This window comes from Canis aureus, chromosome 11 (assembly GCF_053574225.1).
Source record: "Canis aureus isolate CA01 chromosome 11, VMU_Caureus_v.1.0, whole genome shotgun sequence".
Classification (NCBI taxonomy): Eukaryota; Metazoa; Chordata; class Mammalia; order Carnivora; family Canidae; genus Canis; species Canis aureus.
The window spans coordinates 18,698,000-18,770,088 of NC_135621.1; the positions used below are offsets into that span (position 1 = coordinate 18,698,000).

Genomic DNA, 72,089 nt, shown 5'->3' on the forward strand with positions numbered 1-72,089 from the left:
AGTTTTAAGAAGAACATAAATATACATTTTTATAAAAAAAAAGTTTGTGACCACTCAGCTGAAGACTGCGTCTTCAATTGCCATTAATACAATTTAAGCTATTCCCTAAAATCTGTTTCAGAAAACAACAGTAAGCATGGAGCATCTTAGTTTTGTTCTTCTCCCAACAAAAAAAATAAGAAACAGATAGCAATATTAATAAGACAAAAGCAAAAGAATAAAAATAACAGAGTGCTTTAATAATTTATTTCCTTTAAAAGTTTGCAGGTAATGAATATAATGAAATAGACTAGAATGTTTCACATAAAATGGAACACTATAACATGGAAATAAATAGAATTTTTACACTTAGAAAGGACAGACAGTAATATAATGTTTGGGAGGAAACTTTTTACTCTACTATTCAGATTCTTTTTGCTGGTTTAAGAATTAAATTGACATGAGACATTAACAGGAAAATATCAATAGCATATATATGGGAAGGGAGTTTTGTAAGATTATGAGAATTATGGGCGGTCAGGCATTTGAGGCTATCATTTTGAGCTACAAAGGATGTAGGGGTCTGGGACTTCAAAGACAAGGAAGAGATTTCAAAGGAAAATAAAAAAGTGTAAGTGTTTGGGAAACAAATTTTTGCTGGGCCACACAGAAAGAATGAACATAAAGAAGAATTTTAAGAACCAGACTTTGCTACGGTCCTCCCTCTAGACCACATTTTAGATCTTGCCAATTCATATTAGCATACAAACAACCATAATTATTTGTGGTAATATCTCCCTTTTTGAAGCAAATCTTTTATCTAAATTCTTGTAGACATTTGAGGAGGTAAAAAGGAAAACATTCTGAGACCTCCATTTCTTAAAAATAATCAGCTTAAATTAATCGTCATGTCAAAGAGACACATTTTGGGGTAGCAGATTTTACTTTCCTACAATAATTTCTGAAGTAATCAATAGTTTTACAAAAATATTGGGGAATATTAAAAAGCAGTGACCCAAATTATGTAGATACATTAGGAATACACCTCAAAAAGGTTAATTGAAAAAATACAGAATATTTTTATTAAACTATGTTGTTTGTTTTTGTCATGTTTTCCTTTGTTGTACTTATTATATTTCCTAAAAGAAAACCAACCATTTGAATGCCATAGCATAGCCAGTCAAGAAAGTTGATAATAATTGTGTATTCTTAGTACAGAAAAAGATTCACTTTATCTAATTAATGGAAGTCAATCCTGCTTAGTCATTGACTATCATAGGAATTATATATAACTGTAAATCCTGGTTTTGAAAATCACTCGGATACAATTTCTAAAACACAGAACAACTTTGTGTCTTTTGCTCAGGTGGAATAAAAATGATGGGAAAATACACTAAAAATGATTCATATTCTTTTATTTAAATTATGCATGTAGAGTTGAGTTGACTCAGGAAGAATGAGTAAAAATGCATATTAGCCAAAGAAAATATTCAAGTTAAAGAGAAAAAATTGTGAGAAATATTACAATAAAGAGAACAAATGGATAGGAAAGAATTTAGAATTATCTTTAGCATGTAATTCTGTATCATTGTAAATTTCAAATGGAAAAATAATTTACAAATAGATAAATTAGAGAATATATGTCCTTTTCCACTTATATATAAATATTTAGGTTAATATATATATTTAGTTAAAATATGTAATTAGTATATATATTCATTTAGGATTTTTTTAGATTTTATTTTATTCATGAGAGACACACACACACACAGAGAGGAGGTGGGCAGAGACATAGGCAGAGGGAGAAGCAGGCTCCATGCAGGGAGCCCAATGTGGGACTCGATCCTGGGACCCCAGGATCACACTCTGGGCCGGAGGCGGCGCTAAACCTCTGAGGCACCCAGGCTGCACCTATTCATTTAGTGTATATGTATTTAGGTTAATTTCTATATATTCAATTTATATACATTTAGGCCTATTTATATATATTTAGGTTTTATATAGTTATATATATATGTTAATGTGTGTATATATAGGTTAATTTACATTACACAACAGTATATTATATTCATGTATGTGTTTGACTTTGTCCTCTTTTCTTATGTATATTTGATAAGGCTTATAAAAGAGAGATGAGAAACCATTCAACGGAAATAGAGTTTATTCTCATAAGACTGACGGATGACCCACAATTGCAAGTTGTGATTTTTGTGTTTTTATTTCTTAATTACACATTGAGCCTGATGGGGAACTTAACCATTATCCTACTCACTCTGCTGGATCCTCACCTCAAGATGCCAATGTATTTCTTTCTCTGTAATTTCTCATTTTTAGAAATCATATTCACAACGGTATGTATTCCCAGATACTTGAAAACCATAGTGACTAAAGAACAAAACGTTTCATATAATAACTGTGTGGCTCAATTATTTTTTATTCTTTTACTGGGAGTTGCAGAGTTTTACCTTCTGGCTGCTATGTCCTATGACCGCTATGTGGCCATCTGTAAACCCTTGCATTACCCAATCATTATGAACAGCAGAGTGTGCTATTGGCTTGTACTTTCTTCCTGGCTGACTGGATTCCTAATCATCTTTCCACCATTGCTCATGGGACTCAAGCTGGATTTCTGTGCTTCCAAAACGATTGATCACTTTATGTTTCCCCCATCCTGCAGATATCCTGCACAGACACACACACAATTTTATGTCCTAGAATTGATGTCTTTCATCTTCGCTGTGGTGACACTTGTGGTCACATTGGTGTTAGTGGATCTCTCCTACACTTGCATCATGAAGACCATTATGAAATTCCCTTCTGCACAGCAAAGGACCAAAGCTTTTTCCACCTGTACTTCCCATATGATTGTTGTCTCCATGACATATGGGAGCTACATCTTTATGTATATTAAGCCATCTGCCAAAGAAAGGGTGACTGTATCCAAAGATGTAGCTTTGCTGTATACCTCAATTGCCCCTTTACTAAATTCCTTCATTTATATCCTAAGGAACCAGCAGGTGAAAGAAATCTTTTGCTCCTAACTCTGGGAAACGAACTAGGGGTGGTGGAAGGGGAGGAGGGAGGGAGGTGGGGGTGAGTGGGTGTCGGGCACTGAGGGGGACACTTGACAGGATGAGCACTGGGTGTTATTCTGTATGTTAGTAAATTGAACACCAATAAAAATTATTTTATTAAAAAAAAGAAATCTTTTGGGATATGTTACAAAAAAGGTTGTGTTTTTCAAAAAAACAATTGTAATAATTGCTACAAATCACAACATTGCCATAAAAACAAAAAATCTTTCATTCATTTCGGTTTTTTTAAAGATTTTATTTATTTGAGATAGCAGGAACACCGTGGGGGCCAGAGGGAGAGGGAGAAGCAGGCTCCCTGCTGAGCAAGGAGTCCCATGCTGGGCTTGATCCCAGGACTCTGGGATCATGACCTGGGCCAAAGGCAGACAGTCAACGAACTGAGCCACCAGGTGCCCGTATTCATTTCTTCTGATCATGTTTTTCTTTTTTTTTTAAGATTTTATTTATTTATTCATAGAGACACAGCTAGAGAGAGAGGCAGAGACACAGGCAGAGGGAGAAGCAGGCTCCATGCAGGGAGCCCAATGTGGGACTCGATCCCGAGTCTCCAGGATCACGCCCCGGGCTGCAGGCGGCGCTAAACCGCTGCGCCACCGGGGCTGCCCTCATCATGTTTTTCTATTTCATTACTTATCTCATATAGGACATTCTCTTGAAGAATCCTGCAGCTCAGTCTCACCCTCACATTTTATTCTTCCTAATGAAAACACCCTGCTACAATAACTTACCCTCTCAAGTCAGTAATGCAAGCTTTAAATAGCATTTTTTAAATAATAAATTTATTTTTTATTGGTGTTCAATGTAAATAGCATTTTTATTGTATATTAGCTACTAGAAACCATGACTTTAAATAAAATATGCCTTTTTATAAGTATAATTTGATGTATGTAATTTGTTAATTGATTAAACATATATTGTTTATCTCTCTTATTTCAGATGTTGCAAGGTTCTCAATCCTTATGCTTGAGAAGATTGTCCCTAAGTAAGGAGACAAACACCTAACTCTAAGATTGATATATAGTGTATAATTAGTGTTGTCATAAAGGGATATTAAAATATGATAGGGCATACCGTATAGCTTCTAAGTAATTTTGGAGTTCTGGGAGGACTTTTAGAAGAAGGTAATAATTATATTGAGGCTAAAAATATATATAAGGAAAGAAGACTGAGTTATAAATGTATGCAAATAGCACAGAGGTGTTAGATAATGACATACATTTGGAGAATTCATATATCTAATGTTTTAAAAAGGGTTTTCGAGATATTCAGCCTCAATCCACTAAAGGTTTTCTTACAAATACAAAATGGACTGCACAGAATATATACAATTTTTGTGCCTCAGATTTTCCATATATAAAGTAGGAGAAAAATTCTTTTAAAGTTTTTATTTCATTTATTTTAGAGAAAGTGTATGGGAGGAAGGTAGGGGTGAGCAGGGGGAAAGGGAAGTGGACTCCTTACTGAGCCTGGAGCCCATGAGGGGCTTGATCTCAGGACACTGAGATCAGGATCTGAGCCAAAATCAAGAGTTGGATGCTTAACAGTTGAGCATCTGGGGACCCCTAAAGTAGGAGAAATTTAATCCACATCTCATAGTTCATTAAATATATGCTATTAAAACTGTTTAGCACTCAGTAAAAGCTATCACTTATTTTGAATGCTCAGAAATGTGGTTCAATTAGTACTTCATATGCTGTTATACAGATAGAGAAAACAAGCCTAGAGAAATTGAAGGGATCTGTATACCACAACTGTATTTTGGACTTAAACTTAGTATTTTAGTAATGTTGAAAGGTTTTGTGTAAGACTCACCTTGGTAGTCTTACAAATGTAGATTATATTATTCCTACTTCTTTCATTCCTATGTCTAGAATATAACCAATATACTCTATGTTACTAATCTGTTTTCTAAAATTGTAAAATAAATGCAATGTTTTCCATAGCAGCATAGTGTCAAATCATTACCTGATATAAGGTTTATTTGCCAAAATCTTTCTCTCAATTCCAGTTTGTTTTCTACCTAGCAAAATTATGTTAAGTAATTCTGACCCGAAGAAAAAATGCACAGATTCTTTTCCTTGGGCAACAATAGTGTAAGCCCCCATATTAAAAAAAATCAGCAAACTTCCAGCCAGGAAAGATTTATTTCCTGTGTAGATATTCCCCCCTTAATTTTGGTTTAGGGAAGTGATAGAACCATATCTTTCATCTACCTCATTTCTTTTTGTTCGTGGCAATTAGATTAATACTTCAATCTGTGTAGAAACCCTATGTAAATGCATCTGACCTCAATTGCTTGCCACTGTTTTTAGAATTTGACAAACAAAAAACCTGACTTTGGTATTTTTATAGAAATTTTGGTCAAAAGGGAATTCTCATTTGACTTACAAATTTACAAGCAATTTTTTAAATTTATTACTAAAAATGTGATTACTATTACTTTCAATCAATGATTCTGAGAATCTTCTAAAACTATTAAAAACATTTTTCCAATACCTTAATCTCATAATTCTAATTTCCATTTCTTCTGAAAGCTTCATAATTGGGAATTTCGAGTCCTTGGAAAACACGATTATTGCTTAGATTAAAAGAGTAAACTTATCTGAACCCTTATATTCACTAATAAGGGTCGCATTATTCATATAGTTAATGCATAACTACAGAAATCCTTAAGGACATCTGCAAAGAGTCTGTGAAGTACTAGTCCAAAGATAAATATTCGCTTGAGGAACCACAAGAAAAAATTCAATTGCACTCAAGCCAGTATAAAATAGTGAAAGGGAATAAAGGGGAAAGGAGAAAAATGAGTGGGAAATATCAGAAAGGGAGACAGAACATGAAAGACTCCTAAATCTAGGAAATGAACTAGGGGTGGTGGAAGGGGAGGTGGGTGGTGCGTGGGGGTGAATGGGTGACAGGCACTGAGGTGGGCACTTGACGGGATGAGCAACGGGTGTTATTCCATATGTTGGCAAATTGAACACCAATAAAAAATAAATTTATAAAAAAACAAAGTGACAAAGAAGAAGCCAAACTCTCCCTCCTTGCAGATGATATGATACTGTACATAGAAAACCCAAAAGACTCCACCCCAAGATTGCTAGAACTCATACAGCAATTCGGCAGTGTGGCAGGATACAAAATCAGTGCCCAGAAATCAATGGCATTTCTATATACCAACAATGAGACTGAAGAAAGAGAAATTAAGGGGTAAATCCCATTTACAATTGCACCCAAAAGCATAAGATACTTAGTAATAAACTAACCAAGGAGGTAAAGGATCTATACCCTAAAAACTACAGAACACTTCTGAAAGAATTTGAGGAAAACACAAAGAGATGGAAAAATATTCCATGCTCATGGATTGGAAGAATTAATATTGTGAAAATGTCTATGCTACCCAGGGCAATTTTCACATTCAATGTAATCCCTATCCAAATACCATGTACTTTCTTCAGAGAGTTGAAACAAATAATCTTAATATTTGTGTGGAATCAGAAAAGACCCCAAATAGCCAGGGGAATATTAAAAAAGAAAACCAGAGCTGGAGGCATCACAATGCCAGATTTCAGGCTGTACTACAAAGCTGTGGTCATCAAGACATTGTGGTACTGGCACAAAAACAGACACATAGATCAATGGAACAGAATAGAGAATCCAGAAGTGGACCCTCAACTTTATGGTCGTAATATTCAACAAAGCTGCAATGACTATCTCCTGGAAAAAGTACATTCACTTCAATAAATGGTGCTGGGAAAATTGGACATCCACATGCAGAAGAATGAAAGTAGACCATTCTCTTACACCATACACAAAGATACACTCAAAATGGATGAAAGATGTAAACGTGACACTAGAATCCATCAAAATCCTAGAGAAGAATACAGGCAACACCCCTTTTGAACTTGGCCACAGAAACTTCTTGCAAGATAAATCTATTAAGGCAAGGGAAACAAAAGCAAAAATGAATTATTGGGACCTCATCAAGATAAAAAGCTTCTGCACAGCAAAAGAAACAGTCAACAATCAACCTACAGGATGGAAGAAGATATTTGCAAATCACCTATTAGATAAAGAGCTAGTATCCAAGATATACAAAGAACTTATTAACCTCAACAGCAAAGAAACAGACAATCCAATCATGAAATGGGCAAAAGACATGAACAGAAATCTCACAGAGGAAGACATAGATGTGGCCAACAAGCACATGAGAAAAGGCTCCGCATCACTGGCCATCAGGGAAATACAAACGCAAACCACAATCATATCCCACCTCACACCAGTGAGAATGGGGAAAATTAACAAGGCAGGAAACCACAAATGTTGGAGAGGATGTGGAGAAAGGGGAACCCTCCTGCACTATTGATGGGAATGTGAACTGGTGTGGTCACTCTGGAAAACTGTATGGAGGTTCCTCAAAGAGTTAAAAATAGATCTGCCCTACGACCCAGCAATTGCACTGCTGGGGATTTACCTCAAAGATACAGATGCAGTGAAAGGCCAGGACACCTGCCCCCCAATGTTTATAGCAGCAACGTCCACAATAGCCAAATTGTGGAAGGAGCCTCAGAGTCCACCGAAAGATGAATGGATAAAGAAGATGTGGTCTATGTATCCAATGGAATATCACTCAGCCATTAGAAATGGCAAATACCCACCATTTGCTTTGATGGGATGGACCTGGAGGGTATTATGCTGAGTGAAATAGGTCAATCGGAAAAGGACAAACATTATATGGTCTCATTCATTTGGGAAATATAAAAATTAGTGAAAGGGAATAAAGGGAAAGGAGAGAAAATGAGTTGGAAATACCAGAGAGGGAGACAGAACATGAGAGAATCCTAACTCTGGGAAATGAACACGGGGTAGTGGAAGGGGAGGTGAGTGGGGTGATGGGGTGACTGGGTGATGGGCACTGAGGGGGGCACTTGGTGGGATGAGCACTGTGTGTTATGCTATATGTTGGAAAATTGAACTCCAACAAAAAGATATTTTTAAAAATCTAACAAAAACAGAAGCAAAAAAAAAAAAAAAGCAAAACCCAACAGTAATAAACTCTCTAGGGAGGCAGGTTTTGGAGGCCAAATGTACCAGTTCTAGTGGACATAATAGAAGGTGATATGTCATAGACAAACAACGAAAAGGCAGGTGGTGCAGCTGAATCTAGTTGGGAGTGGGAAGAAGTTTGAATAGGAATATCTTAGTTTAGAAGTGCTAGACCCTTATTAAGGTTTAGATAGTCTGTGGTAACAAACTTGTAAGTGACAGACATTTAAAAATGAGAAGCTTTATCAGAATATCTCAACAAAACCTTAGTGCTTTTACTTGGACATGTTTTAAGTAAACTCATTGTTTGGCTCATTAGTAGGATCAGAATAATCAGAATATTGAGAAAACCTTAGTTTAAGTTATACTTGTACAGGTGACTATTGAACAACACAAGTTTGACCTGCACTGTTTCACTTATGTGTGGATTTTTTTAATAAATACATACAGTACTGTAAATGTATTTTTTTATTAACATCTTCTTTACTCCAGCTTATTTTATTGTAAGAATTGTAAGAATTATATATTGATATAATGCATATAGCATACAAAATATGTGTTAATAGACTATGTTACCAGTAAGCCTTTCTATTAATAGTAGTCTTTCAGCAGATAAGATTTTAGAGAGTAAAAAGTTATACATGGATTTTACTTTCCAGGGAGGCAGTGCTCCAATCACTATGTTGTTCAAGGGTCAACTGAGTTAGACTGTCTCAATATGTTTTGTATAGATAGATAGATAGATAGATAGATAGATAGATAGATAGATGACAGATAGATGTATATATTTGCGTGTTTTACATATATATGTGCTTTATATACATATATTTGTATTTCAACATGCTTGAAATCACATTTGTGACTCAAACCTCTTTTAAGATGCAGTTCATTCTACAAGTTGTACCCAAACATGTAATATAGTGCAGTTGACTATATATTATTGTAATCCTCATCTTGCCTGTATTTTATTCTACTACTTAGGATAGTGTTATTCAAAAATGTTTTCTTATAAATAACTGGTTCATATAGAACATACTTTAGCAAAACAATCACATTTTTAATAGACAAACAATTTCAAAGATGAGCATCACTAATGATGGCTAATATCTGTTAAAATTTTAAATTAATTACTTTAAACAAATCATTATTACTAAACTATTATAGAAATATAAATGAAAATTAATTTTAAGAAAATAAAATGAGTAAGTAAATGAACTCAGTATTTAAAAAAATATACCTGATTACAAATAAAGATGGTAGTAACCTTGGAATAGTGTGTTATATTAAGTATAATTCAAATCAAACAACATTTTATAGTCTTGACTAATTACAAATTAAAGACAAAGGAGACATGTTGAAAAACGTAGCTCTGGAGCCTGGGTGGTTTAGTCAGTTAAGCGTCTGCCTTCAGTTCAGGTCATGATCCCAGGGTCCTGGGATCCAGCCCTGCATTGGGCTCCAAGCTCAGCGGGAACCTTGTTTCTTCCTCTGCTTCTATCATTCCCCCTTCTTGTGTTCTCTGACTCTCTCTCTCTCTCTGTCAAACAAATGAATGGAACCTTTTAAAATTTTAAGAAAAATGTAGTTCAATTTCATTCCTTTATCTAGAGAAAAAAGGAAATAAGATGTGAAAAAGAATATATCTAATAAAGAATATAGGGAACATTAACTTCTGTGGAACAAAGTGTGAATAAAACTTGAAAAAGATTAATATATTATAGGGATAAATGAAAAAAGAAGAGGAATCTGTGTATTGAAAACTACTATTGAATATGCTGGCACTATTTGAAACTTCTTTGCCCATTTCCAATATATATTATATAATAGGATACTCATTTGTTTGAGAAAGAAACAATTTTGTGTACCATGTTCATGAAGGCTGTTTTTACTTGCTTGTTCCACAAAGTGTAGATGAAAGGATTCAAAAGTAGAGCAACAGACGTGTTGAGCACTGCAATTCCCTTGGAATAAGATGTTCTTTGTTTGGCTGATGGCTTAACATACATGAAGATGCAGCTGCCATAAGAAAGGGATATCACAATCATGTGAGAAGAACATGTTGAAAAAGCCTTTTTCCTCTGATTGACTGAAAAGATTTTTAGAATTCTTAATACAATGTAGGTATATGATATTATCACCATTACCAATGTGACTGTGAGTGTCACCAAAGCAGAGATGTATCCCATTGTCTCTAAGAGCTGTGTGTCTAAGCAGGAGATCTGCAGCAGGGGGGTTGTGGCACAGTAGAAATGATCAACAATGTTGAAGGCATAGAAGCCAAGATTTAAGTCTAAGAGGAGAGTTGGAAAGATGACAAAAGACCCAGCAAACCGACAACAGAAGACAACTTGTGTGCAGATCTTACTGCTCATGATGGTTGTGCAATGCAGGTGCTTACAAATGGCAACATAGTGGTCATAGGACATAGCTGCCAGCAAACAAAGTTCAGATGCACCAAGAAGGAAGGTAAAAAACAATTGAGCTGCAAGCAATTAAAGGAAATGGTTTTTGGGCAGCCCAGGTGGCTCAGCGGTTTAGCACCAACTTTGGCCCAGGGCGTGATCCTGAAGACCCAGGATCAAGTCCCATGTGGGGCTCCCTGCATGGAGCCTGCTTCTTCCTCTGCCTGTGTCTCTGCCTCTCTCTCTCTCTCTCTCTTTGTGTGTCTCTCATGAATCTGCAGCAAGGGGGTTGTGTCACAGTAGAAATGATCTACAGTTTAGGGATGCATGTAATAGTATAGGAAATTTATGAGAAGGAAAAAATACATGGGGGTCTTGAGATGAGTATCCACCAGGGTGAGTGTGCTGATGGTTAAGTTGCTCATCAAGTAAGTGAGAAGCAGGAAGACAACACAACTTTCAATTGTGTATCATCAGTCAGACCTGCCAGGATAAACACTATCCCTTGCGTGTGGTATCCCACTACTGTCCTCTACTTTCCCAGGTCTAAATAGGAAAGAAAAAGAAAGAGAGAAATTGATGACCCCAATGGAAAAATGGCAGTGATTTAAGTGTTTAAGGTAAAGTTAGCAAAATGATGTTTCAAATAGAATAACATAATGCTTATTCATGTTTTCAAAGATGGATATGCCGGGACAAACAATAGTTTGCATTTCCAGAGCATCTGTACAGAGAATTTCATCTTTATTTTTTTTTAAAGATTTTATTTATTTATTCATGATAGTCACACAGAGAGAGACAGAGAGGCAGAGACACAGGCAGAGGGAGAAGCAGGCTCCATGCACCGGGAGCCCGATGTGGGATTCGATCCCGGGTCTCCAGGATCACGCCCAGGGCCAAAGGCAGGCGCCAAACCGCTGCGCCACCCAGAGAATTTCATCTTTAATTTGCAGTTCTACTAGAGAATAATCTATGTGATGATAGCAATTGTTGATTGTTTTTTATAAGAGGAAATATCAGAGGGAAATTAGACTTTCAAAGCATGGAAAAATTATTCTTTTCTCTTGATTTTGTGCAGGAGTTGAGATGGATATCATTTCTTATTCAATTAAGAGGTTTGCATTCTAGAACCAATATGATTATTGTCATTAAAGTTCATCAGGAAATGATTTTCATAAAATATACACAAACATACCTCCCAATAATCAATAAACAGGGTTAATACAACTTTATCATTTTACTTAACTAATTATATTCAAATGCCTGATTTTTCTGTCATTTCTTTCATGGTTAATGAGATACAGTTTCAGAGAAGTGAATATGAAATATCATGACTAATTTTGTTTTCTGGCCTTCGTAGTATTTCCATCCCATCAGTGTTGTTATCATCTCCACTCTTACACAATGTATTTCCAAACAAAATCAGCATGTTGGTGTGTATAATAAGAAAGTGCAGTTTTACTTTAAAGGTTATGATTCTGAAAAAAAATTAAATGAGAGTAATGAATACAGAAGGAGATATAAATATTTGTTCATATGAGTAGGGGAAAAATATATAGACAAAGCTTTATGGAAACCTAGAGAAGCATGAAGGGGTTTTTAGAAATAGGATAGTGAAGGGTGCCTGAGTGGCCGAGCCAAATAAGCGCAGTCTATTGATTTTGGCTCAGGTCATGATCTCAGGACCCTGGGATCAAGTCTCGAGTCTGACTCTGTGCTCAGCATGGAGTCTGCTTCTCTCCCTCTCCCTCTTCCCTTCCCTCTGCTCTCTGTCTCTATCAAATAAATAAGTAGATGAAAAAAAAGAGGATAGTAAGCTTAGGGAAAAAATTGAAAGAAGCAAATTATTAAGTAAAAATTAAAAGAAGACTAAAGCTTCAAAATTAGTAATAATCTTAAAGTATGTAAAGGGGGGAGGAGGAAGATGGCGGAAGAGTAGGGTCTCCAAATCACCTGTCTCCACCAAATTACCTAGAAAACCTTCAAATTATCCTGAAAATCTATCAATTCGGCCTGAGATTTAAAGAGAGCCCAGCTGGAATGCTACAGTGAGAAGAGTTCGCGCATCTATCAAGGTAGGAAGACGGGGAAAAAGAAGTAAAGAAACAAAGGCCTCCAAGGGGGAGGGGCCCCGCGAGGAGCCGGGCTGAGGCCGGGGCGAGTGTCCCCAGGACAGGAGAGCCCCGTCCCGGAGGAGCAGGAGCTGCACCAACCCGGAAAGGGGCTCGCAGGGACTTGGAGCAGGACCCAGGAGGGCGAGGATGCCCTCAGGCTCCCTGGGACAGTAACAGAGCAACTGCGCGCCCAGGAGAGTGCGCCGAGCTCCCTAAGGGCTGCAGCGCACGGCGGACCCGGAGCAGCTCGGAGGGGCTCGAGCAGAGGAAGAGGCTCCGTGCGGAGGGGGATGCGCGGTTCTAAGAGCAGCTCGGAGGGGCTCCGGTGGCATCTCCGCGGAGGGGGTTGCGCGGCCCGGGAGCGCGAATCCAACAGCGCAGGCTCCGGAGCAGGGCGCCGGGACACAGCCCAGGATCCCGCCTCCCCCCGGGACAGGCAGAGGCCGGGAGGGCCCAGGACAGCAAGGACGCTCCTGCCCCAGCTAAGCAGATCAGCGGCCCCGCCCGGAGCCTCCAGGCCCTGCAGACGGAGTTCCTGCAGGAGCTGAATTCAGGTTTCCAGAGCTGGCCCCGCCACTGGGGCTGTTCCTCCTGCGGCCTCACAGGGTAAACAACCCCCACTGAGCCCTGCACCAGGCAGGGGCACAGCAGCTCCCCCAACTGCTAACACCTGAAAATCAGCACAACAGGCCCCTCCCCCAGAAGACCAGCTAGACTGACAACTTCCAGGAGAAGCCAAGGGACTTAAAGTACACAGAATCAGAAGATACTCCCCGGTGGTTCTTTTTTTTTTTTTTTTTTTTGTTTTGCTTTTTGATTTGTTTCCTTCTCCCACCCCCTTTTTTTTCTCCTTTCTTTTTCATTCTCTTTTTCTTCTTTTTTTTTTCGTTTTTTTTCTTCCCTTTTTTTTCTCTTTCTCTTTTCTTTCCTTCTTTCTCTCCTCTCTTTTTCTCTTTTTCCCAATACAACTTGCTTTTGGCCACTCTGCACTGAGCAAAATGACTAGAAGGAAAACCTCACCTCAAAAGAAAGAATCAGAAACAGTCCTCTCTCCCACAGAGTTACAAAATCTGGATTACAATTCAATGTCAGAAAGCCAATTCAGAAGCACTATTATACAGCTACTGGTGGCTCTAGAAAAAAGTATAAAGGACTCAAGAGACTTCATGACTGCAGAATTTAGAGCTAATCAGGCAGAAATTAAAAACCAATTGAATGAGATGCAATCCAAACTAGAAGTCCTAACGACGAGGGTTAACGAGGTGGAAGAACGAGTGAGTGACCTAGAAGACAAGTTGACAGCAAAGAGGGAAACTGAGGAAAAAAGAGACAATTAAAAGACCATGAAGATAGATTAAGGGAAATAAACGACAGCCTGAGGAAGAAAAACCTACGTTTAATTGGGGTTCCCGAGGGCGCCGAAAGGGACAGAGGGCCAGAATATGTATTTGAACAAATTCTAGCTGAAAACTTTCCTAACCTGGGAAGGGAAACAGGCATTCAGATCCAGGAAATAGAGAGATCCCCCCCTAAAATCAATAAAAACCGTTCAACACCTCGACATTTAATTGTGAAGCTTGCAAATTCCAAAGATAAGGAGAAGATCCTTAAAGCAGCAAGAGACAAGAAATCCCTGACTTTTATGGGGAGGAGTATTAGGGTAACAGCAGACCTCTCCACAGAGACCTGGCAGGCCAGAAAGGGCTGGCAGGATATATTCAGGGTCCTAAATGAGAAGAACATGCAACCAAGAATACTTTATCCAGCAAGGCTCTCATTCAAAATGGAAGGAGAGATAAAGAGCTTCCAAGACAGGCAGCAACTAAAAGAATATGTGACCTCCAAACCAGCTCTGCAAGAAATTTTAAGGGGGCCTCTTAAAATTCCCCTTTAAGAAGAAGTTCAGTGGAACAGTCCACAAAAACAAAGACTGAATAGATATCATGATGACACTAAACTCATATCTCTCAATAGTAACTCTGAATGTGAACGGGCTTAATGACCCCATCAAAAGGCGCAGGGTTTCAGACTGGATAAAAAAGCAGGACCCATCTATTTGCTGTCTACAAGAGACTCATTTTAGACAGAAGGACACCTACAGCCTGAAAATAAAAGGTTGGAGAACCATTTACCATTCGAATGGTCCTCAAAAGAAAGCAGGGGTAGCCATCCTTATATCAGATAAACTAAAATTTACCCCAAAGACTGTAGTGAGAGATGAAGAGGGACACTATATCATACTTAAAGGATCTATTCAACAAGAGGACTTAACAATCCTCAATATATATGCTCCGAATGTGGGAGCTGCCAAATATATAAATCAATTATTAACCAAAGTGAAGAAATACTTAGATAATAATACACTTATACTTGGTGACTTCAATCTAGCTCTTTCTATACTCGATAGGTCTTCTAAGCAAAACATCTCCAAAGAAACGAGAGCTTTAAATGATACACTGGACCAGATGGATTTCACAGATATCTACAGAACTTTACATCCAAACTCAACTGAATACACATTCTTCTCAAGCGCACATGGAACTTTCTCCAGAATAGACCACATATTGGGTCACAAATCGGGTCTGAACCGATACCAAAAGATTGGGATTGTCCCCTGCATATTCTCGGACCATAATGCCTTGAAATTAGAACTAAATCACAACAAGAAGTTTGGAAGGACCTCAAACACATGGAGGTTAAGGACCATCCTGCTAAAAGATAAAAGGGTCAACCAGGAAATTAAGGAAGAATTTAAAAGATTCATGGAAACTAATGAGAATGAAGATACAACCGTTCAAAATCTTTGGGATGCAGCAAAAGCAGTCCTAAGGGGGAAATACATTGCAATACAAGCATCCATTCAAAAACTGGAAAGAACTCAAATACAAAAGCTAACCTTACACATAAAGGAGCTAGAGAAAAAACAGCAAATAGATCCTACACCCAAGAGAAGAAGGGAGTTAATAAAGATTCGAGCAGAACTCAACGAAATCGAGACCAGAAGAACTGTGGAACAGATCAACAGAACCAGGAGTTGGTTCTTTGAAAGAATTAATAAGATAGATAAACCATTAGCCAGCCTTATGAAAAAGAAGAGAGAGAAGACTCAAATTAATAAAATCATGAATGAGAAAGGAGAGATCACTACCAACACCAAGGAAATACAAACGATTTTAAAAACATATTATGAACAGCTATACGCCAATAAATTAGGCAATCTAGAAGAAATGGACGCATTCCTGGAAAGCCACAAACTACCAAAACTGGAACAGGAAGAAATAGAAAACCTGAACAGGCCAATAACCAGGGAGGAAATTGAAGCAGTCATCAAAAACCTCCCAAGACACAAGAGTCCAGGGCCAGATGGCTCCCCAGGGGAATTTTATCAAACGTTTAAAGAAGAAACCATACCTATTCTCCTAAAGCTGTTTGGAAAGATAGAAAGAGATGGAGTACTTGCAAATTCGTTCTATGAGGCCAGCATCACCTTAATTCCAAAACCAGACAAAGACCCCACCAAAAAGGAGAATTACAGACCAATATCCCTGATGAACAAGGATGCAAAAATTCTCAACAAGATACTGGCCAATAGGATCCAACAGTACATTAAAAAAATTATTCACCATGACCAAGTAGGATTTATCCCTGGGACACAAGGCTGGTTCAACACCCGTAAAACAATCAATGTGATTCATCATATCAGCAAGAGAAAAACCAAGAACCATATGATCCTCTCATTAGATGCAGAGAAAGCATTTGACAAAATACAGCATCCATTCCTGATCAAAACTCTTCAGAGTGTAGGGATAGAGGGAACATTCCTCGACATCTTAAAAGCCATCTATGAAAAGCCCACACAAATATCATTCTCAGTGGGGAAGCACTGGGAGCCTTTCCCCTAAGATCAGGAACAAGACAGGGATGTCCACTCTCACCACTGCTGTTCAACATAGTACTGGAAGTCCTAGCCTCAGCAATCAGACAACAAAAAGACATTAAAGGCATTCAAATTGGCAAAGAAGAAGTCAAACTCTCCCTCTTCGCCGATGACATGATACTCTACATAGAAAACCCAAAAGTCTCCACCCCAAGATTGCTAGAACTCATACAGCAATTCGGTAGCATGGCAGGATAGAAAATCAATGCCCAGAAGTCAGTGGCATTTCTATACACTAAAAATGAGACTGAAGAAAGAGAAATTAAGGAGTCAATCCCATTTACAATTGCACCCAAAAGCATAAGATACCTAGGAATAAACCTAACCAAAGATGTAAAGGATCTATACCCTCAAAACTATAGAACACTTCCGAAAGAAATTGAGGAAGACACAAAGAGATGGAAAAATATTCCATGCTCATGGATTGGCAGAATTAATATTGTGAAAATGTCAATGTTACCCAGGGCAATATAGACGTTTAATGCAATCCCTATCAAAATACCATGGACTTTCTTCAGAGAGTTAGAACAAATTATTTTAAGATTTGTGTGGAATCAGAAAAGACCCCGAATAGCCAGGGGAATTTTAAAAAAGAAAACCATATCTGGGGGCATCACAATGCCAGATTTCAGGTTGTACTACAAAGCTGTGGTCATCAAGACAGTGTGGTACTGGCACAAAAACAGACACATAGATCAGTGGAACAGAATAGAGAATCCAGAAGTGGACCCTGAACTTTATGGGCAACTAATATTCGATAAAGGAGGAAAGACTATCCATTGGAAGAAAGACAGTCTCTTCAATAAATGGTGCTGGGAAAATTGGACATCCACATGCAGAAGAATGAAACTAGACCACTCTCTTGCACCATACACAAAGATAAACTCAAAATGGATGAAAGATCTAAATGTGAGACAAGATTCCATCAAAATCCTAGAGAAGAACACAGGCAACACCCTTTTTGAACTCGGCCATAGTAACTTCTTGCAAGATACATCCACGAAGGCAAAAGAAACAAAAGCAAAAATGAACTATTGGGAGTTCATCAAGATAAGAAGCTTTTGCACAGCAAAGGATACAGTCAACAAAACTAAAAGACAACCTACAGAATGGAAGAAGATATTTGCAAATGACATATCAGATAAAGGGCTAGTTTCCAAGATCTATAAAGAACTTATTAAACTCAACACCAAAGAAAGAAACAATCCAGTCATGAAATGGGCAAAAGACATGAACAGAAATCTCACAGAGGAAGACATAGACATGGCCAACATTCACATGAGAAAATGCTCTGCATCACTTGCCATCAGGGAAATACAAATCAAAACCACAATGAGATACCACCTCACACCAGTGAGAATGGGGAAAATTAACAAGGCAGGAAACAACAAATGTTGGAGAGGATGCGGAGAAAAGGGAACCCTCATACACTGTTGGTGGGAATGTGAACTGGTGCAGCCACTCTGGAAAACTGTGTGGAGGTTCCTCAAACAGTTAAAAATATACCTGCCCTACGACCCAACAATTGCACTGTTGGGGATTTACCCCAAAGATACAAATGCAATGAAACGCCGGGACACCTGCACCCCGATGTTTATAGCAGCAATGGCCACGATAGCCAAACTGTGGAAGGAGCCTCGGTGTCCAACGAAAGATGAATGGATAAAGATGTGGTTTATGTATACAATGGAATATTACTCAGCTATTAGAAATGACAAATACCCACCATTTGCTTCAACGTGGATGGAACTGGAGGGTATTATGCTGAGTGAAGTAAGCCAGTCGGAGAAGGACAAACATTATATGTTCTCATTCATTTGGGGAATATAAATAATAGTGAAAGGGAATATAAGGGAAGGGAGAAGAAATGTGTGGGAAATATCAGAAAGGGAGACAGAACGTAAAGGCTGCTAACTCTGGGAAACGAACTAGGGGTGGTAGAAGGGGAGGAGGGCGGGGGGTGGGAGTGAATGGGTGACGGGCACTGGGGGTTATTCTGTATGTTAGTAAATTGAACACCAATAAAAATAAATTTAAAAAAATTAAAGTATGTAAATTAGTCAGTATTGTAAACAAAAAACTATAAGAAAATGTTTACCATAAAATTTCTCTCTATCTGCTTCCATGCTTTACACTTACTATTTTATTCTTTGTCTAAAATAAAGAAAAGAGGAACAATTTGTGATCAGCATGACTTAAAAGAGATGAAGAGGTATGTGGTAAATTTCAAAAAGAGTGAGTCACAGACAAAATTTTAGAAGACATGTATTTTCCCTATCATAAGAATATTCAAATATTTGGCTAACACATATTTTTTTAAATATTTTATTTATTTATTCATGAGAGACACACAGAGAGGCAGAGATACAGACAGAGGGAGAAGCAGGCTCCACGCAGGGAGCCCAATGTGGGACTGGATACTGGGTCTCCAGGATCACTCCCTGGGCTGAAAGCAGTGCTAAAACACTGAGCCACTCGGGCTGCCCAAGCTAACACATAATTAAATAAATATAAACTATACATAAGTATAGTTATTACAATACATGGGATATATGAAATGAGATAATCAGATTATTTTGGTTTGCACAGCTATCAAATTAGAGATCAGTTTGAAAGAGTGTTTTTTTTTTTCTTAGTTGTCCTCTGAAAAGTACAATTTCTACTAATGATTATAGGTCAGTTTATAGTGCTTTTAAAAAAATTTATTCTAAGGGAGATTTCTTTCCTCAGTATCTTCATATCAAATACATAAAATGATTAAAATTTAATAATGGGCCCCAGATAAGACTATGTTTTCCTCTCTGAGAATATAAATATAATTACTTCCTATTTCAAAAACATACATTATTATTTAAAAGACATATAAGTAAAAATAAACATACAAGTACAAATAAACTTTGTTACTAGTTATACCTAGAGGCATTTATAGGAGGATTCTAAGATAAAAAATAAGATCTGTTGTCAAAGTCATGTTACTAATTGAGTGAATAAAAGAGAGGACTGCTGTTTTTCCTTCACATTTCTTTTACATTCACGTCATTGTGAAACGATGAATCACACATTTTTATACATCTACAAAAATTACTCCAAGGGCAAAAACTGTAGGAATGCTTATATCTAAAACACCTACATCATACTTTTACTTTGTCAGATTATTTCTTTGTCCACCTTCCACAGATACACACACCAACCATCCCCCCAACATGCATTGTACAAACATTAGCAAGGTCATGTTACAAAATCATTAGAAGTTAGGCCTAGGTTAGATCTTGTGAATACTAGTGAAACTTTTAAAAGGTAATTTTTCAATACTAAATTTGCATTGTATTCTGTTTTCTTGATTTCCCTTAAATCAAAATTTGAAGGTTAAAAAAATAAGGTTAAAACCATAATTGTAAAAATAGGAGAAAATGGGTTAAAATATATCTAATGGAAATATGGCCTTTATTTTTTTTTAATTTCTAAATTTATTTTTTCATGAGTGATAGAGGGAGAGACACAGGCAGAGGGAGAAGCAGGCTCCATGCAGGGAACCCAACGTAGGACTCAATCCTGGGTCTCCAGGATCATACCCTGAGCTGCAAGCAGCGCTAAAGAGCTACGCCACCTGGGCTGCCCAAATATGGCCTTTAAATTTGAGACATACCAATTACTTTCATCGTTTTGAGTCCTAAATCAGTCTACCAAACACTTAAACATCACACTTTTTTCTTCAAGATGTTAAACAAATTTATTCAAAGTAGCTCTATTTCAATATTTAACTCTTTTATTATCATGCTGAACAGACAACACTAGCATTCAGACAGATCCTCTCTGAATGAATCCCTCTACCCCACAATCTATGATTGTTTTTCTTATCTACTCACAGCAACTTTATAAATGGTTTTAGGGCTTTTTTCCCCGGATTTTTAGACTAGTATATTAAATTTCCCCATTACTACAATTTACCTTTTTAAATATTTAATGTTTTTCTTAGTATTATTCACAGTGCTGTATAAAATTCATCAATACTTAATCCCATTGAATATTTATGCTTTCTGTGCCCTGAAGGAAAATATCTAAAGATTAGGAAGAGTTCCCAGAGGATATGAGATCCAAGAACACAATTCCCAAAGGGTCATAAATTTATGCATTATACGTGAGTTCTCCCCAGGCACTAAATACTTAAAAGAAGAAATTTATATATATATTTTTCAAAACTACTTTTAATTGTGTCTCCAAAGCTTTCAGTATAGATTTCCTTAACCTGTGTTTGGCTTTCCACACAGATGTATTTTGATATCCCAAGTACAGAGAAATACAAAAAATTGGAAGTTGAAAAAGAAAAGATTATTTTAATTGGTAATAACAAGTGACAATATTAGTTGGAGAATTTGTTAGCCTGTCATAGCCTGTCAATTGTACTTGAAATATCTGACATTTTATATCCTATGTACTACTTTTTTTCTATTCTGAATTCAGTCTTTCCTCCAAATAGTCTTTACAAAATGACCTAGTAGATCTTAAGCTGATATTTCATGACACTCAAGCATTCTCCACTTCCTCTGTATTAATGGAATATTTATCTATGTAAGCTAACCTTCCTTGCAACTTGTGACCATGTGACTAAATTATGAGCAAAGGATCTAAGAGGAGATGTTGTGCAATTTCCAAGTATTATCCTTTGATAAAAAGGGTTTGCCCTCTTCTTCCTCTCTACCTTCTCTCGTTGTTGTGATGATATCAGCACATGGGATGGCAAGCCATTTGGAGCCATGAGTATGGGTAATGATACTAGGAATACACTGACTACTCAACAAGAGAGAGCACACCCAGGTTCCTGACACAATTGCAGGTCCTACCCACTTAGAAACACAGTGACTTCATGGAGGAGCTTCAACATACCAGCCTTAACATTTAAACAAGATAAAAATAAAGTCACTATTGTTTAAAGTGCTGTGATATTTGTCTTTCTCATACTCTACCAAATCCATGGTATTAATCAAAACCTTAGTAGGGTCTGAACTTTTATCTTGAGTCTAACAGGTTGACCCACCATCATTTCATAGATACTGACAGATTTATCCTACTGAGTCAATGACAGAAAACTTTATTATTTATTATATAGCAGGAAGCAGGAGCTTCATGTTCTCATCAGCTCCTTTTACCCCTAAATTCTCTGCAGGGAAGGACCCTAATGGATATTGTGGTTTACACAAGCCACCTACATCTAAGCCTGAGGATCCTCTAAGTGAGCAATTATCAGTCTTTTAAAGAGAAAAATATGCCTGATTTTGCCCTACTAGAAGACAGTATCTTTAATATTCTGCTAAGGGGGAATAATCTCCTAAATCTGTTGCAAACATTCTTGAATAGAGAGTCCAGAACAAAAACTATCAAAATATGTGGAAATGTTTCAGAATGTCCTCCCACCAAATCCACCCCCTCATTTCTAAACCTCAGCTTCTGCTGCAAATTCACCAAGGTATGCTCCTCTGTTGACCTCTCTGATTAATCTGCTGATCTCTTTTATCACTCCCAAGATGCACTTGACAGTGTTCTCCAAAACGATGCAAACAAATGACCAGCCTCACACAAGTAGAAACCCAAGAGTACCCGATGTCTTTTAGAAAGAATTTACAATTTTGGAGGTTGGCAGCCAAGTTAAACATGCCTCATTTATATTACAAGCTAGCAGTGCCTCCAACATAGCTTTCAGCTGGTTATGAAGACTGTGGCCTCCCAATTCAATAACTTGTTCTTGGAGGGACTGCAGGTATATTTAATCCAGTCTGTCTTTTTTTGTTCAAGCCATCAACCATGTGACATTTGTCTGCTCCAGTATATGACTTAAAATAGGAGTGAGGAAGATATTTGGAAGTGTTTTGCCTGACTAAAGTAAAAAACCTAAGAAAGAACACATATTGGTGAAGACGTGGAGACAAAGGAAACCTTGTACACTCTTGGTGGGAATGCAAACTGGTGCAGCCACTGTGGAAAACACTGTGGAGGTTCTTCAAAAAATTAAAAATAGAACTACCATATGATCCAGCAATTCCACTACTGGGTACTTACCCAAAGAATATGAAAACACTAATTTCAAAGGATATTTGAACTCCTATGTTTACTGCAGCACTTTTTATGATAGTCCAATTGTTGAAACAACTACTGACTGATGAAAGGATAAAAATATGATATCTATCTTCAATTATAATATTATACTTACATAAAATATAAAATATAAATATAATGTAAAACAATATATATCATGCATATTATGTATATTAATATTATGTGATATTATGCATTATTATGTAATATAGTAATATTTTATGTACATTATTATGTATAATAATATGTATATAATATTGTATGTGTGTAATACATAATATTATACTTATTATGTATATTATATATACATATATACATATATAGAGAGAGAATTGAATAGTACTCAGCCATAAAAAAGAATGAAATCTTGTCATTTGCAAAAACATGGATGAATCTAAAGGATATAATTCTAAGTGAAATAAGTCACAGAAAGACAAATACCATAGGATTTCACTCATAAATGGAATTTAAGAAACAAAACAAACAAAGAAAAAAGACAAACCAAAAGAAGATTCTTAACTATTGAGAACAAACAAATGGTTACTAGAGGGAAGGCAAGTGGAGTGATGGGTAAAATAGATGAAGGGGATTAATAACACACCTAATATGATGACGACTGAGTAATGTATACAATTGTTGTTCACTATGTTGTACATCTGAAGTGGATATTGAAATGTTAATTTTATTGGAATTAAAATAAAATTTAAAAAGAAGTATTTTGCCTGAGGGTGAAAGAAGGTGAGAGAAGTGACAAGGGAGTGCTAGAATGGTCCCCTATTGTCTCTGTTACCTTCACAGAAACATCTGGTGGAGGATGGCTTACCTGACAGGCAAGTATTTTTAAGGCTTTTGCACTGGAGTATTTGTCTTCTGCAGGTAGGCTCTAGGAACAGTTCTTAATGACAAAGATCATTAACAGTCTTCTGAGGTCTAAGGTGTCCTCCTGCCTGATGCTGGGTTTTTCTCTGTCTCCACTTCCACAAAATCTGAGTAGTCTATTCCAGGGCTGTAATTTCACTGGTTTCCAGTTATCCCCTACTGATACTCAGACCTTTCATCTAGAAGGGTCAGGTGCATGAGGGACAAGGACATTTTTATAAAACTTATCCAGAATTAAGCTTAAATCTATTAGACTCCTTGTGGCCATGTTACCACCTAGAATGTGTACCAACCAAACTAATTTGAGTTTGTTAAAGCAATAAGATAACAACGTTTTGGGTGATATCATTAAATTTATTGGACTTGTACCCTTAGGTTCCTATAGACTATGACAGTTTCTTAGACATTTCTTATTTTGATAACCAAAACAGTTTTGAGAAGTACTTGTCAAGCAACTTCTAGAATCTCACTTTATTGGAATTTGTCTGTTCTGGATACTCTCAGGTGAGGAGCAAGGGAATATATGTTTATACCTAACCAGATCTATACACACAAATATGTGTTTGTATACTTATCCTTCTGTATCTATGTTAAGCTACTCATGAATTCATACTAATATAGTCCACTTTAACCCAATATCACATGAATCATTCTACATTTGTCCTCTTGCTCATATGTATCACTCCAGCAGTGAAACAATGGCTCCTACCATCTGCCAATGACTCAATTATTCCATTACAATAGAAATGTATTATAGGAAGCAACTTCATCAACCAGAATACGGGAATTTTGACTTGAGTCTTACTAATTCACTCATTTCTACACATAGGTTAGCACCTTTTCTTCCCCTTCTCCATTCAGTGAGGTTGTATCATACATTCATAATACTATTAAATACTTCTGCATTGTATTTTAAGATCCTGGATCTATTTTTTTAAATTTGCACACATTAGAGTTATTCTTTGTGTTGTAATGTTCTTTCTACTTGTTTTGGCAACTGTAGTGTGATATAACCATGACAACTCTAGTGTCATATGCAATCGCTTTCCTACTCTAATAAAAAACTGTGCCTCAACTGTTCAACTCCCCAGCTCCCAAGTCCTGGCAATCTCTAACATGTTTACTTTCCCTATAAATTTGTCTGTTCTAGAACAGCCCTATCTCCTAATAGCATCATCTTTGGGGGTTAGGATTTCAATATATAATTTGTGGGTACATATTAAGAACATAGCAATAATTTATCAACTAAAATTGACAAAAGTCTGGGAAAATATATGTGAGAGTAGATTCTAAGGGTGACATACCAGGGGGAAGTAAATATAATTCTACATAAGGGTGAATTTATTGATATATTTTCAATGATTTTTTAATAAATTTATTTTTATTGGTGTTCAATTTACCGACATACAGAATAACACCCAGTGCTCATCCTGTCAAGTGCCCCCCTCAGTGCCCGTCACCCATTCACCCCCACCCCCCGCCCTCCTCCCCTTCCACCACCCCTAGTTCGTTTCCCAGAGTTAGGAGTCTTTATGTTCTGTCTCCCTTTCTGATATTTCCCACACATTTCTTCTCCCTTCCCTTATATTCCCTTTCAATATTATTTATATTCCCCAGATGAATGAGAACATACACTGTTATTTTCAATGATTGTGATTTTCTTTTCTTTTCTTTTCTTTCCTTTTCTTCTTTCTTTCTTTCTTTCTTTCTTTTCTTTCTTTCTTCCTTTCCTTCTTTCTTTCTTCTTTCTTTTTCTTCTTTTTTTTTTTTAAACTAGGCTGTTACTTTCAGATAGCTAGCTTACCAGCACATCACAGGTCAGAGTGAGGCCTGAGTAGAGGTTGTGGATTTAATGGAATTCAAACTTCTGATGATGGCTATAATTTTTTGTTCAATTACATAGCAACTTGGATTTGTGAATGATTTATCTTGATTAAATTTGAAATATTAGAAAAAATAAATCCAAAGATGTAAAATGACAAAACTTGGAACAGTTTTATAATATGCAATCCACTTATATATCCCTTCACTGTGTAACTGTTGAAGATCCAGAAGAAAATTATTTGTACAGGGTATTGATTCACAAGGAGGTATGAACAACATTGAAAGGAATCGTAATTGCTGGTCTGAAATGAAAGTGGGACATTTATAGTGATTCTACTGCATCTGAAAAGTCATCCTAAATATATTAACACAGATATGCTCAGAGCCAAGTAGAAAACTATGGAGTTCACCCTCATTAACAAATAATACATCAAAGCATCTTTCCTCGGCAAAACTGCAGTATTTGGTACTACCATCAAATACTTTTAAAAATGATGCAGGAATGCTGATCCATTCCACATAGCCATTTAATTAAAATATTTACCTGCCCTACCCCAGATGAATCTTAAAGCATGACAGTAGATTCATATACCGAATTAGTTGGTAACACCAATTGCAACTGTGTTTTAAATTATGGCCCATTTGTTAGTTTAAATCCAAAACAGTCTTGGAATTAAATACTAAGTTATTGAATTCTGAACCTATTTTTATGGACTACTAGAACATAACAGGTAGATTGCATCACCTTAATATAGTAAAGTAGACAAGATAGCAGACCTTCATCCTGGCTTTAGGGTCATCTCTGGACTTTAGATATAATTTAGACCATTGACAAGCAAACCACAACCTTCAGGACAAGCCCACAGGCTGTTTTTGTACAGCCTTCTCTCTAGGGATGGTTTTTAGATTCAAAGGGTCAGAAGAGGAAGTAGGAATGATAGGGCAATGGAGGAAGCATTTAATGGTATAGTTTCAAAAAACATATCAGAGAATCAGAATTTCTCACACAAAGTATTTTTTAATACACATTTTTAAATACATATTAAATATACATTACAAGTAGACAGATTCCAAATTTCTCTTTTCTATGATAACAAAACTCATCAATAGTATGCTTTCATCAAGACATTTCCCCCCACTCTGTCCCAAAATGCATGGAATTTTAATAGTATATAGAAAAGTAGCAAGTTTTCAAAAAGAAATGTGTTAAGCTGAAGAAATTTAGAAATTGTTTGCTTGAAATTATTGCTATGGTTATTGTTAGATGAAGATTACATAAGTTCATTGAGTATGAAAATCCTCATCCACCCATTTGGAAAACCTGGAAATATTTTAATCTCTATTAAAATATTCCAAATAAAGACTTTCTATCCACTTTAAAAATATTTATATAGAAATAAAAATTTAGGCAGCAGATTTACATTAGAGAAGACAGAAATGTAGTAATTTAATAGCAAAAATTCAAATAGGACAGAAGAAAAATTATTGTCATTTTCACTTCTTCTGATGTGACTGGCATGCATTGTGAAGTGTCCATTTTGATCTATGAAGGCCCTTCCAAGTATAAAGATCAAATAGGCTTAGAATAAGACTTTCACATAATTTATCACAAAATTAAGCTGATATTTGCAAATATAATAATATATGTTTTAACAAATTGAATCTAATAGTTGTACCATTAACATTAAAATTAATTTATATCACAGTTATACTATAAAATACATTGATTCTTTTGCCTAATCTCCTTGCTCATTTTCTATTAACATGTTTAAATATTCTATACTATAGTAAATCTATAATTTATGAACAAATATACATATAGTATGAAATTGAAGTGTTTTGTTTGAGTTTTGTTTTTTTACTGGTAGAATGTGTGATAAAGAATAATAATAACAAGGTAAAGAAATTTAGAAACTGATTGTTTGAAATGATTGCCATGATCTCTATTTACAGAAACAAAAAAAATTCCGTATTATTTAAGGACATAGTGATTCAATTTCCCTCATAGTTATAGGTCTATTCCCATTTTTTATTTTGCCTTGAGTCAGTGACAGTTTGTGGGTTCCTAGAAATATGAGTTTTCAGCTAAGTTTTAAAAATCTAGGTGGTGCATTAACTCTATATAGAATATGTGTAAAATTGAATCTCTGAATTCCACAACAGTGGAAAGGAACATGGAAAAATTAAAGTCTAACTTTGTCTTCCTCTGAGAGAATTTTAAGAGGAAATAGATAAAACACCAAATAAAGACACAAATGATTTTGGCCCAAATAAGGGACAGATAGGGGAGAGAAAGAGGCTTTGGAGATTAGTCAGGCCACATGAAAATTATGTCAGGAAAAATAGTCAATATTATTTTGAATACAAGCATTGAAGCACCCCACATTTCTTTTTTTTTTTAAAGATTTTATTTATTTATTCATGATAGTCACAGAGAGAGAGAGGCAGAGACACAGGCAGAGGGAGAAGCAGGCTCCATGCACCGGGAGCCCGATGTGGGATTCGATCCCGGGTCTCCAGGATCGCGCCCTGGGCCAAAGGCAGGCGCCAAACCGCTGCGCCACCCAGGGATCCCCCCACATTTCTTGCTTTATTTTACTCATGATCTCAGTAATATCACTAAAATGGTTCACTTCACTGAGAAAATCTCCATCTTTTTGGTCATGTGCATAAAAGTGTCTTTCATTTGTTTGTTTCTCAGTGTATATATGAAGGGATTCAACACGGGGGCAACAGAGGTACTGAGCAGGGCTATCCCTTTATTTAAAGATACTCTGCATGGAGCCTGCTTCTCCCTCTGCCTGTGTCTCTGCCTCTCTCTCTGTGTTCTTGTGAATAAATAAGTAAAATCTTTAAAAAAAATAGAAACAAAGAAATAGAAAAATTGTCATAATATTTTGACTTACATCTTCTATAGTTGCAATTTTTTACAGTCTAGTTAGTTTACATTAAATTATCTTACACAATCAAGTGACTCATTCTTTTTGTTAAATGCATCTCCTTTCTGTTTATTGCTCCTTACGATAGTATTCTGCAAGTCAGATTTCAGCTGAGGACCCTTGGCCTTTTAAAAAACATGAACTTGACCTAAACATCTGACACCCATACAAGCAGGGATTCAGTGCTTTCACCAAACTTCTGAAAACTCTTCAAGATTGAAATCCTCATGACCACCTGTAGGTCTGCTTTTCCCTTTTTCCTGAAGACTTGGCGTTTACTTTTGTCTCACTCACGTGTTGTTCTCTTTTCACTGCTATGGACCCAAGCAGATAGGAAGTATATCCTCATGCATGATGACTATATTATATAGCATGCTTTATTTAGTTTTTGCAGGAGAGTTCTAGAAAACGAGACATTTAAAAAATGTTATCTACTCGTACCTGGTAATCTGTTTCCATGTCATTGTGCTGCTCTGTTGCCATGGTGGCCTCTTCCCTCTTAGTCCTTTCCTCCCTCTTTTCTCTTATTCTCTTGTGTTTTGCTTAGCCTCTTAAAATTCAGAATTGTGTTAACTTTTTCATTTTTTTTCTTATTTTCCATCTTTTTCCATACCATGCCTACATCCTCATGTTTATCAGCTTAAATGTCTATCACCAATTTTTTCTAATGTGTGATGATATCATGACCGTATTTTCCTTAAGAAGAATATCATGTCATATCTTACATTGCATTGTAAACATAACATTTCATATAGTCCAGTTCAGCTGCTAAAAATATACAGATATCTCCAGTGGTTATAAGTAATTACAATACAACCAAGATTTCCCCTCTCTTTCTCCCTTTATTTCATTCTTTACTTACCTATTTTCCTTTCTTTCCCCCAGACCCTTCAATGTATTATTTTTTTGTTTTTATTTTTTATTTATTTATTTTTTAATAATAAATTTACTTTTTATTGGTGTTCAATTTGCCAACATACAGAATAACACCCAGTGCTCATCCCGTCAAGTGTGCCCCTCAGTGTCCGTCACCCATTCACCCCTACTCCCCGCCCTCTTCCCCTTCCACCACCCTAGTTTGTTTCCCAGAGTTAGGATTCCTCATGTTCTGTCTCCCTTTCTGATATTTCCTACCCGTTTCTTCTCCCTTCCCTTCTATTCCCTTTCACTATTATTTATATTCCTCAAGTGAATAAGACCATATTATTTCCATTTCATGTTTGAAGTATAGTTTCACTGTATAGAATTCTAAATTAGCTTTTTTTCAGCACTCTAAAGATTCCCTTGTTTTCTGGCCTCCATAGCTTCTGAAAAGAAGTTAGAAATTGTTTGAGCCATTGTTCTCTAATATTCATGGCATGTAATGTAGCCTCTTTCTCTAGGTACACTTAAGATTTTCTCATTTCTTTGATGTTTATCAGTTTGATGATGATGTGTATAGGCATTTTATCATGCTGAAAGATGAGGTATCTGTAAGAGCTCCCTTCATAGATTTCATAGACTTGTTGCCAGGTTCTCACAGGGAAGAAGGGGTAGGGGAGCTCTCAGGACATATGCCCTAGATATACAGAAGTGCTTGTTACATTTCAAACACAAAATGAATAGGTATTTTAGGAAGGAATAAATGGATTAATAAATTAATGAAGGTAAAGGGGGTACATGGTGCTTTACTATAGTATATTTTGTACAGCATCTCCTGAAAACATAGTTGAAGGAGATAGGAAGGAGTCTGTATATTTTGGCATCTCTTGTGTAGTAAACAAGCCAAAGATCCTCAGGGAAATATTGCTTCTGAATCTGAATTCCTGGAGAAATATGCACACAGTTTACAGCATTCCCTGGGAATAAACCATAATCATTTGATAGGATAAATAGTTGTTTAATTTTAGTACCGTATTGTATTAGCTTAATAGGTAATCATGAAATGTCTGTAAGTGTTAAAACTTATTTTAGAATTACACATTTCAGTGTGATGTCTGGGAAGAAGGAAAAAAAGTAAACCTAAGTGCCTTATCCTGCGATGGGAATATAAAAAGTATGAACATCACCAAACGAAAACCTTTGCCTGAATAATTCTGTTTCTATGGCTTTAAGAATAACAGTTTGTACGTTTTAGTGTTTTGTAGACTGATTTATAATTCACATACTGAAAACAAATCTAAAACTCTGAGTACTTAATTTATATTAATAATTTTTTATTCTAATTCATTTTAATTGTAGAGGATCTGAAATTGATTTGTTAAATGACACAATTTTTGACTAAAAGTGTTCATGATTTTATAGTTAGGGAAAATTTTCTTTCTGTTTTTAATGTAAACATAAATAAAAGTAATAGGCTTGCTAAAAATTATAGCACACCGTTCCAGTATATCTAGGGAACTGGGGAGCAGGAGTAAAACTAGGTCTGGTTTGATAAAATTATTTCTTGTGGGAGTGATGGATCTGTTTTTGACTCAAATTGACTGTAGCCATTGAAATACAATTAGTTACCTCAGGAATTGTTCCTTAGGTTTGGGAGAATGTGTGTTATTATGAGGAAGATGCTATTATACTTTGGCACTAATAACCAGGATCTCTAGAGCCTTCAATATTCCCTGGAGAAAACTGTTATTATATTCTCTCTGATAAATTTTTGTTAATTTATGAATTTTAATTCTTAAACACCTTTTCACATTGTACCCTACCTAAAATGCCTTACTCTGCTTCCTAAGCTATTTTCAATGCTTAGCTTTGGATCCATCTTTTTTTAAAAAAACAAAAACAAAAACAAAAACATTTGTTCTTATTAATCTCCTTCCATCTATAAGCCCCATAGTAAGAGTGAATCTCATTTACCATTCAGTTTATGCACATTGTACATTGCTGTATACAAGCACAGATTTTGTCACCTCAATACATTGGTAAGCCACAATAGGCAGGGATATTGACATATACTTCCTTGACTCCTTGGAGTATAACAATGCGTTCTCCATGGACCTATAAAACAACTGGGAATGCAAACTGGTATAGCCATTTTGGAAAACAGCATGAATGTGTCTCAAAAAGTTAAGAATAGAACTACTCTATGACCCAGCAATTGCACTACTAGGTATTTATCCAAAGGAAGAAAAAACTTGCCCCCCATGTTTATATGTTTATAGCAGCAATATCCATAATAGCCAAACTGTAGAGCCCAGATGTCCATTGAGGGATGAGAGGATAAACATATGTGGTATGTATATACAATGGAATATTACCTAGCCATCAAAAATAATGAAATCTTGGGGCAAGAAGGTGGAAGAGTGGGGTCCCCAAGTCACCTGCCCCCACCAAATTACCTAGATAACCTTCAAATCATCCTGAAAATCTATGAATTCGGCCTGAGATTTAAAGAGAGAACACCTGGAATGCTACAGTGAGAAGAGTTCACGCTTCTATCAAGGTTGGAAGACGGGGCGAGCGGGGGGGGGGGGGGAGGCAGAAATAAAGAAACAAAAGGCATACAAGGGGCAGGGGCCAAGCGAGGAGCCGGGCTAATGCTGGGGCAAGTGCCACCAGGACAGGAAAGCCCCCTCCCAGGGAAGCAGGAGCTTCACCAATCTTTCTGGACAGAAAGTTGCTCACAGGGAGTTGGAGCAAGACCCCAGGAGGGTGGGGATGCCCTCAGGCTCCCTGGGACACTAACAGACACCTGAGTGCCCAGGAGAGTGTGCAGAGCTCCCTAAGGGCTGCAGCACGCACACTGCTTGACCTGGGAGCCGCTCAGCTTGACCCGGGAGCAGCTCGGATGGGCTCCGGCGGAGGCTCTGCGGAGCGGGGGCTGCCCGGCCGGGAGCCCGAATCCAAAAGAGCAGGCCAGGGAGCACAGGGCGCCGGGGACACAGCCCTGGATCCGACCTCCCCCGCCGCCCGAGGCAGGTAGAGGCCAGGAGGGCCCAGGAGAGCAAGGACACTCCTCCCTGAGCTGAGCAGATCAGCGGCCCCACCCCCGGAGCATCCAGGCCCCTGCTGACGGAGAGCTCTGTAGTTACTGCAGGAGCTGAATCCAGGGCTCCAGGTCTGGCCGCCACCACCGTGGTTGTTCCACCTGGGGCCTCACAGGATAAACAACCCCCACTGAGTCCTGCACCAGGCAGGGGGCAGAGGAGCTCCCTCAAGTGCTAACACCTGAAAATCAGCACAACAGGCCCCTCCCTCAGAAGACCAGCTAGACAGAAGTCAAGAGACTTAAAGTATACAAAATCAGAAGATACTCCCCCATGTTGTTGTTGTTGCTGTTTCCGTTTCGATTGCTGTTTGCTTCCCCCACCCTTTTTTGTTTCTTTCTTTTTCTTTCTCTTTCTTTTCTCTTTTTTCTTTTTTTCTTTTCTCTTCCTTTTTTCTTTTTTCTTTTTCTCTTTTCTTTCCTTCTTTCTCTCCTCTCTTTTTCTCTTTTTCCCAATACAACTTACTTTTCGCCACTCTGCACTGAGCAAAATGAAGAAGGAAAACCTCACCTCAAAAGAAAGAATCAGAAACAGTCCTCTCTCTAACAGAGTTACAAAATTTGGATTACAATTCAATGTCAGAAAGCCAATTCAGAAGCACTAGTATAAAGCTACTGGTGGCTCTAGAAAAAAGTATAAAGGACTCAAGAGACTTCATGACTGCAGAATTTAGAGCTAATCAGGCAGAAATTAAAAATCAATTGAATGAGATGCAATCCAAACTAGAAGTCCTGGGATCCCTGGGTGGCACAGCGGTTTGGCGCCTGCCTTTGGCCCAGGGCGCGATCCTGGAGACTCGGGAACGAATCCCACATCGGGCTCCCGGTGCATGGAGCCTGCTTCTCCCTCTGCCTATGTCTCTGCCTCTCTCTCTTTCTCTCTCTGGGACTATCATAAATAAATAAAAATTTTAAAAAATTAAAAAAAACCAAAAAAACAAAAAACAAACTAGAAGTCCTAACGATGAGGGTTAACGAGGTGGAAGAATGAGTGAGTGACATAGAAGACAAGTTGATGGCAAAGAGGGAAACTGAGGAAAAAAGAGACAAACAATTAAAAGACCATGAGGATAGATTAAGGGAAATAAGTGACAGCCTGAAGAAGAAAAACCTACATTTAATTGGGGTTCCTAGGGGAACCAAAAGAGACAGAAGTCCAGAATATGTATTTGAGCAAATCATAGCTGAAAACTTTCCTGGTCTGGGAAGGGAAACAGGCATTCAGATCCAGGAAATAGAGAGATCCCACCCTAAAATGAATAAAAAAACGTTCAACACCTCCACATTTAAAGTTAAGCATGAAAATTTGAAAGATAAAGAGAAGATCCTTAAAGCAGCAAGAGACAAGAAATCCCTGACTTTTAAGGGGAGGAGTATTAGGGTAACAGCAGACCTCTCCACAGAGACCTGGCAGGCTAGAAAGGGCTGGCAGGATATATTCAGGGTCCTCAATGAGAAAAACATGCAACCAAGAATACTTTATCCAGCAAGGCTCTCATTCAAAATGGAAGGAGAGATAAAGAGCTTCCAAGACAGGCAGGAACTGAAAGAATATGTGACCTCCAAACCAGCTCTGCAAGAAATTTTAAGGGGGACTCTTAAAATTCTCCTTTAAGAAGAAGTCCAGTGGAATAATCCACAAAAACAAGGACAGAATAGATATTATGATGACACTAAACTCATAACTTTCAATAGTAACTCTGAACGTGAAGGGGCTTAATGACCCCATCAAAAGGCACAGGGTGTCAGACTGCATAAAAAAGCAGGACCCATCTATTTGCTGTCTACAAGAGACACATTTTAGACAGAAGGACACCTACAGCCTGAAAATAAAAGGTTGGAGAACCATTTACCATTCAAAGGGTCCTGAAAACAAAGCAAGGGTAGCCATACTTATATCAGATCAAGTAAAATTTACCCTGAAGACTGTAGTGAGAGATGAAGACAGACACTATATCATACTTAAAGGATCTATCCAACAAGGGGAATTAACAATCCTCAATGTATATACCCGGAATGTGAGAGCTGCAAAATATATCAATCATTTAATAACCAAAGTTAAGACATACATAGATAATAATACACTTATACTTGGTGACTTCAATCTAGCACTTTCTACACTCGATAGGTCTTCTAAACACAACGTCACCAAAGAAACTAGAGCTTTAAATGATACACTGGACCAGATGGATTTCTCAGATATCTACAGAACTTTACATCCAAACTCAATGGAATACACATTCTTCTCAAGTGCACATAGAACTTACTCCAGAATAGACCACATCGTGGGTCACAAATCGGGTCTGAAATGATACCAAAAGATTGGGATCACCCCTGCATATACTCAGACTATAATCCCTTGAAATTAGAACTGAATCATAACAAGAAGTTTGGAAGGACTTCAAAGACGTGGCGGTCAAGGACCATCCTGCTAAAAGATGAAATGGTCAAACAGGAAATTAGAGAAGAATTTAAAAGATTCATGGAAACTAATGAGAATGAATATACAACAGTTCAAAATCTTTGGGATGCAGCAAAAGCAGTCGTGAGGGGGAAATACATCGCAATACAAGCATCCATTCAAAAACTGGAAAGAACTGAAACACAAAAGCTTACCTTACGCCTAAAGGAGCTAGAGAAAAAACAGCAAATAGATCCTACACCCAACAGAAGAAGAGAGTTAATTAAGATTAGAGCAGAACTCAAAGAAATAGCGACCAGAAGAACTGTGGAACGGATCAACAGAACCAGGAGTTGGTTCTTTGAAAGAATTAATAAGATAGATAAACCATTAGCCAGCCTTATTAAAAAGAAGAGAGAGAAGACTCAAATTAATAAAATCATGAATGAGAAAGGAGAGATCATTACCAACACCATGGAAATGCAAACGATTTTAAAAACATATTATGAACAGCTATACGCCAATAAATTAGGCAAACTAGAAGAAATGGTCGCATTCCTGGAAAGCCATAAGCTACCAAAACTGGAACAGGAAGAAATACAAACCCTGAACAGGCCGTTAACCAGCGAGGAAATTGAAGGAGTCATCAAAAACCTCCCAAGACTCAAAATTCCAGGGAGGAATGGCTTCCCACGGGAATTGTATCAAATGTTTAAAGAAGAAACCAGAGGAGGAGCAAGATGGCTGAAGAGTAGGGTCCCCAAATCACCTGTCCCCACCAAATTACCTAGATAACCTTCAAATCATCCTGAAAATCTATGAATTTGGCCTGAGATTTAAAGAGAGAACCGCTGGAATGCTACAGTGAGAGGAGTTAGTGCTTCTATCAAGGTAGGAAGTCGGGGGAAAAAGAAATAAAGAAACAAAAGGCCTCCAAGGAGGGAGGGGCCCCGTGAGGAGCTGGGCTAAGGCCTGGGCGAGTGTCCCCAGGACAGGAGAGCCCCGTCCCGGAGAAGCAGGAGCTGCACCGACCTTCCCGGGCGGAAAGGCACCCGCAGGGAGTTAGAGCAGGACCCCAGGAGGGCGGGGATGCCTTCAGTCTCCCTGGGACACTAACAGACACCTGGGCGCCCAAGAGAGTGCACCGAGCTCCCTAAGGGCTGCAGCGCGCACGGCTGGAACCGGAGGAGCTCAGAGGGGCTCCGGCATGGCTCTGCACGGAGGGGTCTGCGCGGCTCTGGGAGCAGCTCGGAGGGGCTCGGGCAGTGGCACCACGGAGGGGGCTGCGCTGCCGGGAGTGCGAGCCAACAGTGCAGGCCCCGGGGCACAGGGCGCCAGGACACAGCCCAGGATCCGGCCTCCCCCTGGTACAGGCAGAGGCCAGGAGGGCCCAGGACAGCAAGGACGCTCCTGCCCCGAGCTGAGCAGATCAGCGGCCCCACCCCGGAGCCTCCAGGCCTCTGCGGACAGAGAGCACCGTAGTTACTGCGGGGGCTGAATCCAGGGCTCCAGAGGTGGCTGCGCCGCTGGGGTTATTCCTCCAGGGGCCTCATGGGGTAAACAACCCCCACTGAGCCCTGCACCAGGCAGGGGGCAGAGCAGCTCCCCCAAGTGCTAACACCTGAAAATCAGCACAACATGCCCCTCCCCCAGAAGACCAGCTAGACAGAAAGTTCCAGGGGAATCAAGGGAATTTAAGTATACAGAATCAGAAGATACTCCCCCGTGTATTTTTTTTTTTTGCTTTTTGATCTCTGTTTGCTTCCCCCACCCTTTTTTTCCTTTATTTCTTTTTCTTTCTCATTTTCTTCTCTTTATTCTTTTTTCTTCCTTTTTGCTTTTTTCTTTTTCTCTTTTCTTTCCTGATTTCTCTCTCTTTTTCTCCTTTTCCCAATACAACTCAGGTCTGAACCAATACCAAAAGATTGGGATTGTCCCCTGCATATTCTCAGACCTTAATGCCTTGAAATTAGAACTAAATCACAACAAGAAGTTTGGAAGGACCTCAAACACGTGGAGGTTAAGGACCATTCTGCTAAAAGACGAAAGGGTCAACCAGGAAATTAATGAAGAATTAAAAAGATTCATGGAAACTAATGAGAATGAAGATACAACCGTTCAAAATCTTTGGGATTCAGCAAAAGCAGTCCTGAGGGGGAAATACATCGCAATACAAGCATCCATTCAAAAACTGGAAAGAACTCAAATACAAAAGCTAACCTTACACATAAAGGAGAGAGAGAAAAAACAGCAGATAGATCCTACACCCAGCAGAAGAAGAGAGTTAATTAAGATTCGAGCAGAACTCAACAAAATCGAAACCAGAAGAACTGTGGAACAGATCAACAAAACCAGGAGTTGGTTCTTTGAAAGAATTTAAAAGATAATAACCATTAGCCAGCCTTATTAACAAGAAGAGAGAGAAGACTCAAATTTCTATACACTAAAAATGAGATTGAATAAAGAGAAATTGAAATGAGAAAGAAAAATGAGTCAATCCCATTTTCAATTGCACCCAAAAGCATAAGATACCTAGGAATCAACCTAACCAAAGAAGGAAAGGATCTATACCCTAAAAACCATGAAGACATTAAGGGCACTCAAATTTGCAAAGAAGAAGTCAAATTCCCCCTCTTCTCTGATGACATGATACTCTACATAGAAAACCCAAAAGTCTCCACCCTAAGATTGCTAGAACTCATACAGCAATTCGGTAGCATGGCAGGATACAAAATCAATGCCCACAAATCAGTGGCATTTCTATACACTAAAAATGAGACTGAATAAAGAGAAATTAATGAGTCAATCCCATTTTCAATTGCACCCAAAAGCATAAAGTACCTAGGAATAAACCTAACCAAAGAAGGAAAGGATCTATACCCTAAAAACCATAGAACATTTCTGAAGGAAATTGAGGAAGACACGAAGAGATGGAAAAATATTCCATGCTCATGGATTGGCAGAAATATTGTGAAAATGTCAGTGTTACCCAGGGCAATTTACACATTTAATGCAATCCCTATCAAAACACCATGGATTTTCTTCAGGGAGTTGGAACAAATTATTTTAAGATTTGTGTGGAATCAGAAAAAACCCCGAGTAGCCAGGGGAATTTTAAAAAAGAACGACATAGCTGGGGGCATCACAACGCCAGATTTCAGGTTGTACTACAAAGCTGTGGTCATCAAGACAGTGTGGTACTGGCACAAAAACAGACACATAGATCAATGGAACAGAATAGAGAATCCAGAAGTGGACCCTCAACATTATGGTCAACTAACATTCGACAAAGGAGGAAAGACTATCCACTGGAAGAAAGGCAGACTCTTCAGGAAATGTTGCTGGGAAAATTGGACATCCACATGCAGAAGAATGAAATTAGACCACTCTCTTGCACCATACACAAAGATAAACTCAAAATGGATGAAAGATCTAAATGTGAGACAAGATTCCATCAAAATCCTAGAGAAGAACACAGGCAAAGCCCTTTTTGAACCCGACCACAGTAACTTCTTACAAGATAACATCCATGAAGGCAAAAGAAACAAAAGCAAAAATGAACTATTTGGATTTCATCAAGATTAGAAGCTTTTGCACAGCAAAGGATACAGTCAACAAAACTGAAAGACAACCTACAGATTGGGAGAAGATATTTGTGAATGACGTATCAGATAAAAGGCTAGTTTCCAAGATCTATAAAGAGGTTATTAAACTCAACACCAAAGAAACAAACAATCCAATCATGAAATGGGCAAAAGACATGAACAGAAATCTCACAGAGGAAGACATAGACATGGCCAACATTCACATGAGAAAATGCTCTGCATCACTTGCCATCAGAAAATACAGTTCAAAACCACAATGAGATACCACCTCACACCAGTGAGAATCAGGAAAATTAACAAAGCAGGAATCCACAAATGTTGAAGAGGATGTGGAGAAAGGGGAACCCTCTTACACTGTTGGTGGGAATGTGAACTGGTGAAGCCACTCTGGAAAACTGTGTGGATGTTCCTCAAAGAGTTAAAAATAGATCTACCCTATGACCCAGCAATTGCACTTCTAAGGATTTACCCCAAAGATACAGATGCAATGAAACGCCAGGACACCTGCACCCCAATGTTTCTAGCAGCAATGTCCACAATAGCCAAACTGTGGAAGGACCCTGGTGTCTATTGAAAGATGAATGGATAAAGAAGATGTGGTTTATGTATACAATGGAATATTACTCAGCCATTAGAAACAACAAATACCCACCATTTGCTTCAACGTGTATGGAACTGGAGGGTATTATGCTGAGTGAAATAGGTCAATCAGAGAAGGACAAACATTATATGTTTTTATTCATTGGGGGAATATAAATAATAGTGAAAGGGAATAGAAGGGAAGGGAGAAGAAATGGGTAGGAAATATCAGAAAAGGAGACAGAACATAAAGACTCCTAACTCTGGGAAATGAACTACAGGTGGTCGAAGGGGAGGAGGTCAGGAGGTGGGGTTGAATGGGTGTCGGGAACTGACAGGGGCACTTGACGGGATAAGCCCTGGGTGTTATTCTGTATGTTGGAAAATTGAAGAGCAATAAAAAATAAATTTATTTTAAAAATAACAGTAATAATGACATCTTGCCATTTGCAATGATGTGGATGGAACTAGAGGGCATTATGCTAAATGAAATAAGTCTGTCAGAGAAAGACAATTATCATATGATTTCACTCATGTAGAATTTAAGGAACAAATCAAATGAACATAGGGGAGTAGAGGGAAAAATAAAATAAGATAAAAACTTAAAGAGATGCAAACCATAAGAAACTTTTAACTACAGGGAGCAAACTGAGGATTTCAGGAGGGAAGATGGGTGCAGGACGGGCACTAAGGAGGGCACTTGATGTTAATGAGCATCAGGTACTGTATGCAACACATGAATACACTAAATTCTACCAGTGAAACTAAAAAAAATTGTTTAATAATTCATATTGATGATGAACTCCTTAGAGAAGTGTAACTGATAATGAAGTCATCAAACAAGAAAGTTGGCCTCAAGGGATGAAGTTTATACCTAGGAGTTTTCATGACATTTAGCTTAATGAGAGCTCATGTAATATTCAACCACATAGTCAACTCCATTGTCAGGGGCTTATCTGTGGACATACCACATTATTTGGGGGCAGTCAGCATTACTTGCAAGTGTCTAAAAACACTTTATCTGAGTAAAATTTGCCAGAGATTCTTCTCTGTATTCCCCTTGGTGGAGGTAAATTACAGCTTTGCTGTAACTCATTTCTATCTATCGGGTAAGAGGCCCAGAGCTAAATACCAGTCACTGTCACATCTGAAGAAAAATCCAATCTTAATGGTAAGTTTTTCTCTTTATGGTCTTCCCTTACTGTCTTACCTCTTTTCTACTTCTTTTGTCTTCCTTCTCTTTTTTACATTTTCTTCTCTATTTCCCTTCTCTTTGAACACTTATTCACTTTATTTTGCATTTCTCTTCATTATTCTTATTCTCTTCCTGTTTTCAGAACTATAACCAGAAGAAACACTGAATTTGTTTAATTCTATTCAAGTCCGTTTTACTATGCAATCAGATAAGTTTAATATTGGCATAGGAGGCTGTAAAAGTGAAGAAATGAAGAGATGGAATAGGGACAAAACACTGATTTATAGGAATAAAAAAAATCAGGACCAAGAAAGAGTGTTCATTATCTAAGTAGAGGCAGCACAGGCCAAACCAGGGAAGAGCTACCATTGTTACCCGGAATTACTTCCAGAATTAAACTTAAATCTAAGCTTCATTTCTATTTTCAACCATCATAAGTATTTATATATCACCTTGTTTCTCTGTTGCACTCATGGTCAGTTCCTTGAGGCAATGATATTTATACAGTCATCAGGCTGAGTAGTACTGTGACATCTTAGCGCTTATATACTGAGAAAAGTAGAAATAATTTTTTCACATGCTTGTTCATTTCTTTACCTCATTACCATAAACCTAAGCCAGACTACAAAGATGATTTATAAGATAGTTTTTTATTCATCAGATTTGTAGAAAATATTTGTCTTTCCTCAAAAATAAAGTAATACAAATAATAAAAAATATAAGTACTAGTTTTTGTTAGAGTTTATCTTACATTAATCATTTAAAAAATGTGCCCTATTAGTATGTATAATCAATAGCAACTACTAATATTCTGACATAATTATCTACATAATTTACTATTGGTTCCTGTGCGTATTGTTTTCTCAATATTTTTACCAGAGCAGAAGCGTATCAAGAGGTCAAGACGGAAAACCGTACAACTGTGACAGTATTTATCTTAGCAGGATTGATGGAGGACCCAAAACTGAAGATTGTGCTATTTGTCTTCCTGCTCCTCACCTGCTTGCTAAGAATCTCAGGCAACTTAGTTATTATTACCTTCACTTTGCTGGACTCACATCTCAAGACCCCTATGTATTTCTTTCTTTGAAATTTTTCTTTCTTAGAAATTTCTTATACGACAGTCTGCATCCCCAAATTGCTTGTAAGCATGGCAACTGATGACAAAACCATTTCCTATAACTGTTGTACAACTCAGTTGCTTTGCCTTCCTTCTTGGAGCATCTGAATGTTACCTCCTGGCTGTCATGTCCTACGATCATTATGTCACCATCTGCAAGCCCCTGCATTACACAACCATTATGAGCAGCAAAATCTGTATCCAGCTAGTCCTTAGCTCTTGGATCACTGGTTTCCTCATCATCTTTCCCAGGACTCATTTTAGGCTTAAGCCTGGACTTCTGTGATTCCAATGTCATTGATCATTTCTACTGTGACACTGCTCCCCTCCTGCAGATCTCCTGCATGGACAGACATGTGTTGGAAATGATGAGTTTCATCTTAGCTTTGGTGACTCTGCTGGTCACTTTGGCATTAGTAATTCTATCATACACATATATTGCCCTGACAATTTTAAAATTTCCTTCTGCCAACCAGAGAAAAAAGCTTTCTCCACCTGTTCTTCTCACATGATTGTCATCTCCCTCTCATATGGCAGCTGCATCTTTATGTACCTTAAACCCTCAGTCAAACAGAGGATATCCTTGAAGAAGGGAGTGGCAGTTCTCAATACTTCTGTTGCTCCACTTTTGAATCCCTTTATTTATACTCTAAGGAAACAGCAGGTGAAGCAAGCATTTTATTTTTCTGTTCCATTGTAAGCATTCTCAATTTTTAAAAACACTTTTTAAAAATATTTTTCTTATTTATTCATGAGAGACATAGAGAGAGGGGCAGAGACACAGGAAGAGAGAGAAACAGGCTCCCCTTTGGCAGTCTGATTCGAAACTAGATCCCAGGACCCCGGGATCATGCCCTGAGCTGAAAGCAGACGCCCAACCACTGACACACCCAGGCATCCCAACATTCTCAAATTTGACTCATTTCTTCTCTGCTTCTTCAATTTAAATGTAGCAAATACTTGAAAGATTATTTTAGTCAACTTTATATATTAGTTCATGGAGACTTAATTATTTTTATATCTATGCAGTATATTTTGTTCTTATATTTGATTTTCTGCAAAACCTTGATAAGTTCAAAACAATTATATATCTTCCTTGGGATTTTACCTTTCCTTGGCTTTTATGTCCTTATACACATTCTCTTTTGTTTTATTTATTTTTTTTTAATTTTTTTTATTTATTTATGATAGTCACAGAGAGAGAGAGAGAGAGAGAGGCAGAGACACAGGTAGAGGGAGAAGCAGGCTCCATGCACCGGGAGCCCGACGTGGGATTCGATCCCGGGTCTCCAGGATCGTGCCCTGGGCCAAAGGCAGGCGCCAGACCGCTGCGCCACCCAGGGATCCCCTCTTTTGTTTTAAATAAATATATTTAAAAGTGGGAAGTTGAGATTAAAATATCAATATCATCCTTTGTCTTGAGAATTGAAAAAAAACCACTATGCTAGTGTAATAAATTATTATATGGTATACTATTTTTATTTTACATTTTATGCCATATAAGTAAATAAGTAAATAAATACTGACTCATGTATGTATACTAAATCAAGTAACTTTGATTAAGAATAAAATGCATACTGGAGAGAGAGATCACATTTGATGCTTTATCAGCTATTCCTTATTCATCTTGGAACTAACTGTGTTCCTTAAATTCTACATCTATAACATAGCAACAACAAGTTTTTTTTTTGCGATATTTTAAGGCTAATTTGAAAGTATAAAATCAGTATTCTCCAGATTAAAAAACAAAATAAAATGAAAACTTGTAGAATAAATTATTCTGATTTTATCTTGTAAAAAAATGCACTTTGGAGAGGTACGATAAGTTACTCTCATCACATAGCTAGTCAGAGAAACAGAATTCAAATTCATTTCTGCTTGATTCCAGAGGCTATGTCTATCCAGTACCAGCAATCCCCAATCAGTTTGTAGCAAATACTCATCTACGTGTATTCTGAAATGATGATGGATTCAGTTTTGGGGTTGAATGTAGAGATGCAATTAGAGATTCTCATGCTGATTCCATTGCCTGCTAATGTAATTTATTGTAGTGCTTTGTCATTTTATATATGTGATATGGTACTTAAAAATCTGGAAAACTTCATAATGTAGCAGTTATGTACTTAGAGGATGCTTCCTACAGTTTTACCATATGGTCTGGTATAGAGTCAAATTGTTTTGAAGTAGATAATTGCTTTTGTATATCCTAAATAATTTCCCTCTCTCTCGCTGTCTCTTCTGACTTTTTCTTTCTCCCTCTCTCACATACACACATACACACCTTTCACTATTTCAATAAATTTTTCTTTTTTCTTCCATTTCTTCTCTTTTCTTTTTTTCTTTTTTTTTCATTATCTTCTTTTGGTAGAATGACTTCTGTAAGTCATATGCGGATCTATAAACCATTGTTAGCTAATCAAGGCTGGACTCCATGATTAGTTCAAGACTACACTTCTACTCTAGGCTTTAAAAATGATCATATTCTCTCTACAAATAAGAACTCAATTAGTGTTGGGCATGAAACTAAAGTCAGTTCAGTAAAACTCGATGTGATAAACATTTTGTAAATGTTAGAATATTCTTTTCTGTTATAATTACAGCTATAAAAATAAACCCAGAACTTTCAGGAGTTCATTAAATAGAGCATGTTTACCTCACTATGAAACTTGGGTAAAGAAAAGTAGAGCCAAGAAATAAACTGAAAGAATATGAATGCCAATAACTTAATTTGATTCTCCATAACCAATAATAATGAAAGCTCATCCCTTGGAATTTCAGGTGGGACTCATAACTAAGGTGAATCTATCTAATTGTCCTATCTACTAAATGTTCTCTTTACCCCTTGGCCCTTGGTGGGTAGGGGTGTACCCCTTGGCCCTTGGTGGCTTTGTCCTCAGGTAGAAAGCAAGAGAAAATGAAAACTAAGAAAACTTTGACTCCCTATTTTTTTTTAAATTTTTATTTATTTATGATAGTCACAGAGAGAGAGAGAGAGAGGCAGAGACACAGGCAGAGGGAGAAGCAGGCTCCATGCACCGGGAGCCCGATGTGGGATTCGATCCCGGGTCTCCAGGATCGCGCCCTGGGCCAAAGGCAGGCGCCAAACCGCTGTGCCACCCAGGGATCCCTGACTCCCTATTTTTTTTGTCTACTACATTTTACTTAATGTTTATGCAAATACCATCAGGCCAGATAGTCCTAGAAATCTGTCTCAGAAAGGGACGATATTTAAGGTGCTAATTTTAGAGCACTTTTAGGTATACAACAAAATTGAAAGGAAGGTACAGAGATTTCCTATATACCCATGGACCTCATACACACACAGCCTTCCCTATTTACAACCTCCTTCAGCAAAGAGGTATGTTTGTTACAACTGATGAACCTATATTGATACATTATAATTACCCAAAATCCATATTTTGCATTATGGTTCACTCTCAGTGAGTGTTCATTCTATAGATTTGGGAAAATTGTATAATGATTGATAGACATACAAAGATATAGCTAGGTAGATGATATAGGTTGTTTATAATAATACAGATATTGATGATATATAGACATAAATCCTCTGTGGCCTGCCTACTCATCACTCCCTATCACTCAGCCACTGAAAACCATTGATTTTACTGTCTTCATTGTTTTTCCTTTTCCAGAATGCCATGTAGTTGGAATCATAAAATTTCAGATTGGTTTTTTCACTTAGTGACATGCACTTAAGTTTCCTCTGTGTATTTTCATGACTTGATAGCTCATTTATTTTTAGCACTGAATAATATTCTATTTTCTAGAAGTATCATAGATTATCCATTTACCTACTAACAGGTATCTTAGCTGCTTCTAAGTTTGGGCAATTATGAATAAAGCTGCTATAAAGATCCGTGTGCAGGTTTTTGTGTGGACATGTTTTCATCTCATTTGGGTAAATACCAAGATGAGTGATTGCTGGATCCTATGGTAAGAATGTGTTTAATTTTGCAAGAAACTGCCAAACTGTCTTCCAAAGTTGCTAGACCGTCTCACATTCTACCAGCAACAGATGAGAGTTCATTTTTCTCCACATCCTCATCAGCGTTGGGTGTTATCATATTCCAGGATTGTGTGTAGTGGTGGTATCTCCTTATTGTTTTAATTTACATTTTCCTGATTACACATGATGTGGATCATCTTTTTGTTTGCTTATTTGCCATCTCTGTAGTATCTTGGGTGAGGTGTCTGTCAAGATCTTTGGCCCATTTTTTAATATTGTTGTTCTTTTTCAGATTGTTGAATTCTAAGTTTTTGTGTATTTGAGTTGACAATCCTTTTTAGATGTGTTTTCTCAAAACTTGTCTCCCTGTATGTGCCTTGTCTTCTCGTTTTCTTGACATTATCTTTTGCAGAGCAGAGGTTTTTAATTTTAATGAAGTCCAGCTTATCCATATTTCTTTCGTGGATTATGGTGTTGTATCTAAAAGATCATTACTAAACCGAAAGTCATCTAGATGTTCTCTGTTACTTTCGGAGTTTTAAAGTTTTGCTGTGTACATATAGGTCCACTCTCAATTTTGAGTTCATGTATGTGATGAATGTAAAGCCAGTGTCTAACATAGCATGAGGAAGAATTGAAACGTGTTAGCTGTTGTCGCCTCTGAGCTGAGGTTTACTGGTGTCCTATAAAAGCTTGGACATTTTGCCACAGAGCTAAACATTGATAACCAGATTTGGAGTTGGAGAAGATGAAAAAAAATCCAGGTGAAAATGGAACAATTACTGACAAAATAAACCCACCCGTCTCCTACCAACAAGGTAAACCAGCAGATAAACACAACCTGTGTGAGCTACCAAATGGCTTCTGCTTTATTCTATTCTCCAAATATCCCAAATAATCTCTCTGGTGGTTCACCATAACAGGAAACAAAGAGGGAAGGGACATCCTAGAGAAATAGTTCAGCCTAGCCAATTGAAACATTACAACGCCTCCAGGGATATATTGCCAGAGTGCCTAAGGAAACTTTTGAAGTTCATTATCTTGATTTTGGTAATGGTTTCACAGGTATATACAGGTATCAAATCTCAAGTTCTAAACTTTATTGGATCCACTTTATTTTGCATAAATTGTTAACTCCACAAAATTGTAAAAATAACTAAACAAACAAGGGAAAATAGAACAGCAACAAAACCCGCAACTCAGCCTGAACTTAACTCAGATTCTAATTGAATAAACAATAAAAAATAAATTTATTATAAAAAAACAAAAAAAAAGAATTAAGAGACTCAGTTATTATTCCCTCTTATTATTCTCCTGGATGTCCGAAGGTTCCTCCATTCTGACTTTTTTCCTCCTATCTTCTGCAGATTTTCAACTACTTCAACATAATGTTCCTGGATTTTTGATTGGTTGGTTGGTTGGTTGATTTACTTTTGTGTTTTAATCCAATCAGTGATTAACAGAATTTTGTCTGTTTGAAAAGCAGTCACCTCTGTCAATAGTGTTCAGCTACATATAATTATGTGATCTGTCTTCTGAAATTGAGCAGCCACCATAATGTGACATAATGTTTTGGATAACTACGATTGACATACACTGATGATGGAGAAAACAAATAATCCAGTGAACTAATGAGTCAGTTATCTGTCAATCTAAATAACTAACACAATATCTAACTTACTCACCTGTTAACATCAGCCATGTTTCAGGTACTTAGGTGTTTTTTTCTGATGAAATTATGGCAGGTGTATATGAACTAACAAGTTCTACATTTTCAATCGTCTTTCCCCATGGCTTCCCAGGGCACTGTTTTAGTATTTCTGCTACTTAATAGAATCTGCATCTAATGATGGGTGAGTAAAGAATTCAAGAGTACAAATTTAACTATATGTTTTAATAAAAGTTTGTTAATATCTTTAGGATTCAATTTTCTTCATCTGTACATTGAAAAGATTAAAGTAGAAACATTTATAGCTTCTTTAATTCATTTTTTGGCTTCTTTAAATCTAAAAATTTAAAAATCATAGTATGAGTTGGGCCAATGCTTTCTGAGAAATTAATATGAACAAGCAATGTTCAGAAAATATCAGCTTGTGATGGACATTCTGCCTGAGGAGATCAGATTACAAAAATGTAAAGTTTAGTATAAAATTTAGAAAGAATATGATTTAAGCTTACAAGATTATTAACATCATAGATACTGTTCATATAGTTTTGTTTCATATGCTTGTTAAAGAGAACCAGAACAATGATTAGGCACATCACTAAATTGTAAGAATTTGCCATAATGATATGTCGCTAATTAACCTAAATTTAAATCATCCCTTTACCTCTTTTCTGGATTCACTCAGAGTTTAATGTGTGTATAAATCATTATTAACGAATTTCCTGTCATTTTGGAAACAAACATGTATTGATTTTCCCTTTGTCAGAACTGTCTTTATCTCAAATATTTAGTAGACTAAGTTCTCAGTAAGTGAAACACTAAATTTAAATCTGAATAATATAATTTGAAAATAACCAACTTTCTATTAATTCACTAATATATTATTTCAGCTATTATTAACAAACCAAAGTAGTTTTTTCTGGGTATATATTTAACTATTCAGTTATCAACTGCAGCATTTGAACACCATATGGCAGTGAGTAAGATAAGCAAAACTCAGTAGCAAAAAGTAAACTATTGGAAGTCATATTTCCAATCTGCCTTTCTCCCAAATCCTTTCCTTAAAAGTGAGGTACAGATACATGAAAATGTTTGAGGATACACACAGATATACACACAGGCCTGTAAAATTTTAAGAAATAAAGTGATGGCAAAATAAGCTTCATTAAATAAGTAGTTTTACTGTTTTTGTGTCCTGTTAGGAATATTGATGATGGATAATAGCAAACACTTCAATGTAATAATAATGTACATCTATAATTTTCCAAACATTTATTTGTTATTTTTTATTATTATGAACCTCACTTTCATTTTCCTGAAAACATCATTATCTTGCTGACCATGTCTTTGAAGGCTATTTTCACTTGCTTTTCCCTTAGGGTATAGATGAAAGTGTTCAACAGAGGGGCAACTGAGGTATTTAAAACAGCCACTCTCTTATTAAAAGTTTCTGCATCCTTAACAGAAGGATTTATGTACATAAAGATACAACTTCCATATGAAAGTGAGACCACAATCATGTGACAGGAGCATGTAGAAAAGGCTTTTTTTTCTTTGTTGAACAGAAGGGATTCTCAGAATTGTCCTGATTATGTACGTGTAGGAAAGAATCACTAGCACCAAGGTGAAGATGAGGGTAACTGCAGCAAAGATAAATTCCATCACTTCTATGAACTGTGTGTCTGAACAGGACAGATGCAGCAGTATGGGATAGTCACAGCATCAATGATTGATGACATTGGAGACACAGAAAGGCAGTTGGAGAGTCATTGTATGTGGCACAATGACAACCAAAAAACCAGAGAACCAGGAACACAGAACAAGCTGAATGCAGTTTCCTGCTCATTACAGTTGTATAATGCAAGGGTTTACAAATGGCAACATAGCAATCATAGGACATGGCAGCTAAAAGATAAAATTCAGTTGCCCCAGAAGGATGGCAAAAAAATTCTGAGTGAAACAACCAGCGAAGGAGATAGTCTTGTCTCCAGTTGCAATATTGACTAGCATTTTGGGAACAAAGACAGAAGTAAAAGATACTTCCAAAACAGAAAAATTCCGGAAAAAGAAATACATAGGAGTCTGAAGGCGATAATCCAAAAGGGCCAGAATGATGATGGTCAAGTTTCCCATGATGCTTAAGACATAAGTTAGCAGCAGAAAAAGGAAAAGCACAGCTTGAAGCTCAGTGTCATTCGTCAGTCCAAGAAGAATGAATTCTATCACTGATGTCTGGTTTCCCATCATTAACTTCAGACAAATAAGACAGAAAATAATAATAACATGAAGTGATCAACATATTTTCTTATTTTTCTAAATTCAATTAGCCAACATATAGTACATACTCCGTTTCTGATGTAGTATTCAATAATTCATCAGTTGTGTATGACACCCAGTGCTCATCCCATCATGTGTCCTCCTTAATGCCCGTCATCCAGTTACCCTATTCCCCCCACCCTTCTTCCCTCCAGCAATGCTGTTTGTTTCCTATAGTTAAGAGTCTCATGGTTTTCCTCCCTCTTTGATGACTTCCCATTCAGTTTTCCCTCCCTTACTCTATGGTCCTCTGTGATTTCTTATATTTATATTTATATTATATTTATATTTATATTATATTTCTTATATTCCACATATAAGAGATATCATATGGTGTCTTTCTCTGATTGACTTATTTTGTTCAGCATAATACCCTCTAGATCCATCTGCATTTTATTATTTTACTTTATAATTATCAGAGGTCTTGCTTCTCAAGAACATTTTCAATTGGGCAGCCCCGGTGGTGCAGCAGTTTAGTGGCGCCTTGCAGCCTAAGGCGTGATCCTGGAGGCCCTGGATCTAGTCCCACGTCAGGCTCTCTGCATGGTGCCTGCTTCTCGCTCTGCCTGTGTCTCTGCCTCTGTGTGTGTGTGTGTGTCTATCAATAAATAAATAAATAATCTTTAAAAAGAGAACATTTTTAGGGGATCCCTGGGTGACGCAGCGGTTTGGCGCCTGCCTTTGGCCCAGGGCGCGGTCCTGGAGACCCGGGATTGAGTCCCACGTCGGGCTCCCTGCATGGGGCCTGCTTCTCCCTCTGCCTGTGTCTCTGCCTCTCTCTCTCTCTCTCTCTCTCTCTGTGACTATCATAAATAAATAAAAATTTAAAAAAAGAGAACATTTTCAATTATTCTCACCATTTTTTTCATTCATTTATGTTTTCCTTCTTAATCTTTGTATTTTGATTTTTCTTTAAGTCATTGGATGTTGTCAGGCCGCCTGGGTGGCTCAGCGGTTGAGCGTCTGCCTTGGGCCCAGGGCGTGACCCCCAGTCCCCCATCAGGCTCCCCACGTGGAGCCTGCTTCCCCCTCTGCCTGTATCTCTGCCTCTCTCTCTCTGTGTCTCTCATGAGTAAATAAAATCCTTCAAAAAAAGTCATTGGATGCTGTCATATGTATGTAGACAAACCTAAAACAACTTTAGAGAGCAGGTTTCATATGATTAAATAGATTTCTTAAATCAACCTCTTAACTCTCAGTTTCTGGCCAATGGAGTAAAAAATCAAGGTATGAACTACAGGAATAAAACTGAACTTCCAAAAAAAAAAAAAACTGAACTTGGTTATTTTCTTCTTTTTGCTGTTTTGTATTTTTTATTTCAATTTTCTCATTTTGAATTATAATTCTGTGCACTTACTAAAGCTCTACATTTGGATCAATTTTTCCCTAATTCTTGTTTTTAGGATCCTAAAATCTACTTTAGCAAATCTATACAGTTGCTATCTTATTGGACTACAGTTTCTAAAAGGACTGAGGAGGGCACCATCTGATGTCCACTTCAACTGTAGCTCCTTTCGTCCTCCTGCAAGAGCCTTTGGGCCAAGTTCTCCACCCCGAGGCTGGAAGGACCCGGCCCCTCGGCCCCCATCCCTACAGCCCTCTGCGGGGAGGGGGGACAGGTGCTGCCATCTGTTCACTTGAGAGCGGCTGCACGGCTACCCCACCCCCCAGTCCAGCTCGAGAGCCGGTCCCAAAGCCACTGCAGCTGCTGTACGGACACCCCGGGGGGTGGAGGGGTGGGCAGCAGGAATGCAGATGCAGGCGGCTTTCCGAGACAGGGGGCAGCACCAGCCAGGCCGAGGGCGAAAGCAGCCTCCTCACAGCTGCGCTCAGTGTGCAGACGGCAGGCACGTCCTCAAGGAAATGGTCACAGGCATCTCAAGTGACAAGGACATAGGCGCCCACACAGCATAAATACCAGCTGCTCCCAGAGGATGAGGTTGAAAAATAGCAGCATGGTCGTGGAGGAGGTGGTGCGGGCTGCAGACTGCACCTGTGGCCGGGCCTCGGGCTGGGGGCTGTGCCTGTGCCTGTGCCTCAGGCTGGGGGCTGCGCCTGTGCCTGGGCCGTGGGGCTGGAGCCTGCACCTGTGGCCAGACCTCCCGGCTGGGGAGGGCTGTGGTGTTCACTACACTGTGGTGAACTGTGGTTGTGGGCTGTGTTGTAGGCTGTGGTGTTCACTAGAGCCCCCCAGCCCCTGCCCTTCAGCCCTGAAATAGTTAATAAAATGTTAAGAATCATACTACTTACCTTTCCTGGCTCATGGCAGGGGCTCAATAAACACTATCGCCATTTAATATAGATACATGGGTGGATTGGTCAGTACTTGGCAAAATTCAAAATATAACTGATGGTACTTTCTGACTGAATGCGGTCCCATCAGCAAATTATAGTTCCTTGAATGTCAGCTCAAGCTCAGTTTTTCATAAATTTTATCTAATAATCACAATCACCAATAATTTTGTCTCCTCTTCTTTATTAAACTTGACCACAGCATAACACTTGGTAATAAAGTCAAATTGTTTTCCAGTTATATCAAGTATGTACATTTTATCTGTCCAATTTTAACATAAATGAGTTACCCCTTAGAATAAGCTCTTATTGGGGATCCCTGGGTGGCGCAGCGGTTTGGCGCCTGCCTTTGGCCCAGGGCGCGATCCTGGAGACCCAGGATCAAATCCCACGTCGGGCTCCCGGTGCATGGAGCCTGCTTCTCCCTCTGCCTGTGTCTCTGCCTCATTCTCTCTCTCTGTGTGTGACTATCACAAATAAATAAAAATTAAAAAAAAGAATAAGGTCTTATTTCTCTATAACTTTTATAGAGAGGCCAGAAAATTGTACAGATTTGGTAAAAATTTAATGTGAAATATTTTTTTGACATTTTTTAGATTCATACCCCTATTTTATTAAATACTGTGGTTTTTATGCAAATAAAATTTCCAACTAAGAGTCTGCATAAGCCCCTTAATTTTTTTTTAATATTTTTCATCATCAGACACAGAGATATTAAGGATATCTCTTTATCTTGCTTTACTCTACTCAAAAAAAACATAAAATTCTTTTCATTTGAACAACTGACATATTTCCATATTACACTATGTAATGTTAGTAATAGCTAAACATAATATATTCTTTTTTAATAATAAATTTGTTTTTTATTGGTGTTCAATTGCCAACATACAAAAGAACACCCAGTGCTCATCCCATCAAGTGACCCCTCAGTGCCCATCACCAGTTCACCCCACCCCCCACCCTCTTACCCTTCCACCACCCCTAGTTCATTTCCCAGAGTTAGGAGTCTTCATGTTCTGTCTCCCTTTCTATGTTTCCTACGCATTTCTTCTCCCTTCCCTTCTATTCCCATCACTATTATTTATATTCCCCAAATGAATGAGAACATACACTGTTTGTCCTTGTCCGATTGACTTATTTCACTCAGCATAATACCCTCCAGTTCCATCCACGTTGAAGCAAATGGTGGGTATTTGTCATTTCTAATGGCTGAGTAATATTCCATTGTATACATAAACCAAATCTTCTTTATCCATTCATCTTTGATGGACACCCAGGCTCCTTCAACAGTTTGGCTATTGTGGACATTGCTGCTCTAAACATCGGGGTGCAGGTGTCCTGACGTTTCACTGCATCTGTATCGTTGGTGTAAAAACCCAGCAGTGCAATTGCTGGGTGGTTGGGCAGGTCTATTTTTAACTCTTTGAGGAACCTCCACACAGATTTCCAGAGTGGCAGCACCAGTTCACATACCCACCAACAGTGTAAGAGGGTTCCAATTTCTCTGCATGCTCTCCAACATTTGTGGATTCATGCCTTGTTAATTTTCCCCATTCTCACCAGTGTGAGGTGGGATCTCACTGTTGTTTTGATTTGTATTTCCCTGATGGCAAGTGATGCAGAGCATTTTCTCATGTGCTTGTTGGCCATGTCTATGTTTTCCTCTGTGAGATTTCTGTTCATGTCTTTTGCCCATTTCATGATTGGATTGTTTGTTCCTTTGGTGTTGAGTTGAAAAGGTTCTTTATAGATCTTGGAAACTAGCCCTTTATCTGATATGTCATTAGCAAATATCTTCTTCCATTCTGTAGGTTGTCTTTGAGTTTTGTTGACTGTATCCTTTGCTGTGCAAAAGTTTCTTATCTTGATGAATAGAAAATATTCTATTCATTGATTAATAGAATGATGATGCACTCCCAATAGTGCATTTTTCTTTTGTTTCTTTTGCCTTCGTGGATGTATCTTGCAAGAAGTTACTCTGGCCGAGTTCAAAAGGGGTTTTGCCTGTGTTCTCCTCTAGGATTTTGATGGAATCTTATCTCACATTAAGATCTTTCATCCATTTTGAGTTTATTTTTGTGTCTGGTGCAAGAGAGTGGTCTATTTTCATTCCTCTGCATGTGGATGTCCAATTTTCCCAGCACCATTTATTGAAGAGACTGTCTTTCTTCCAATGGATAGTCTTTCTTCCTTGATTGAATATTAGTTCAATAATGTTGAGGGTCTACTACTGGATTGCCTATTCTGTTCTATTTATCTATGTGTCTGTTTTTGTGCCAGTACCACACTGTCTTGATGACCACAGCTTTGTAGTACAACCTGAAATCTGGTATTGTGATGCCCCCAGATATGGTTTTCTTTTTTAAAATTCCCCTGGCTATTCGGGGTCTTTTCTGATTCCACACAAATCTTTTTTTTTTTTTAAAGCTTTAAGAATAATCTATCTTTAAGGAGCTTTTCAGGCCCCCCAACATGACTTCGACTTACAGCTCTTCGGCTCCCTAATTGAAAGGATTCCACACAAATCTTAAAATAATTTGTTCTAACTCTCTGAAGAAAGTCCATGTTATTTTGATAGGGATTGCATTAAACGTGTACATTGCCCTGGGTAATATTGACATTTTCACAATATTAATTATGCCAATCCATGAGCCTTGAATATTTTTCCTTCTCTTTGTGTCTTCCTCAATTTCTTTCAAAATTGTTCTATAGTTTTTAGGGTATAGATCCTTTACCTCCTTGGTTAGGTTTATTCCTAGGTATCTTATTCTTTTGGGTGCAATTGTAAATGGGATTGACTCCTTAATTTCTCTTTCTTCAGTCTCATTTTTAGTGTATAGAAATGCCACTGACTTCTGGGCATTGATTTTGTATCCTGCCACACTGCCAAATTGCTGTATGAGTTCTAGTGTTCTTGGGGTGGAGGCTTTAGGGTTTTCTATGTAGAGTATCATGTCATTGGCGAAGAGGGAGAGTTTGACTTCTTCTTTGCCAATTTGAATGCCTTTAATGTCTTTTTGTTTTCTGATTGCTGAGGCTAGGACTTCTAGTACTATATTGAATAGCAGTGGTGAGAGTGGGCATCCATGTCTTGTTCCTGATATTAGGGGAAAGGCTCCCAGTGCTTCCTCATTGAGAATGATATTTGCTGTGGGCTTTTTGTAGATGGCTTTTAAGATGTTGAGGAATGTTCCCTCTATCCCTACACTCTGAAGAGTTTTGATCAGGAATGGATGCTGTATTTTTTCAAATGCTTTCTCTCCATCTTTGAGAGGATCATATGGTTCTTGGTTTTTCTCTTGCTGATATGATGAATCATATTGATTGTTTTATGAGTGTTGAACCATCCTGTGTCCTTGTAATAAATCCTACTTGGTCATGGTGAATAAGTTTCTTAATGTACTGTTGGATCCTATTGGCTAGTATCTTGTTGAGAATGTTTGCATCCAAGTTCCTGAGGGATATAGGTCTGTAATTCTCCTTTTTGGTGGGGTCTTTGTCTGGTTTTGGAATTAAGGTGATGCTGGCCTCATAGAACGAATGTGGAAGTACTGCATCTCTTTCTATCTTTCCAAACAGCTCTAGAAGAATAGGTATTGTTTCTTCTTTAAACTTTTGATAGAATTCCCCTGGGAAGCCATCTGGCCCTGGACTTTTGTGTCTTGGGAGGTTTTTGATGACTGCTTCAATTTCCTCCCTGGTTATTGGCCTGTTCAGGTGTTCTATTTCTTCCTGTTCCAGTTGGTAATTTGTGGCTTTCCAGAAATGCATCCATTTCTTCTAGATTGCCTAATTTATTGGCGTATAGCTGTTCATAATATGTTTTTTTAAATTTTTATTGGTGTTCAATTTACTAACATACAGAATAACCCCCAGTGCCCGTCACCCATTCACTCCCACCCCCCGCCCTCCTCCCCTTCTACCACCCCTAGTTTGTTTCCCAGAGTTAGCAGTCTTTACGTTCTGTCTCCCTTTCTGATATTTTTAAATCTTTTGTATTTCCGTGGGTTGGTAGTGATCTCTTCTTTCTCATTCATGATTTTATTAATTTGAGTCTTCTCTCTCTTCTTGTTAATAAGGCTGGCTAAAGGTTTACGTATCTTATTAATTCTTTCAAAGAACCAACTCCTGGTTTTGTTGATCTGTTCCACAGTTCTTCTGGTCTCGATTTCATTGAGTTCTGCTTGAATGTTTATTAACTCTCTTCTTCTGCTGGGTGTAGGATCTATTTGCTCTTTTTTCTCTAGCTTCTTTAGGTGTAAGGTTAGCTTTTGAGTTCTTTCCAGTTTTTGGATGGATGCTTGTATTGCGATGTATTTCCCCCTCAGGACTGCTTTTGCTGAATCCCAAAGATTTTGAACGGTTGTATCTTCATTGTCATTAGTTTCCATGAATCTTTTTAATTCTTCCTTAATTTCCTGGATGACCCTTTCATCTTTAAGCAAGATGGTCCTTAACCCCCACGTGTTTCAAGTCCTTCCAAATTTCCTGTAGTGAAGCCCCATGTAGGGCTCTCTGTTCCAAAGGGAATCTGCTTCTCTCTTTCTCTTTCTCTCTCTCTCTCTCTCAAGTAAATAAGTAAAATCTTTAAAAAAAAGAATTAAGCAAATACCTTAGACAGACTAACCTACTTTGCATTGGCACTAAATGGTTGATATATTTTAATGGTAATATTTAAAGTGTGACTGGCCTTGGGGAAATGATCCCAGGGACATTAGAAGGAACTTCTGTTAATTAAACAATCCTTTTATCTCATAGGGGAGAATACAGAATTTTCATGGAACTGTTTATATTTTCCTTACGTTATAATGACTGCAATTCAATATGTATTTCTCAATAATAGAAAATTTGTGGTGGGTCTATTGGGCACACTGGTCTCTCTCCCTCTCTGATTTTGTCTTATTTTATTGTTCTTTCACTTCCCCTATGTTCATTTTTTTTGTTTCCTAAATTCCACATATGACTGAAATCATATGATATTTGTCTTGTATTTGATCTATCTTAATTCATACCTGTACCAAATAAATAACTATGCATCACATAAAGGAGATAGCTATAAGTTGGTTAAGGTAATTGGTGGAAAATGGTGCATTGCTAAATTCATGCATCAAGCTTTTGTTTTTTTTTTAAATGTTATTTACTTATTTAGTTTTAAATTTAATATTATTTAAATTCAATTTGCCAAATATAGTATAACACCCAGTGCTCATCTCATCACATGGCCTCCTTTTTTTTTTTTATTAATGTGCAAACTTTCTTTTTTTTTTTAAACCTTTGTTTTTTTTTAATTTTTTATTTATTTATGATAGTCACAGAGAGAGAGAGGCAGAGACATAGGCAGAGGGAGAAGCAGGCTCCATGCACCGGGAGCCTGATGTGGGATTCGATCCCGGGTCTCCAGGATCGCGCCCTGGGCCAAAGGCAGGCGCCAAACCGCTGCGCCACCCAGGGATCCCCTCACATGCCCTCCTTAATGCCCACCACTCAGTTACCCTATCCTCCCACCTATCTCCCCTTCTGCAACCCTTTGTTTCCCAGAGTTAGGAGTCTCTCATGGTTTGTCTTCCTCTCTAATTTTTCCCACTTAGTTTCCCCGCTTCTTTTATCATCCCTTTCACTATTTCTTATATTCCACATATGAGTGAAACCATATATGATAGTTGTCTTTCTTTAATTGACTTACTTCACTCAGCATAATACCCTCCAGTTCCATCCACGTCAATGTAAATGGTAGGTATTCATTCTGATGGGTGAATAATATTCCATTGTATAAAGAGACCACATCTTATTATATGTTAATGATTTATTTATTTCTTTGAGAGACAGAGAGGGAGAGGAAAAGGGAGGGGCACCATGCTGAGCATGACCCTAAGATCATGACCTGAGCCAAAGTCAAGAATTGGATGCTTAACCCACTGAGCCGCCCAGGAGCCCCTCTTTAAAAATAAATAAATTAATTAATTAATTAATTAAAAAATATATATTTTATAAGATCTCAATTAGATAACTGAAAATCAGTTTGTCCAACCATATGGTGAATTTCAATGGAATTATTTCTAAATTATCTGTTCCTAAATGAATAACACTGTCTCAACACAAACAAAATTCAGGTAAAATAAACTATGTAAGCTCATTGTATGTGTCCAAATGCCATTTTACTATAGTTTAACTTCTTACCAATTTCTAAAGTCACATTGTACAATGCATTCCCTGAGTATGTATTACTGCCATCTTGTGGATAGTTCATCATACTATTTTAACCAAAATTTTTCCAGTAACTTGCCTGAAAACAAATCAATGATTTTTGGATTTGCCTGAAAACAAATCAATGATTTTCTCCCATATATTTTTTTTGCTCACCTGTGAAACAGCAGGCACTGTGCTAAGTAGCAGTTTGAAAGTTAGACACAGATTCCCATTTCAAAAAGATTACACAGTAATTCTCATTTGATGAAATTAATTTTGAAAGTGTGAAGAATGAAGATATGTGAGCAAGAAAGAGTGTCTAGTGCCTCTTGAATAAAGTTAAAATATGACCTTACTTTTGTCTAGGATTTGATACATAGATTTCAATTTCAGGGACGCATGGGTGGCTGAGCAGTTGACCATCTGCCTTCAGCCCAGGGCATGATCCTGGAGTCCCGGGATCAAGTCCCATGTGGGGCTCCCTGCAAGGAGCCTGCTTCTCCCTCTGCCTGTGTCTCTGCCTCTCTCTGTGTGTGTTGCTCATGAATAAATAAATAAATAAATCCTTTTATTTATTTTTTAAAGATTTATTTATTTATTTATGATAGACATAGAGAGAGAGAGAAAGAGGCAGAGACACAGGAGGAGGGAGAAGCAGGCTCCATGCCGGGAGCCCCACGTGGGACTTGATCCCAGGACTCCAGGATCGTGCCCTGGGCCAAAAGCAGGCGCTAAACCGCTGAGCCATCCAGGGATCCCTAAATAAATCCTTTTAAAAAAGATTTCAATTTCAGATTTTAATGTATGACTTAATTCAGAGAATATCAAGCTCTTAGAGGATGACAAACACAAATTAAACTCATCTGAAAGTGCTGTGTAAATGTGAAAATTATGTAAACACCAAAGGTGTGTAAAATACTATTGATGTGCTTTAAAGTGAGGGATATAGCTTTTACTTTTTTTAAAAATTTGAGTATAGTTGACATACATGTCTTATTTTTTTAAGTAAACTCCTCCCAACCTGGGATTTGAACTCATGAATTTGAGATCATGAGTAGCAAGAGTAGAATTCCAAGAGTCATTTCTAAGGATTTACATGATTAGATTGAGCTAACTCAGATTCTCAGAATAATCTCTCCATCTTAAAGTCTCTAGCGTTTTTATGCCTACAAGGTAACTTTTTTCCATATAAGGTAACATATTCACAGATTTTGAGTATTAGAGTATGGACATCTTTGGGGAGCCATTATTCTTCCTGACTATTGATTTGTCAAAAAGTAATCCGTAATTCATAAAATTTCTAATTAAAGTGCAATTGAGAATTATTTTTAATAACATCAAAAAATAATGAATTAACTATTCATCCCTAGAATTAAAAAGAAAACTAGCAAATTAAACCAAATGAAAACGGAAGGAAATAACCTACAAAGAATACATCAGAGATTAATGAAATGCACAGAGGAGCATATTAGTGGAGCCAACAGCGATTCTTTGAAAAGAATTAAAATTTGGCAGTACTCTGTCAAGATATACTCAGAAAATTAACTGAATAATATTCTAAAAAGCATGATGAATAATACATTACAAAAATAAATAATAAATAAGTGGTATCTCCCCTCAGGTAATCCAGTAAAAGAAGAATAAACATCAAATAAACATAACAAACATTGTATGTTCTCATTCATTTGGGGAATATAAATAATAGTGAAAGGGAATATAAGGAAAGGGGGAAGAAATGTGTGGGAAGTATCAGAAAGGGAGACAGAACGTAAAGACTGCTAACTCTGGGAAACGAACTAGGGGTGTTGGAAGGGGAGGAGGGCGGGGGGTGGGAGTGAATGGGTGACGGGCACTGGGGGTTATTCTGTATGTTAGTAAATTGAACACCAATAAAAAATAAATCAAAAAAAAAAGAAAAGAAAAAGAAAAGACTATTCACCTCCAAAGACTGCACTCTTTTTATATATTTTATTAATGTCTCTTTTTACTGGGTTTCCCATAGCATTTTTAGTTCTCTAGCCAGCTACTGTCTCCTTATCTGATTTTGAGTTTAACTACAGGAATTAATTATACCTAGGGATCTTCATAAAGCAAAATGTACATCAAAATTCAATAAATATCAATTTGATGAATTAATTTTTTGGATGAATTAATTTTAAGACATAAACAATAGAAATGAATTATCCTTATTTTTGTTTCATTTTCATTACAGTTTTCTTTTCAAAAAGAATTTTCAAGAATTATTTAAGCCATGGAAAACTGTGAAATATGCGTGTCATTCATTGAGTCTCTAGACAATTAAGAGTGACTCAACTGTCACCTTAGGACTGTGAGCACTGCCAAGTATCTGATTCTCTCACACAGCACTCAGAGATTATTTCAGTAAATCTGATATTTTATTCTTTCTTCTTATCATATCAGACTTGTTACTTCTACCAATTATATACATATTGTATAACACTGGTCACTGGCTCAAGATAAACAATACAAACCAAACATCATCCTCAGAGTACCAGCAACAAAGCTGGAATATATTTTCCCTAAACTTGAAATACACAGAAACCATGATCATTACTCAATAAAGATGAAGTACAGAGAAAGCCATTCCACTTCAAAATCAACAAGCAGGCGAATATCATCCAAATGTATTCTTCAGCTGTAAGGCTATGGGATTCAATAAATAAACTTTTTGAAATTAAGTATTTCAAAATCATTGGATGCATTCTTTGCATTGCTGCCATCCCAAATTGTCATAATATCCAGATCTTTCAGTTATATCACTGTTAATATAGAATTAAATAAAAATATTTTTCCCCAGGATCTTTCTCAGAGCCTCTTTGACATCTTTGTTTCTCAGGGAGTAAATCAAAGGATTCAACATGAGAGTGACTAACGTATAACATAAGGAGCCACTTTACTTAGTTCAGGGAATCTGTCAGGGATGAAATACATAAAAATGATGGCACCCTACAGGATGCTCACGACTCCTAGGTGAGAGCTGCAAGTGGAGAAGGCTTTCTTACATCCCTCAGTGGATCTTATCTTTAGAACTGTGGACACAATATACATATAGGACATGAGAATGACAATGATGGTAGGCAAAATAATAATGCTGCATAAGGGAAAGGAAAACTATCCTATGAAAGTAGAGATCAGAGCAAGTAATCCTTTGAAGTGGACGGTCATCACAGTAAAAGTGGTCGATGGCTCGGGAAGCACAAAAGGACAAAGTAAATGTCATACTCGTCTGAAGAACCGAGCTGATGTAGCCACTAAAATAGGAGGGCATGGGGTGGGGGTGAATGGGTGTCGGGCACTGAGGGGGGCACTTGACGGGATGAGCACTGGGTGTTATTCTGTATGTTGGTAAATTGAACACCAATAAAAAATAAATTTATTATAAAAAATAAAAATAAATAAAAAAAATAAGAACCAGCCACCAACTGAATGCAGAGGCACATTGACATCTGGATGGAGTAGAGGAGTGAGTTGCAGATGGCAATGAAGCAGTTGTAAGCCATGGCAGCCAGGAGAAACCCCTCAGCCACAATGAAGAGGGCAAAGAGAAAGAGCTGGGTCACACGCCTGCAAAGGAGATGGACTTGCTCTCAGACCAGAAGTTGATCATAGCCTTGGGCGCAATTAACAGAGGAATAGAAGTCAATGAAGGAGAGGTTGCCAGGAGGAAACACATCGGTGTGTTCAGCCTGGGATCACTAAGGATAATGGCCACCATCCCAACATTCCCCAGCAGGATCATGGCATACACAGGCAGGAAGAGCAGGAAGAGGAGAATGTAGAGCTCGGGGGAGACCCTGAAGCCTACAAGAATGAAGTCAGTCACTTCTGAGCGATTGCTGGTTCCCGTCACCCATGGCAGAAACTGGCAAGAGGCACAGGGAAAAATACACAAATGAACCTGGGCTTTGAGCTTACCTACAAATAATCTCTTACAGTATTAGGATTTATAAAGTTTTTCTATAGTCATTATTTATTAACCTTGTAAATCACTGTGACTTAAATTTAAGCCAATTGCAACTCATGATGAAAACAAAGGCTGTTCTCATTCATTTGGGGAATATAAATAATAGTGAAAGGGAATATAAGGGAAGGGAGAAGATATGTGTGGGAAATATCAGAAAGGGAGACAGAACGTAAAGACTGCTAACTCTGGGAAATGAACTAGGGGTGGTAGAAGGGGAGGAGGGCGGGGGGTGGGAGTGAATGGGTGACGGGCACTGGGGGTTATTCTGTATGTTAGTAAATTGAACACCAATAAAAAATAAATTTAAAAAAAAGAAAACAAAGGCTCGTTTTATGTCTGTATTTTCTATAAGCAGTGGAATTAGATCTTTTTCTTCTGTGTCTAATGCATTGCAGTTCCACTCAAATGCCTTACACATTTGCAAATGTCTCTTCTGTGTATGTTTCTGACTCATGATTTCTGCAATAAATTCAATGTCATGAAACAAAGTTTGCAAGAGAGCACAAATAATAAATGACATTTGGGAAATAATTTTGGAGTCTGAGTTTGGAGATTTTAGGAGATTCAGTAACCCATGTTAGGAAAACTTAACTTTGAAACTAATTTGTATGACACACTGGCAGATGTAAAGAAAGTCATTAAATTTAAAAACCACTTGAAAGGGGGTCCTGGGTGGTTCAGTCAGTTAAGCAATCCATCTCAGGATTTGGGCTCAGGCTATGATCTCACGGTTGTGAGACTGAGCCCCAAGTTGGGTTCCATGCTCTGTGGGCAGTCTGCTTGTCCCTCCCCTTCCCTCCACTTGGTCTCTCTCTCTCTAAAAAATATACATACATACATACATAAAATTCTTAAAAAAAACTTAAGAGGTACAATCACTTTTTGTGGATAATGGAAACTTTGAATTCTGATGTAAGTTATTTACTCACTAAGATCAAAGTTGTCTGGAAACAAACACAAATATTATTGAGACTCACATGACAGGATTTCTCTCCAGATGGGCCTCCAAAGCACTTTCACAAAGACATTTTCCCTCCGTTTTCTCAGCCTGCAGCTTATGAATTTTTCTTAGAAGAGGCCTACAGCTAGTCTAGATGGAAGAGTTACTTTATTTTTTTTGATAAATTAATTTTTTATTGGTGTTCAATTTGCCAACATACAGAATATCACCCAGTGCTCAACCCGTCAAGTGCCCCCCTCAAAAAGATACTGAACATGATACATATGAGGGATTGATGACGCTTTTATATTTACCCGGAATATAACTTTCACAATCATTATACCTCATTGACTAGACAGCTCAACTCAAGTTATGAACAGGGATTGTCCCTCCTTCTCCCCTTTAGGGACCTATTATGGGTGGTTCTGCTTAGATGACAGTAGTAACAATAATAGTAAACAAATACGTGGCACTTTATATTCCAGATACTTTTCTAAATGCTTTCAGAGAAGCTCATTTAACTCATACAACAGTAAGATAAGGTGAGCACTATTGTATTCCCTAGTTTCCAGATGAGAAAACTGAGGCATCTGCTGTAGTGGAATCTGTTGAAAGCCTCCTACTAACGAGGGTCAGAATGGGGATTTAAAGCTAATAAGCCAGACTTAGAATACGAGCATTCTTCATCACTGTGAGACCGCCTCTGATAACAAGCCATTCCAGTGCCTTCCGCGGTGGTGCTTCTATTCATACAGTTTAGTTGAAGTTTCTTATCTCACAATAAATTCCCCAATTTTTCAACCTGGGTTGAAATATGTTTGCATACAACATGCCCTCAAGGATACTGGCTATTATTGTGATATTTATATTCATATTAAATATTAATAATTTCTTCCTTAAGATCAAAACTTCAACTTGTCCCTCGCATATCTTCAGCATAAGCTTTGTGTCTGCAAATGGCAATTGATAGATATTTATTAGATAGATATATGTTGAATGATCATCAAACATGCAGAGTCAGAGAAAATTATGGACTGTGTAATATAGCAGTTGTTAGCATGGGATCAGGCTTAAATAGTGGTAAGTTTCTGTGCTTCTTCTCTAATTTTCTAAATGTCACCTTAGACAAGTGACTTATGTGTAGAGGCTGGTTTTGGGCAACAGGCTTGAGCAATGGAAGCTTGAGCAAGGCAAGCATGTCCGAGGTGACCCTGAGCTGACCCTAATAGGCTCTTTAAGCCATAAGACCTAACTGACCAATGGACTACTTACAACCAGGCACAGTGAAGAAAAAACAGAGAATTCCGTACATCCCCATACTCTCTCACTCCACCCTGTAACTGTGTTGCCTCATCACCAGTTGACCAGTGGCAGGCATTCTTTCCTTTGCTATCCCGTCCCCTGCTCCCTTGCAGTGTAGTCAACAAACTTCTATCCCCTTGGTTCTGCCTCAAATGAATTGTTTTCCTGCCATTCCTCTGTGCCCCGTCCAATTGGGATGTCACTTGCCTACATTCTTGTATAACTTCATGTAACTAATTATATGGCAGGTTACTATTCCACTGTATCCTCATGTAAAGGAGGGATGCAAACACTCTAACTGGCAACGTTTTCATTTTTTTTTTTTGAGTTTGGTTTTTTTTTTAATTTATTTTTTATTGGTGTTCACATTTTTTATTGGTTTCACAATCATTATACCTCATTGACTAGACAGCTCAACTCAAGTTATGAACAGGGATTGTCCCTCCTTCTCCCCTTTAGGGACCTATTATGGGTGGTTTTTTTTTTACTAACATTTACTAACATACAGAATAACCCCCAGTGCCCGTCACCCATTCACTCCCACCCCCCGCCCTCCTCCCCTTCTACCACCCCTAGTTCGTTTCCCAGAGTTAGCAGTCTTTACATTCTGTCTCCCTTTCTGATATTTCCCACACATTTCTTCCCCCTTCCCTTATATTCCCTTTCACTATTATTTATATTCCCCAAATGAATGAGAACATATAATGTTTGTCCTTCTCCGACTGGCTTACTTCACTCAGCATAATACCCTCCAGTTCCATCCACGTTGAAGCAAATGGTGGGTATTTGTCATTTCTAATGGCTGAGTAATATTCCATTGTATACATAAACCACATCTTCTTTATCCATTCATCTTTCGTTGGACACCGAGGCTCCTTCCACAGTTTGGCTATCGTGGCCATTGCTGCTATAAACATCGGGGTACAGGTGTCCCGGCGTTTCATTGCATTTGTATCTTTGGGGTAAATCCCCAACAGTGCAATACTGGCCGTAGGGCAGGTCTATTTTTAACTGTTTGAGGAACCTCCACACAGTTTTCCAGAGTGGCTGGAAATGTGAACTGGCTGCACCAGTTCACATTCCCACCAACAGTGTATGAGGGTTCCCTTTTCTCCACATCCTCTCCAACATTTGTTGTTTCCTGCCTTGTTAATTTTCCCCATTCTCACTGGTGTGAGGTGGTATCTCATTGTGGTTTTGATTTGTATTTCCCTGATGGCAAGTGATGCAGAGCATTTTCTCATATGCATGTTGGCCATGTCTATGTCTTCCTCTGTGAGATTTCTGTTCATGTCTTTTGCCCATTTCATGATTGGATTGTTTGTTTCTTTGGTGTTGAGTTTAATAAGTTCTTTATAGATCTTGGAAACTAGCCCTTTATCTGATATGTCATTTGCAAATATCGTCTCCCATTCTGTAGGTTGTCTTTGAGTTTTGTTGACTGTATCCTTTGCTGTGCAAAAGCTTCTTATCTTGATGAAGTCCCAATAGTTCATTTTTGCTTTTGTTTCTTTTGCCTTCGTGGATGTATCTTGCAAGAAGTTACTATGGCCGAGTTCAAAAAGGGTGTTGCCTGTGTTCTTCTCTAGGATTTGGATGGAATCTTGTCTCACATTTAGATCTTTCATCCATTTTGAGTTTCTCTTTGTGTATGGTGAAAGAGAGTGGTCTAGTTTCATTCTTCTGCATGTGGATGTCCAATTTTCCCAGCACCATTTGTTGAAGAGACTGTCTTTCTTCCAATGGATAGTCTTTCCACCTTTATCGAATATTAGTTGCCCATAAAGTTCAGGGTCCACTTCTGGATTCTCTATTCTGTTCCACTGATCTATGTGTCTGTTTTTGTGCCAGTACCACACTGTCTTGATGACCACAGCTTTGTAGTACAACCTGAAATCTGGCATTGTGATGCCCCCAGATATGGTTTTCTTTTTTAAAATTCCCCTGGCATCTCATTGTAGTTTTGATTTGTATTTCCCTGATGGCAAGTGATGCAGAGCATTTTCTCATATGCATGTTGGCCATGTCTATGTCTTCCTCTGTGAGATTTCTGTTCATGTCTTTTGCCCATTTCATGATTGGATTGTTTGTTTCTTTGGTGTTGAGTTTAATAAGTTCTTTATAGATCTTGGAAACTAGCCCTTTATCTGATACGTCATTTGCAAATATCTTCTCCCATTCTGTAGGTTGTCTTTGAGTTTTGTTGACTGTATCCTTTGCTGTGCAAAAGCTTCTTATCTTGATGAAGTCCCAATAGTTCATTTTTGCTTTTGTTTCTTTTGCCTTCGTGGATGTATCTTGCAAGAAGTTACTGTGGCCGAGTTCAAAAAGGGTGTTGCCTGTGTTCTTCTCTAGGATTTGGATGGAATCTTGTCTCACATTTAGATCTTTCATCCATTTTGAGTTTATCTTTGTGTATGGTGAAAGAGAGTGGTCTAGTTTCATTCTTCTGCATGTGGATGTCCAATTTTCCCAGCACCATTTATTGAAGAGACTGTCTTTCTTCCAATGGATAGCCTTTCCTCCTTTATCGAATATTAGTTGCCCATAAAGTTCAGGGTCCACTTCTGGATTCTCTATTCTGTTCCACTGATCTATGTGTCTGTTTTTCTTCCAGTACCACACTGTCTTGATGACCACAGCTTTGTAGTACAACCTGAAATCTGGCATTGTGATGCCCCCAGATATGGTTTTCTTTTTTAAAATTCCCCTGGCTATTCGGGGTCTTTTCTGATTCCACACAAATCTTAAAATAATTTGTTCTAACTCTCTGAAGAAGGTCCATGGTATTTCGATAGGGATTGCATTAAACGTGTATATTGCCCTGGGTAACATTGACATTTTCACAATATTAATTCTGCCAGTCCATGAGCATGGAATATTTTTCCATCTCTTTGTGTCTTCCTCAATTTCTTTCAGAAGTGTTCTATAGTTTTGAGGGTATAGATCCTTTACATCTTTGGTTAGGTTTATTCCTAGGTATCTTATGCTTTTGGGTGCAATTGTAAATGGGATTGACTCCTTAATTTCTCTTTCTTCAGTCTCATTGTTAGTGTATAGAAATGCCACTGACTTCTGGGCATTGATTTTCTATCCTGCCACGCTACCAAATTGCTGTATGAGTTCTAGCAACCTTGGGGTGGAGACTTTCGGGTTTTCTATGTAGAGTATCATGTCATCGGCGAAGAGGGAGAGTTTGACTTCTTCTTTGCCAATTTGAATGCCTTTAATGTCTTTTTGTTGTCTGATTGCTGAGGCTAGGACTTCCAGTACTATGTTGAATAGCAGTGGTGAGAGTGGACATCCCTGTCTTGTTCCTGATCTTAGGGGAAAGGCTCCCAGTGCTTCCCCATTGAGAATGATATTTGCTGTGGGCTTTCCATAGATGGCTTTTAAGATGTCGAGGAATGTTCCCTCTATCCCTACACTCTGAAGAGTTTTGATCAGGAATGGATGCTGTATTTTGTCAAATGCTTTCTCTGCATCTAATGAGAGGATCATATGGTTCTTGGTTTTTCTCTTGCTGATATGATGAATCACATTGATTGTTTTACGGGTGTTGAACCAGCCTTGTGTCCCAGGGATAAATCCTACTTGGTCATGGTGAATAATTTTCTTAAAGTACTGTTGGATCCTATTGGCCAGTATCTTGTTGAGAATTTTTGCATCCATGTTCATCAGGGATATTGGTCTGTAATTCTCCTTTTTGGTGGGGTCTTTGTCTGGTTTTGGAATTAAGGTGATGCTGGCCTCATAGAACGAATTTGGAAGTACTCCATCTCTTTCTATCTTTCCAAACAGCTTTGGGAGAATAGGTATGGTTTCTTCTTTAAACGTTTGATAGAATTCCCCTGGGAAGCCATCTGGCCCTGGACTCTTGTGTCTTGCAGGTTTTTGATGACTGCTTCAATTTCCTCCCTGGTTATTGGCCTGTTCAGGTTTTCTATTTCTTCCTGTTCCAGTTTTGGTAGTTTGTGGCTTTCCAGGAATGCGTCCATTTCTTCTAGATTGCCTAATTTATTGGCGTATAGCTGTTCATAATATGTTTTTAAAATCGTTTGTATTTCCTTGGTGTTGGTAGTGATCTCTCCTTTCTCATTCATGATTTTATTAATTTGAGTCTTCTCTCTCTTCTTTTTAATAAGGCTGGCTAATGGTTTATCTATCTTGTTAATTCTTTCAAAGAACCAACTCCTGGTTTTGTTGATCCGTTCCACAGTTCTTCTGGTCTCGATTTCGTTGAGTTCTGCTCGAATCTTTATTAACTCCCTTCTTCTCTTGGGTGTAGGATCTATTTGCTGTTTTTTCTCTAGCTCCTTTATGTGTAAGGTTAGCTTTTGTATTTGAGTTCTTTCCAGTTTTTGAATGGATGCTTGTATTGCGATGTATTTCCCCCTTAGGACTGCTTTTGCTGCATCCCAAAGATTTTGAACGGTTGTATCTTCATTCTCATTAGTTTCCATGAATCTTTTTAATTCTTCCTTAATTTCCTGGTTGACCCTTTTATCTTTTAGCAGGATGGTCCTTAACCTCCACGTGTTTGAGGTCCTTCCAAACTTCTTGTTGTGATTTAGTTCTAATTTCAAGGCATTATGGTCTGAGAATATGCAGGGGACAATCCCAATCTTTTGGTATCGGTTCAGACCCGATTTGTGACCCAATATGTGGTCTATTCTGGAGAAAGTTCCATGTGCGCTTGAGAAGAATGTGTATTCAGTTGAGTTTGGATGTGAAGTTCTGTAGATATCTGTGAAATCCATCTGGTCCAGTGTATCATTTAAAGCTCTCTTTTCTTTGGAGATGTTGTGCTTAGAAGACCTATCGAGTATAGAAAGAGCTAGATTGAAGTCACCAAGTATAAGTGTATTATTATCTAAGTATTTCTTCACTTTGGTTAATAATTGATTTATATATTTGGCAGCTCCCACATTCGGGGCATATATATTGAGGATTGTTAAGTCCTCTTGTTGAATAGATCCTTTAAGTATGATATAGTGTCCCTCTTCATCTCTCACTACAGTCTTTGGGGTAAATTTTAGTTTATCTGATATAAGGATGGCTACCCCTGCTTTCTTTTGAGGACCATTCGAATGGTAAATGGTTCTCCAACCTTTTATTTTCAGGCTGTAGGTGTCCTTCTGTCTAAAATGAGTCTCTTGTAGACAGCAAATAGATGGGTCCTGCTTTTTTATCCAGTCTGAAACCCTGCGCCTTTTGATGGGGTCATTAAGCCCGTTCACATTCAGAGTTACTATTGAGAGATATGAGTTTAGTGTCATCATGATATCTATTCAGTCCTTGTTTTTGTGGACTGTTCCACTGAACTTCTTCTTAAAGGGGAATTTTAAGAGTCCCCCTTAAAATTTCTTGCAGAGCTGGTTTGGAGGTCACATATTCTTTCAGTTGCTGCCTGTCTTGGAAGCTCTTTATCTCTCCTTCCATTTTGAATGAGAGCCTTGCTGGATAAAGTATTCTTGGTTGCATGTTCTTCTCATTTAGGACCCTGAATATATCCTGCCAGCCCTTTCTGGCCTGCCAGGTCTCTGTGGAGAGGTCTGCTGTTACCCTAATACTCCTCCCCATAAAAGTCAGGGATTTCTTGTCTCTTGCTGCTTTAAGGATCTTCTCTTTATCTTTGGAATTTGCAAGCTTCACTATTAAATGTCGAGGTGTTGAACGGTTTTTATTGATTTTAGGGGGGGATCTCTCTATTTCCTGGATCTGAATGCCTGTTTCCCTTCCCAGGTTAGGAAAGTTTTCAGCTAGAATTTGTTCAAATACATATTCTGGCCCTCTGTCCCTTTCGGCGCCCTCGGGAACCCCAATTAAATGTAGGTTTTTCTTTCTCAGGCTGTCGTTTATTTCCCTTAATCTATCCTCATGGTCTTTTAATTGTTTGTCTCTTTTTTCCTCAGTTTCCCTCTTTGCTATCAACTTGTCTTCTATGTCACTCACTCGTTCTTCCACCTCGTTAACCCTTGTCGTTAGGACTTCTAGTTTGAATTGCATCTCATTCAATTGATTTTTAATTTCTGCCTGATTAGCTCTAAATTCTGCAGTCATGAAGTCTCTTGAGTCCTTTATACTTTTTTCTAGAGCCACCAGTAGCTGTATAATAGTGCTTCTGAATTGGCTTTCTGACATTGAATTGTAATCCAGATTTTGTAACTGTTGGAGAGAGGACTGTTTCTGATTCTTTCTTTTGAGGTGAGGTTTTCCTTCTAGTCATTTTGCTCAGTGCAGAGTGGCCAAAAGCAAGTTGTATTGGGAAAAAGAGAGGAGAGAAAGAAGGAAAGAAAAGAGAAAGAGAAAAAAAAGGGAAGGAAAAAAAACGAAAAAAAAAAGAAGAAAAAGAGAAAGAAAAAGAAAGGAGAAAAAAAGGGGGGTGGGGGAAGGAAACAAATCAAAAAGCAAAACAAAACAAAACAAAACAAGACAAAAAAAAAGAACCACGGGGGAGTATCTTCTGATTCTGTGTACTTTTTTTTTTTTTTGGCTTCTCCTGGAAGTTGTCAGTCTAGCTGGTGTTCTGGGGGAGGGGCCTGTTGTGCTGATTTTCAGGTGTTAGCAGTTGGGGAAGCTGCTGTGCCCCTGCCTGGTGCAGGGCTCAGTGGGGGTTGTTTACCCCGTGAGGCCGCAGGAGGAACAGCCCCAGTGGCGGGGCCAGCTCTGGATACCTGGATTCAGCTCCGGCAGGAACTCCGTCTGCAGGGCCTGGAGGCTCTGGGGCAGGGCCGCTCATCTGCTCAGCTGGGGCAGGAGCTTCCTTGCTGTCCTGGGCCCTCCCGGCCTCTGCCTGTCCCGGGGGGAGGCCGGATCCTGTGCTGTGTCCCGGCGCTTGTGCTCCGGAGCCTGCGCTGTTGGATTCGCGCTCCCGGGCCGCGCAACCCCCTTCGCGGAGCCGCCGCCCGAGCCCCCGTGAGCTGCTCCTGGAACCGCGCAGCTCCTCCGCATGGAGCCTCTTCCTCCGCCCGAGCCTCTTCCTCCACCCGAGCCCCGCTGAGCTGCTCCCGGGGCCGCGCAGCCCCCTCCGCGGAGCCGCCGCCCGAGCCCCTCCGAGCTGCTCCGGGTCCCGCCGGGTCCCGCCGTGCGCTGCAGCCCTTAGGGAGCTCGGCGCACTCTCCTGGGCGCGCCGTTGCTCTGTTACTGTCCCGGGGAGCCCGAGGGCATCCTCGCCCTTCTGGGTCCTGCTCCAACTCCCTGCGAGCCCCTTTCCACCCGGGAAGGTCGGTGCAGCTCCTGCTCCTCCGGGACGGGGCTCTCCTGTCCTGGGGACACTCGCCCCGGCCTCAGCCCAGCTCCTCACGGGGCCCCTCCCCCTTGGAGGCCTTTGTTTCTTTACTTCTTTTTTCCCCGTCTTCCTACCTTGATAGATGCGCGAACTCTTCTCACTGTAGCATTCCAGCTGGTCTCTCTTTAAATCTCAGGCCGAATTGATAGATTTTCAGGATAATTTGAAGGTTTTCTAGGTAATTTGGTGGAGACAGGTGATTTGGGGACCCTACTCTTCCGCCATCTTGCCCCTCCCCCAATAAGTTCTTTATAGATCTTGGACACTAGCCCTTTATCTGATAGGTCATTTGCAAATCTCTTCTCCCATTCTGTAGGTTATCTTTGAGTTTTGTTGACTGTATCCTTTGCTGTGCAAAAGCTTCTTATCTTGATGAAGTCCCAATAGTTCATTTTTGCTTTTGTTTCTTTTGCCTTCGTGGATGTATCTTGCAAGAAGTTACTGTGGCCGAGTTCAAAAAGGGTGTTGCCTGTGTTCTCCTCTAGGATTTTGATGGAATCTTGTCTCACATTTAGATCTTTCATCCATTTTGAGTTTATCTTTGTGTATGGTGAAAGAGAGTGGTCTAGTTTCCTTCTCCTGCATGTGGATGTCCAATTTTCCCAGCACCATTTACTGAAGATACTTTCTTTTTTCCAGTGGATAGTCTTTGAAATTATATCTATTAAGATCATTTTCCTGGGGCACCTGGGAAGCTGTTGGTTAATTATCGGACTCCTAATTTCAACTCTAGTCACAATCTCAGGGTTGTGAAATGGGGCTCCTGTTGACCTCCAGGCTGGGCAGGGGCCTGCTTGGGATTTTCTCACTGACCCTCCACCCTGCTACCCCTTCCTCTCTTAAAAAAAATAAAAAATAAAAATAAAAAAACAGAACCATTTTCCTTACCAGTGTCATTAGGGAACAACCAACTTGAATTGTATAGGAATGCTGCAGGAGTAGTCTATTTCCAGCTGGTGCTCATGTTACATGTAG

General features: G+C 38.3%; 5 pseudogenes; 2 read left to right on the plus strand and 3 right to left on the minus strand.

The window, feature by feature from the left end:
- The window catches only part of LOC144322975 (olfactory receptor 6C6-like), a 5,036-nt pseudogene extending 1,799 nt beyond the window's left edge, over positions 1-3,237 (plus strand).
- A 6,715-nt stretch (positions 3,238-9,952) lies between these two features.
- LOC144323170 (olfactory receptor 6C74-like) lies at positions 9,953-28,788 on the minus strand (annotated as a pseudogene).
- A 3,283-nt stretch (positions 28,789-32,071) lies between these two features.
- Positions 32,072-41,869, plus strand: LOC144323171 (olfactory receptor 6C76-like; annotated as a pseudogene).
- Positions 41,870-48,109: 6,240 nt separating this feature from the next.
- On the minus strand, positions 48,110-49,170 carry LOC144322976 (olfactory receptor 6C4-like; annotated as a pseudogene).
- Positions 49,171-60,027: 10,857 nt separating this feature from the next.
- LOC144322977 (olfactory receptor 9K2-like) lies at positions 60,028-60,894 on the minus strand (annotated as a pseudogene).
- Between the last annotated feature and the right edge of the window lie 11,195 nt (positions 60,895-72,089).